Genomic DNA, 67092 nt, shown 5'->3' with positions numbered 1-67092 from the left:
TATGAAGCTATTGGGTCGTTTTTGAGTTTCAGTGGCATTTGGGCGTGGCATTTTCGAAAAAATGTACTTCATTTTCATACACAGTATCTATTTTTATTTAATGTATTTGGGTATATCTTCCCATTCTAAGTCAACCAATATTGTAGTTTAATGACTTTAAATCATTATTACCATTACGATAACATTGTGCCAACAGAAGGAGTAGTAACACCAATGGTTGTAACACCAATACATAAAAGATCAATTAGAATGGAAACCAGACATTTTCTAATCTAAGGTCATCAATCCTATAAAAATCATTTACAAAAAAAGTGATATGATTAACAATTTCCACAATGATATTTCCCTACATTTTCAATTTGCTAACACCAAGTAACTCTTTGGATTTAGACACACAAACATATCAATGGAACCCTGACATGTATGACATGCTAAAAGGGTGGGATTATCTAATCATTTTATTTAATATAGACCTCTCCCTGATAACAGTTTGCTACTGGAGAGAATGCTCAAGGTCCTTGTATATATTTGTAACCAGTGATTTTGAAGGCATTAAAAACCTGTTGCATCTAGACGTTCCGCTAGCGGAACGCCTCGCCAATATCCAATGGAAGAGCGTGGCGCGAAATACAAAAACCTAAAAAATACAATAATTTCAATTTTTCAAACATACGACTATTTTACACCATTTTAAAGATAAGACTCTCGTTAATCTAACCACATTGTCCGATTTCAAAAAGGCTTTACAGCGAAAGCAAAACATTAGATTATGTTAGGAGAGTACATAGCCACAAATAATCACACAGCCATTTTCCAAGCAAGCATATATGTCACAAAAACCCAAAACACAGCTAAATGAAGCACTAACCTTTGATGATCTTCATCAGATGACACTCCTAGGACATTATGTTATACAATACATGCATGTTTTGTTCAATCAAGTTCATATTTATATCAAAAAACAGCTTTTTACATTGGCGTGTGATGTTCAGAAAATGTATTCCCACCGAAAACTTCCGGTGAATTTACTAAATTACTCATCATAAATGTTGACAAAATACACAACAATTATTTTAAGAATTATAGATACAGAACTCCTTTATGCAATCGCTATGTCAGATTTTAAAATAGCTTTTCAGCGAAAGCACATTTTGCAATATTCTGAGTACATAGCTCAGCCATCACGGCTAGCTATTTTGACACCCGCCAAGTTCGGTGCACACTAAACTCAGAATTAGTATTAGAAATATTGTATTACCTTTGCTGATCTTCGTCAGAATGCACTCCCAGGACTGCTACTTCCACAAGAAATGTTGTTTTTGTTCCAAATAATCCATAGTTATGTCCAAATACCTCCGTTTTGTTCATGCGTTCAGGTCACTATCCAAAGGGTAACACGTGAGCGCATTTCGAGACAAAGAAAATAAAAATGTTCCATTACCATACTTAGAAGCATGTCAAACGCTGTTTAAAATCAATTTTTATGTTATTTTTCTCGTAAAATAGCGATAATATTCCAACAGGACAATAGTGTATTCATTCAAAGAGGAAAAGAAAAAACAGTGTGGTCGCGGGAACGCGCATATCCAATCTCTTTGTCACCAGGCAGACCACTGAGAAACTGAGCTACTATACTCTGCCCAGAGACAGGAGACGCCTCAATCCGCTTTCTGAAGGCTTTAGACAGCCAATGGAAGCCTTAGAAAGTGCAACGTAACCCCACAGATACTGTAGTTTCGATAGAGAATCAAAAGAAGAACTACAAATTCTCAGACAGTCCACTTCCTGCTTGGAATTTTCTCAGGTTTTTGCCTGCCATATGAGTTCTGTTATACTCACAGACACCATTCAAACAGTTTTAGAAACTTCAGAGTGTTTTCTATCCAAATTTACAAATAATATGCATATTCACGTTTCTGGGCAAGAGTAGTAACCAGTTTAAATCGGGTACGTTTTTTCATCCGGCCGTGAAAATACTGCCCCCTATCCCAAATAAGTTTGTAACACCAATGCATAAAACTGAGGGACACACATTATACTAGTAAAAGTATTTTAATAGCCTTCTTTGTTTTTATTGATGCATACAATATATTAAATACTTTTTTTCACTGTCTAGCATTTGAAATAATAGATATTTATTTCTAAATAACAAAAACATGTCACTAGAACTCTACACGCCAATATGCTTACCCTAAGCACTTTAAACAATGCATAAACATACAGTTTTGCAGTATGAAGGACTTGTCATTAATCAAAAGTTAAGTATCAACAAAAACATATATGATGTGTAACTATTTGTAATTTTAAAGTGTTTCAAATGCAAGGGACGCAAATGCCATCTCAATTCTCTTCAAATAATTATTTGATTTTCTACATGAAGAAGTAAACTCGAAGTTACCAAAGGCACTGACAAGTGATATAATAGTATCTGGGCATGATCTTTGGTCTTCGCCTGTCCCTGCCCCCATGTACCCTCACACCCCCATGTCCCCTCACACCCCCTTGTCTCTTGGAGTTAGCCTCAGAAACAGAGCAATCTCAGTTTTCTTTACCCCTTTGAAATTCATCAAGCGGAGAAACGAATAACAAGCACTTTTTCATGATCCTCTGAATCTAAGCTCGTTGATCCGGAGTCTGTGTCTTAATAATGTCTCGTTAAGGAATCAGTGAGTTAATATTGTCTGCTCAAATATGATCTGGAGGGTGAACAAAACCAATACATACTGCGACAGGCGTGGACACACAGACACCCACACACAAAAAACTAAAGGACGCACACACATTTATTTTTATCTAGGCCATCTTATTTAACTCTATCCAAGACAAACATTAAATTATGTTATCTATTTATCAATCAGATATTGGGCCTTGTGGTGAAAATACATCCACCAGAGACAATCCTACTATCTCTAGAACTGCAAAAACAGTTACAAATTGACATACAGCCCCCCCCTCTTCTTCTATCTCTCCCTCACTATCTCCCGTCATCTATGTTTCCGGGGGGAAAGCTTAGTGGTTAAACCAACAGGGCCTCCCATGAGTCTGAGGGACAAAGAGAGGTACAGAGGAACTTACCTCATTCTTCATGCCAAATACAGAAGCAGGATCTTAATTTGATCACGATTTTGTTGCTAAGAATTGTCCTGCACAGTAGGAAATGCAAACTTGTAGTGTATTCATCAACATAACTCAGACATCACAACTCACATACGGTATGATCCCGCGTACAGAATAGCTGACTCTGTTTCAGCCCATAACCAACCTACATGTATCTTTCTCTCCTTGTAAAATCCCTTGTTTTGAGCACTTTCATCTGAACAGTAATACTTCAGCAGACCCCCATCCATCCCAGCTCCACTCCAGCAGTGCTTTAATAGAGTGACGCTATCAATTTTCTCAATCCCCTCAGCTGATTCAAAACATTGTGCTACAATTCAGATGCTTTGATTCCTCCCCTCCAGGTAGTCTACCGCAGCAATGGTTGGATACAGCGATTTATCATCAACAAGTCAGCCAGCTATCCTGAAATAACCTCATATTTATGAATTTATGAAGAGATTGAAATGGTAACTGACTCAATACTCCCAACAACCCATATAACATTTTCCCATTTTTAACCGGAAAATGTAGGGATATATCTGTGTGTTTATCAATGTCAGCTGGCTAACTTTCAGAAGTGATGCTGCTACACCCCTCTAAAATGATGATAGCAATGTTTTTTCTTTAGAGCCACTTATGCTTTTTCTATTGAGTCACTGAAAATGGAGCAGTCTGAGCTACTGTTACTGTAATAATCACACTCGGTTTGGCATATGCAGTTTTGAGTGTAATATGTATAATAGGTGTTTCATGGCTCTTTGTGTCGTGTGGTTGAGCAGAGGGCCAGGCTTCGGCCTAGGGCAATAATTAGCCACACGAGCGGGTTGCTCTTCCTGCCACAGAGCCAGTGACGCACCCCAACCCCTCAGCACAGCGCTGACCCCACAGCCACCCCAGTTTGTTTACCCTAATACGATAAAACAGCTCCTGTCCTGGGTCAAAGGTTCAAAAGGATAGTAGAGAAAACGGAGAATGGAGGAGAGGGACTTGAGGGAGTAAAATAGCGATTTAGCCTGTTTTTGAGCAGGGCAGGGCACTAACTGAGACAGATGGTGTGAGGTTTTGGTCTGGAGGGACCCTCTAACTCCCCCTGATCCCACAGATACATGTCCTAATCCTGACTAACTCTGTTACAAGAAGCAGGCTTACACGGAAGGGGGCCCCTCCCTCACAGGATCTGTCTCCTTCACTCTATCTCACTTCCCATGCATGCAGTATAACCTGCCTTAACCCTATTCTTCTGCTTCTTTGAGACATGAAAATGACCGTTTATTATGTCTCTGTATATATATTTCTCAGTCCATCCCTCTCCTACTATATCCTGAGTCCACAGCAATATTGAAGACAACAGTGCACCGTAAAACAACGCACAGGAAACACAGGGGAATGTCAGGTACACAGTCAGATAATGTTCTACTACAAATCATGAATGTTTTACCCTATAGTTTTTGCAATTTGTTCTCCTCTTCTAGTTCTTTATTTTATGAATTATTCACTGATGCAACAGTTGTTTATAGTACATCTCCCTCCCTTCCCTGTGTGTCTGTGTCTAATCTCAGTATTATTGTAAAATAGATCTAATCCACCACTTCAACTGTTAAGCCCCACTGTATCTTTCCCATTTAAGTCTCCCTCCTTCACCTCCCCCCCATTTTTCTCACAGACAGTATTATGGGTAGATTCCAATTAGGATTAATTGATTTCACCCCGCTTCTTAGATGTGAGAGTTACCAATACTTTAAAAGGTTCCGCATAGTACTGGTACCATGACTGAGCTGTCTGGCATCAGTATGAACAGTATGTGTTGTTTGTCTGTCTGTGTGTTTACTTGTTTACTTCGTGAATGAGGTCTCATTGTGAGTGGGATTATCAGGCTAGTCAATGGATTAGAGAGCTGATTCTGCTTCTGTAACTGGCATCAGATTAACAGATACCCACGCTTTATTATATTAAAGCGTCTTTAATGTAGACGTAAGCTGTCAGCAGCCCCCCCTCCAACGACTATTGCTTCACCCCCCTACCTGAAGTGTCAATACTTCAGTCCAATATTAATCACGATCACGTTACATGTTTTAACATGTTTTTCTATTAGATGTGTAGGCTCCTAATTTCATTTCTCTTCATTCTAAAACTTCCCAACAATGAATTTCTAAATATCCGTACCTGGTCTATGGACCGTAGTGACATACTGTGTGTAGTCATCACAGATGAGCTACTGTATGCTGCAACTCACCTTTTCCAATTTTTTTGCCATGGCAACCACTCTTCATTTTAATTCGCATACTTGCAGATAACAGCAATTCCTGTACCACAAATGACCATTAGTTCCACCTGAATAGATGAATGACCCTAGCCGACCATCTCCTCCCTGGAGAATTATATGTGCTAGTTAGAGAATGGCTCTGGATAGCTTAATTAGTACAACATTTCACCACTATACAGAAGGCTACAGGGCTGGATCTGAACAGCCACACAAACATTGGCATTAAAAAGACTAATCTGAATAGACAAAAATACAGACACATAAAGAAAAGACGGGGAGACAGACAGACAGACAGACAGACAGACAGACAGACAGACAGACAGACAGACAGACAGACAGACAGACAGACAGACAGACAGACAGACAGACAGACAGACAGACAGACAGACAGACAGACAGACAGACAGACAGACAGACAGACAGACAGACAGACAGACACAGACAGACAGACAGACAGACAGACAGACAGACAGACAGACAGACAGACAGAAAGAAAGAAAGAAAGAAAGAAAGAAAGAAAGAAAGAAAGAAAGAAAGAAAGAAAGAAAGAAAGAAAGAAAGAAAGAAAGAAAGAGAGACAGCGAGTAGACAGATACAGAGACAGAGGTAAAGAGAGATAAGAAGGAAGAGAGGGATGAAGGGATTAAGGTGGTCGATACTAAGTGGCTCTATCAAACTGAGAGATGGCACTAAATCTGTTAATTCCCTTCCTCCTCTATCTTTCCTCCCTTCCCTTCATCGCTCCCTTCCATTACCCCTCCCTCGCTAGGTTTTGGGATTACACTGGGACATATTCATGCAACCCTGTAAAGCCTTTCAGAACTCAAAATACACTACATGACCAAAAGTATTCTCGTCGAACATCTCATTCCAAAATCATGGGCATTAATATGGAGTTGGTCCCCGCTTTGCTGCTATAACAGCCTCCACTCTTCTGGGAAAGGCTTTCCACTTGATGTTGGAACATTGCTGTGGGGACTTGCTTCCATTTAGCCACAAGAGCATTAGTGAGGTCGGGCACTGATGTTGGGCGATTAGGTCTGGCTCGCAGTCGGTGTTCCAATTCATCCCAAAGGTATTCGATGGGGTTGAGGTCAGGGCTCTGTGCAGGCCAGTCAAGTTCTTCCACACCGATCTCGACAAACTATTTCTATATGGACCTCACTCTGTGCACGGGGGAATTGTCATGCTGAAACAGGAAAGGTTCTTCCCCAAACTGTTGCCACAAAGTTGGAAGCACAAAATTGTCTAGAATGTCATTGTATGCTGTAGTGTTAAGATTTCCCTTTACTGGAACTAAAGGGGCCTAGCCCGAAGCATGAAAAACAGTCCCAGACCATTATTCCTCCTTTACGAAACTTTACAGTTGGCACTATGCAGCGTTCTCCTAGCCTGTTTAGGATAGGGGTCAGTATTTTCACGGCCGGATGAAAAAACGTACCCGATTTAAACTGGTTACTACTCTTGCTCAGAAGGTAGGATATGCATATTATTATTAGATTTGGATAGAAAATACTCTGAAGTTTCTAAAACTGTTTGAATGGTGTCTGTGAGTATAACAGAACTCATATGGCAGGCAAAAACCTGAGACAATTCCAAGCAGGAAGTGGATTGTCTGAGAATTGTAGTTCTTCTTTTGATTCTCTATCGAAACTACAGTATCTGTGGAGTTACGTTGCACTTTCTAAGGCTTCCATTGGCTCTCTAAAGCCTTCAGAAAATGGATTGAGCCGTCTCCTGTCTCTGGGCAGAGTATAGTAGCTCAGTTTCTCAGTGGTCTGCCTGGGGACAAAGAGATTGGATATGTGCGTTCCCGCAACCACACTGTTTTTTCTTTTCCTCCTTGAATGAATACACTATTGTCCGGTTGGAATATTATCGCTATTTTACGAGAAAAATACCATAAAAATGTATTTTAAACAGCGTTTGACATGCTTCTAAGTATGGTAATGGAACATTTTGACTTTTTTTTGTCTCGAAATGCGCTCGTGTGTTACCCTTTGGATAGTGACCTGAACGCACGAACAAAACGGAGGTATTTGGACATAACTATGGATTATTTGGAACAAAAACAACATTTCTTGTGGAAGTAGCAGTCCTGGGAGTACATTCTGACGAAGATCAGCAAAGGTAATACAATATTTCTAATACTAATTCTGAGTTTAGTTTGCTCCGAACTTGGCGGGTGTCAAAATAGCTAGCCGTGATGGCTGAGCTATGTACTCAGAATATTGAAAAATGTGCTTTCGCCGAAAAGCTATTTTAAAATCTGACATAGCGATTGCATAAAGGAGTTCTGTATGTATAATTCTTAAAATAATTGTTATGTATTTTGTCAACGTTTATGATGAGTAATTTAGTAAATTCACTGGAAGTTTTTGGTGGGAATACATGTTCTGAACATCACACGCCAATGTGAAAAGCTGTTTTTGGATATAAATATGAACCCTGATTGAACAAAACATACATGTATTGTTTAACATAATGTCATAGGAGTGTCATCTGATGAAGATCATCCAAGGTTTGTGATTCATTTAGCTGTGTTTTGGGTTTTTGTGACATATATGCTTGCTTGGAAAATGGCTGTGTGATTATTTGTGGCTATGTACTCTCCTAACGTAATCTAATGTTTTGCTTTCGCTGTAAAGCCTTTTTGAAATTGGACAATGTGGTTAGATTAACGAGAGTCTTATCTTTAAAATGGTGTAAAATAGTCGTATGTTTGAAAAATTGAAATGATTGCGATCTTGTGTGGCCTACCACTTCGCAGCTGAGTAGTTGTTGTGCCTAGAAGTTTCCATTTCACAATAACAGCACTTACAGTTGACCGGGGCAGCTCTAGCAGGGCAGAAATTTGACGGTGCCACATTGAAAGTCACTGAGCTCTTTAGTAAGGCCATTCTACTGCCAATGTTTGTCTATGGAGATTGCATTGCTGTGTGCTCGATTTTATACACCTGTCAGCAACGGGTGTGGCTGAAATAGCCTAATCCACTAATTTGAAAGGGTGTCCACATACTTTTGTATATATAGTGCATATAGTATAATACGCACTATATGGTCTTGTAATGCTAGGGACATAGATTCATTCTGTACAGCCATATTTCAATCACTTTATAATAACTTTAAGACATACACATAATAATGTACAACAAACTGAACACTCAGTTCTGAAAAACCGATTGAGAAAAAACAGAGAAAGTAATCCTAAATGCGTGGCACTACATTTGGGGCTGAATGGAATACTGTATATACACAGGGTGACAGGAACTCAATAGTAATTGCAGAGAATTGTGATAGCGGTATTTAAAGTGTGATAATAATTGTGATTACCGGTAGTCTTTTCAGCCGAGGGGGCGTCAGCTCTGTGTGGAGGGAATCAACACATGGGAGACCTGTCAGACTCTGACACAGCGGGGGCGAGGGTGGCACTCAGACACACACTATAGTGTCTACTGTAAAGTATTGACCACAACAGATCACACACATCAGTCCTTCGCTGCCATTTCTCTTTAAAGGTACAAAATGTAATTTACTATGAGCCAGGCAATGGTGCACCAGCGGGCATGAGGAGGTGACACATTTTTCCAATTTCAGGTGGAGTATCTAACAATTCCGCTCATAGTCATCTTGATTGCTTCAGCACTTTACTGGCAGTGTAAAGGGGCAGCGCAGTCAAAAAGTGTTTTTTCTATTTTTATTATTATTTCCACAATATGAGGTCAAAATAACACTATGAAATTGTGAACATTATGATAATGCCCTTTTAGTGGAATTTTAGCCTGTTCAGTTGGGATGGACTTTTTGGCCCACAGCATGACATCACAATCGGATGTAATTATTCTGACCAATAAGTAGTCGTCTTTTATTTGCATATGTATCCTCCTACTTTGAAGAGGTAAGAAGGGTAGGCTCTAGAGCAGGAGTGTCAAACATACAGGTCCAATCCGTCACATGGGTGGTTTGAGTAAAAAAATAAAAATAAAAGCATACACAATATATAGAAATATTAGTTGTGCAGTTTTGTCACAACACAATGCCACAGATGTCTCTAGTTTTGACAGAGCGTGCAATTGGCATGCTGATTGCAGGAATTTCCACCAGAGCTGTTGCCAAAATATTGAATGTACATTTTTCTACCATAAACCGCCTCCAATGTCGTTTTAGAGAATTTGGCAGAACGTCCAACCAGCCTCACAACAGCAAACCACGTGAAACCACGCCAGCCCAGGACCTCCACATCTGGCTTCTTCACCTGCGGGATCGTCTGAGACCAGCCACCAGGACAGCTGATGAAACGGTGGTTTTGCACAACCAAAGAATTTCTGCAAAACTGTCAGAAACCATCTCAGGGAAGCTCATCTGCGTGCTCGTCATCATTGACTTGACTGCAGTTGGGCGTCATTACCGACTCGATGGCCACTGGTACACTGGAGAAGTGTGCTCTTCATGGATGAATCCCGGTTTCAACTGTACCGGGCAGATCTCAGATAGCATGCATGTGTGGTGTCGTGTAGGCAAGCGGTTTTCTGATGTCAACGTGAACAAAGTGCCCCATGGTTGTGGTGTGGTTATGGTATGGGGAGGCATAAGCTATGGACAACGAACACAACTGCATTTTATCGATGGCAATTTGAATGCACAGAGATACCGTGATGAGATCCTGAGGTCCATTGTCGTGCCATTTATCCACTGCCATCACCTCATGTTTCAGCATGATAATATGGCGGCCCATGTCACAAGGATCTGTACACAATTCCTGGAAGCTGAACATGTCTCAGTTCTTCCATGGCCTGCATACTCACCAGACATGTCACCCATTGAGCATGTTTGGGATGCTCTGGATCAACGTGTATAACAGCGTGTTCCAGTTCCCACCAATATCCAGCAACCTTGCACAGGCCACAATCAACATTCCACAGGCCACAATCAACAGCCTGATCAACTCTATGCGAAGGAGATGTGTCACACTGCATGAGGAAAACGGTTGTCACACTAGATATTGACAGATTTTCTTATCCATGCCCTTCCTTTTTTTAAGGTATCTGTAAGGAGCAGGTGCATATCTTTATTCCCAGTCATCTGTACTTCAGTAAAATCTTTGAAATTGTTGCATGTACATTATTGTTTTGTGTATATAAAGTGTCAAGCCAACCAAATAAAGTTTCTTTAATTTTGAATAAAAAATGCTTTCAGGCTGAAATTGAGTTGCTTAACATTTTCACACCTATTGTATTTCCTATATTGTCCTTAAAACACCCCTAATTGTTTTTCCTATTCTCTTTTACTTTTACTATGTTTCATACAAACCTTCCGGAGAGGCCTGAACATTTCAGCTGTTATTTCCTAATAGTTTCCGATTGAAAATACAATCAACACAGGACATTTTAATCAGTAGGTTTTGCATGGGTGGAGTTGCATATAAGTTAATAGACCAGTTCCAAACATCTCTGCCAATAACAGCTAGTTTTCAGGTTAGGCTATATTTTCCTCCCATTATGCCCTTCTGCTCTGGTGGATTGATCCACACTGTGGTTAATACACCACTTTGGTTAATGCACCACCTTCCCCTCCCCACTCAGACCACTCCCAGACAGTCCTAGTGCCATTTTTTGCTTGAGAAATAGTTTTTTTCCCCCCCAAAAATGTTGTTTCTTTCTGACCACTTTCATGGGAAACTATTACAGTAAGGTACTTAATTGTTGGCCAGAAATTATTTGATATTCAAATACAGGATTTGAAAAACATTTTTATAAAACAAATTGGGGGGGAGGACACCCCCAAAAAATTGGTTCCCTCCGACTATTACAGCATCCTGACTCAACATGGTCAAGTTACTGTTGGTACACAACCTGTCCTGTTAACCTGCCTTATCCTGGCTGTATTTAGTGTTGAACTGGAAAAATGTTGGTATACGTTGTTACCCCAGTAATTTAATATTTCTGTGGGGTAAATGTAGCGTAATACAAAACATCCTTTCATATTGAGAGATGGTTGAACAGTAAGCCCAGACAGTCAAATTAAGACAACATATCCAAGAGAGGATATTAAAGAAAGTGTTTTTCTTTCTAATCCCGATGATTAACTGCGAAGTGCATGAAAGCCAATGATAAAAGAGATCAATATAAGATCCTGTGTCTTTTGTCTGTCGGGCCTCCTCCCACCCACTCCACCATCCACCCCATGAAGACAGTCCACAGGAGTGTGGAAATGCATTTCAAACAACTACAATCACACATAAATATCTACGGCTTATAACAGTTATCGACAAAATAATGCATTGAATCATCAGACACAGATTCAACAATATGAGAAGTTACAGGTGTAGGATCTTAATTTGACCACAGAAAAATAATCCTGCAGCAACAGCATTTGAATGTTTTAGTATCGGTGGTTAGGCTATTAGCTGGCCAAAAGTAGGCTACATGAAAAGTGCAAAACTGTTAATATCACCATTGATTAGTGTGGGTTTTAAGTATGAATTTATATAAATCACGAAGCTCATCTGCATTTCCTGCAGTGGAGGAAAATTCTCAGCAACAAGAGTGATCAATTTAGGATTCTACATCTGTAGGCACAGTGGTAGAAGCGTATTTTCAAGTTTTAATTACAGTTTGTAGAAGCAGCTTTTCATCACATTTCCATATGAATAGCTCATTAGTACTTAGCACACCAGCCAGCCAAAGCCCATATTTGACTCATTCCACCATCTTTGGAAATAGGGCCATGACATGGTTGCTAATGACAACCAGCAAGACTGCTTCTCAGCAGCTCACGTGTTTGGTATCTAGATTATGAGTCTTTCTGTTGCTGAGAGGTCCGCCTTTCATTTGCTGGGGTTGGTCGCCACCTGCTGTTAGGGATAATTACAGGAGGCCTAATGTAGCTGCCACCCTGCTGGTTAAAGTATTATAACCCAGAGTGGTAATTCTGTGGTTAAACAGCATAGTGAACGCAGTTTGGAAGGTAAAATCATTTACCTCCGTTTATTATCCTATTATGAACCAAACCATAAAAAGGATGACATTCTCAGTGTGTATTCCAGTACAGCATTTTTATTCATTCATAGGGTATACTATTCATTTTTCTATAAAATATATTACCTTTCAGTCCATGAAAGCAGAACTAGATATAAATATTTCATTTAATAATAAGCAACAACTCATTTTCAAGTTTCAACCATGGCAATCAACGTTCACAGCAGTCAAATTGCATTGCGGATTTAGAAATAACATTCTAATAGACACATTCCTTTCTTTAGTCGAGCTTAGCCACATAGCTTAGTTTACATAAACAATAATAATACAAAATAAAGTGTAACTCTCAATAATGATAATAAAAATGCTCCAATGTTTGGCCCCTTAGCATTATAGCATGACAGTGTTTTAGCAATTTTTTTAAGTGCAGACAACAATTCAGTAGATTTTCAAAAGTAGCAAACACCATTCGAATAGCTGCAAAACAGTTCAGCAGGTTTCCATTGAGATGACAGGAAAGCAGACAGTGAGGGCAAGGGACAGACAGAGACCGACTAGGAATAGCATGTGTGTGTTCCAATAATACAGCAGTAGGTAAGTTATGCTTAGTGATGTCCGTATCATTTTGCACTCGAAGACATTTATCTTCCCCTCCCCCTCTCTCTCTGTATTCGTGTGTCCCCTCTCTCTAGAGTCTCGTTTCTCCCTCGCATATTTCTCCTCTTCCACGTCGGACAAAATGCTGCCCAGTTGTCATGACAACCCTCTGGCTGGTTGGTCTGAAGCAGCTTAATTCCATGGACATTACAACAGCTCGCTGTTAACAGACGCTGAGTTGACGCTGTCTGGAAGAGCACAGAACGAGAGACATTCCTGATTACGGACTCATCTCATTAAAAGCAATTTGATCAGATAATTAACAACAGTGAAGTCATGTTTGAGTTCTATTCCGACCTAAGGGGTGATTGAAAACGTTGCTTTGTTTAGTCTGAGACACACACACACACACACACACACACACACACACACACACACACACACACACACACACACACACACACACACACACACACACACACACACACACACACACACACACACACACACACACACACACACACATTTGTCCCCAGATATTCATATTCTTGTGAAAGAGTTCTGGTCCCCACAATGATAGTAAAACCAAAAACACACAAATATAGCTTTATCCAAAGAAATATATGTTTTTATGCATTAAGTATGAGAGGAAACACATGCTCCCATTCTCACAGAGACAGAGGCAGAGAGAGAGAGAGAGAAAGAGAGAGACAGAGAGACCAGGATAGTCCAAGGATTTGTTTCTGTTCTGGAGTAGTCTAGGTTTTTTCACAGGAGGTTTGCGATTTGGGGGCTTCTCAAGATTATTAGGGCCATCCCTATCAGTGCCTGGGGTAAATGAACACAGGAAATATTAACACACACAAACACACACACATGGATCAATACAAGCATACTGACTAACTATTGGAAAGACAGACAGACAGACAGACAGACAGACAGACAGACAGACAGACAGACAGACAGACAGACAGACAGACAGACAGACAGACAGACAGACAGACAGACAGACAGACAGACAGACAGACAGACAGACAGACAGACAGACAGACAGACAGACAGACAGACAGACAGACAGACACATACAGGCTGACAGGTGTACCTGTGTCACAAGACATAGCCTTTCTGTTCCTCTGGGGTTTCACTGGGGCCTGAGGTCTCACTGCTTCCTCACCTGCACACCATATACCACCGTCAATCATACACTGTCATACTCTGTCATACACTGTAATGACAAAATTATATTGATTTAATTTGTTAATACCTTGACTGAAAGCCCTGTCAGCCAATCCCAGCACTGGCTTGTTGAATGCAGATGGTGCAAGATGTGGGATAGGCCTTTCATTGGCATACTCAATTGGAGAAGACACATAGGATGTCTTTGGCTGAAAATAAATGTGGCACAAAATCACAAAAATTATCAATTAATATCTAAACATAACCACACATACACTCAGTGGCCAGTTTATTAGGTACACCAATCTAGTCTCGGGTCAGACCCCCGTTGCCTCCAGAACAGCCTGAATTCTTTGGCGCATGGAAACGTTTCTCAATTGGTATCAAAGGACCTATCGTGTGCCAGGAAAACATTCCCCAAACCCTTACACCACCAGCACCAGCCTGTATCGTTGACACCAGACAGGATGGGGCCATGGACTCATGCTACTTACTCCAAAACCTGACATTTCCCTTAGCATGGCGCAATAGAAACCGGGATTTGATGGAGCAGTCAATGTTTTTCCATTCCTCAATTGTCCAGTGTTGGTGTCCGCGTGTCCCCTGGAGCCACTTCTTATTTTTAGCTGATAGGAGTGGAACACGGTGTGGTCGTCTGCTGCAACAGCCCATCCGTGACAAGGACCGGTGAGTTCTGCATTCCGAGATACCATTCTGCAAACCACTGTTGTACTGTGCCGTTATTTGCCTGTTAGCTTGCACGATTCTTGCCATTTTCCTTCGACCTCTCATCAACAAGCTGTTTTCGCCCATTGGACTGCCGCTGAGTGGATGTTTTTTGTTTGTCGCACCATTTTCAGTAAATCCCAAAACACTGTCGTGAGGCCGTACGTTTCTGAGATACTGGAACCGGCGCGCCTGGCACTGACAATCATACCACGCTCAAAGTCGCTTAGGTAACTTGTTTTGCCCATTCTAACGTTCAATCGAACAGTAACTGAATGCCTCGACGCCTGTCTGCCTACTTTATATAGCAAGCCACAGTCACGTGACTCACTGTCTGTAGGAGCAAACCATTTTCGTGAACTGGATGGTGTACCTAATAAACTCGCCGGTATACTATTATATTCACATAAATATGACAACCAGAAGTATATATAAAGACAGACAGACCTTTTCAGGAATGGGAGGTGGCTGTCCCTCTGCATCTCTGCCTCTATCTCTCTCTTTCCTTTCCATTCTTCCACCATTCCTATCTCCGTCTGCTTCCTCCTCTGCACCTGAAGATAAAGATGGAGTAACAATATCATTAAAACCGCAATATGTAACTTTTTGGACGACCCAACTAAATTCACATAGAAATGTGAGTTATAGATCTGTCATTTTCACTGAAAGCAAGTCTAAGAAGCGGTAGATTTGTTTTATGTGCATTATTTCTATGCTTCGCCTTCTTAAGTTGCATTTTTGCGTCTTTTACTTTCGGTTTTGTACACCAACTTCAAACAGCTGAAAATATATTTTATAGCGGTTTAGATGGTTCTCTACACTGAATCATCGTACCAAACCATACACTTTGCTTGTTTTGTCACATAAGCTGAAATTATGCGAACTATTCCAATTTTAGCAACCAGGAAATGGCGGAGCGATTTCTGCATATTGCACCTTTAAATCAACACAACAATGTGTAAGAGACAGGTGCAGTACCAGAGCTCTCCGGTAGATGTCTCTGTCTCAGTTTGGACTGGTTGGGTTTGCTGCTCTGGGGAGGAGGGTCTGGTTTAGATGCATTCATAGAAACCCGTCCAGGGGGAACCCCTCCTCCACCCCTCCACCCTTCCACCTGTCCTACAGCAGTGTCTGAGTGCAGATGTCTGTCCGTCTGTGTGTCAGAGTACTTCTGTCGGTCCACGGTTGCCTCCATGTTTTTCTGGGAGTCAGTCTCACTTTTAGGTGATGGAGTCCTGTCTGATGGGTAAGGGGGCAGAGGCCTCTGAGCTAGATGCTGTCCCTGGGCTTGTCTGTCAGACTGTCTCCCTGACTGTCTGCTCTCTATCCACTGTCTGTCTATCTGTATGTCTGTCGGTCGTCCCTCTGCCCATTTTCTGTCTGTCTGTTGTCTGCTCACCGTCCACTGTCTATCTCGATCAAACTGTCTGTCGATCTGTCTCTGTGTGTGTCTGTCAACTGTCCACTGTCTTTCCATGTGTCTATCTGCATGCCTGCTCTCTGTCCAATATCTGTCCATCTGTCTCTCTGCTGTTCTTCCCTCTGTCCATGTTTTGTCTGACAGTTTGTCCTCGGTCCAGTGCCGGTCAGAGTGTCTGTCAGCCGGTCTTATTAATGTCCTCTCTCTGTCTGTGTGAAGCCCCTCTGTCCACTGTCTGTCCACCTGTCTGTCCTCTGACCAATGTCTGTCAGTATCTGCAGGTTGCTCGTGCGCTGTCTCTAGCTTTGATGGCTGTAAATAACACAGAGGAAAAGATGAGAAGAGATATTATAACCATGAACTCATCAACCAGTATGAATGTTTTCTACCACAAGTGATACAGCATAGACTGTACCTGGCTGGGTGAGTAGAAGGGGTGTCTGCTGCCCGGCATGCCAGGCTGTGGTGGTATGCTCTGCACTGGCTGCAGGCTCAGGCCTACTGGCTCCTCCCCCCTCTGGTCCTCCACCTTCCCATCAGCCCCCTCACCAGGAGAGCAGGCCCTGGCAGCAGAACGAGGGGGCTGCAGCAGCGTGTAGACATTCTCAGTGGCTGTCCTGAGAGAGAGAAGAGCAAAGAGGACAGTCAGAGAAACAATGAGAGTCAACCAAGAATTTGCTCAGTGGCCCCTGGATTTTATTTGATTTGGTGTAGATAACAATTGGGGCCTGTTTAGGCTTTCTAACCTAGCAGGATAAGCTATAATAATGTTTTAATATTGGGATAGAATATATTACCCTTGCATAATTCTTTACATCTTTATTCATTAGACTACATCATCATTGCCATCATTCTGTTGCATCTCATAATCTGAGTGGGAGAAGGGCAACAGCTGTCATCTACATTTGTTTTATACACACTGGTGACATCTACATCTGTTTTACACACACTGGTGACATCTACATCTGTTTTACACACACTGGTGACGTCTACATCTGTTTTACACACACTGGTGACGTCTACATCTGTTTTACACACACTGGTGACATCTACATCTGTTTTACACACACTGGTGACATCTACATCTGTTTTACACACACTGGTGTCATCTACATCTGTTTACACACACTGGTGTCATCTACATCTGTTTTACACACACTGGTGACATCTACATCTGTTTTACACACACTGGTGTCATCTACATCTGTTTTACACATACTGGTGACATCTACATCTGTTTTATACACACTGGTGTCATCTACATCTGTTTTACACACACTGGTGACATCTACATCTGTTTTACACACACTAGTGACATCTACATCTGTTTTACACACACTGGTGTCATCTACATCTGTTTACACACACTGGTGACATCTACATCTGTTTACACACACTGGTGTCATCTACATCTGTTTTACACACACTGGTGACATCTACATCTGTTTTACACACACTGGTGTCATCTACATCTGTTTTACACACACTGGTGTCATCTACATCTGTTTACACCCACTGGTGTCATCTACATCTGTTTTACACACACTGGTGTCATCTACACCTGTTTACACACACTGGTGACATCTACAGTGCCTTGCGAAAGTATTCGGCCCCCTTGAACTTTTCGACCTTTTGCCACATTTCAGGCTTCAAACATAAAGATATAAAACTGTAATTTTTTTGTGAAGAATCAACAACAAGTGGGACACAATTATGAAGTGGAACGAAATTTATTGGATATTTCAAACTTTTTTAACAAAAAACGGAAAAATTGGCCGTGCAAAATTATTCAGCCCCTTTACTTTCAGTGCAGCAAACTCTCTCCAGAAGTTCAGTGAGGATCTCTGAATGATCCAATGTTGACCTAAATGACTAATGATGATAAATAGAATCCACCTGTGTGTAATCAAGTCTCTGTATAAATGCACCTGCTCTGTGATAGTCTCAGAGGTCCGTTTAAAGCGCAGAGAGCATCATGTAGAACAAGGAACACACCAGGCAGGTCCGAGATACTGTTGTGGAGAAGTTTAAAGCCGGATTTGGATACAAAAAGATTTCCCAAGCTTTAAACATCCCAAGGAGCACTGTGCAAGCGATAATATTGAAATGGAAGGAGTATCAGACCACTGCAAATCTACGAAGACCCGGCCGTCCCTCTAAACTTTCAGCTCATACAAGGAGAAGACTGATCAGAGATGCAGCCAAGAGGCCCATGATCACTCTGGATGAACTGCAGAGATCTACAGCTGAGGTGGGAGACTCTGTCCATAGGACAACAATCAGTCGTATACTGCACAAATCTGGCCTTTATGGAAGAGTGGCAAGAAGAAAGCCATTTCTTAAAGATATCCATAAAAAGTGTCGTTTAAAGTTTGCCACTAGCCACCTGGGAGACACACCAAACATGTGGAAGAAGGTGCTCTGGTCAGATGAAACCAAAATCAAACTTTTTGGCAACAATGCAAAACGTTATGTTTGGCGTAAAAGCAACACAGCTCATCACCCTGAACACACCATCCCCACTGTCAAACATGGTGGTGGCAGCATCATGGTTTGGGCCTGCTTTTCTTCAGCAGGGGCAGGGAAGATGGTTAAAATTGATGGGAAGATGGATGGAGCCAAATACAGGACCATTCTGGAAGAAAACCTGATGGAGTCTGCAAAAGACCTGAGACTGGGACGGAGATTTGTCTTCCAACAAGACAATGATCCAAAACATAAAGCAAAATCTACAATGGAATGGTTCACAAATAAACATATCCAGGTGTTAGAATGGCCAAGTCAAAGTCCAGACCTGAATCCAATCGAGAATCTGTGGAAAGAACTGAAAACTGCTGTTCACAAACGGTCTCCATCCAACCTCACTGAGCTCGAGCTGTTTTGCAAGGAGGAATGGGCAAAAATTTCAGTCTCTCGATGTGCAAAACTGATAGAGACATACCCCAAGCGACTTACAGCTGTAATCGCAGCAAAAGGTGGCGCTACAAAGTATTAACTTAAGGGGGCTGAATAATTTTGCACGCCCAATTTTTCATTTTTTTATTTGTTAAAAAAGTTTGAAATATCCAATAAATTTCGTTCCACTTCATGATTGTGTCCCACTTGTTGTTGATTCTTCACAAAAAATTACAGTTTTATATCTTTATGTTTGAAGCCTGAAATGTGGCAAAAGGTCGAAAAGTTCAAGGGGGCCGAATACTTTCGCAAGGCACTGTACATCTGTTTTACACACACTGGTGTCATCTACACCTGTTTACACATACTGGTGACATCTACATCTGTTTACACACACTGGTGACATCTACATCGGTTTACACACACTGGTGTCATTTACATCTGTTTACACACACTGGTGTCATCTACATCGGTTTACACACACTGGTGTCATTTACATCTGTTTACACACACTTGTGACATCTACATCTGTTTTACACACACTGGTGTCATCTACATTTGTTTACACACACTGGTGACATCTACATCTGTTTTACACACACTGGTGTCATCTACATCTGTTTTACACACACTGGTGACATCTACATCTGTTTTACACACACTGGTGTCATCTACATCTGTTTTACAAAACACTGGTGTCATTTGCATCTGTTTTACACACACTGGTGTCATTTGCATCTGTTTACACACACTGGTGACATCTACATCGGTTTTACACTGGTGACATCTACATCTGTTTTACACACACTGGTGTCATCTACATCTGTTTTACACACACTGGTGTCATCTACATCTTTTTACACACACTGGTGTCATTTACATCTGTTTACACACACTTGTGACATCTACATCTGTTTTACACACACTGGTGTCATCTACATCTGTTTACACACACTGGTGACATCTACATCTGTTTTACACACACTGGTGTCATCTACATCTGTTTTACACACACTGGTGACATCTACATCTGTTTTACACACACTGGTGTCATTTACATCTGTTTACACACACTGGTGACATCTACATCTGTTTTACACTGGTGACATCTACATCTGTTTTACACACATTGGTGACATCTACATCTGTTTTACACACACTGCTGTCATCTACATCTGTTTTACACACACTGGTGACATCTACATCTGTTTTACACACACTGGTGACATCTACATCTGCAGTGCTCTCTGGCAGCATGACCATTCCTCATATCAATACAGCACTGCTTCCCAGCACTGCTTAATAGTACACATGGTACACAGAGCATGCACTTAATGCTCATCATACTAACAAAGGGACAGAGAGAGGATGAAAGGTAGAGGGAGAAAGAGAGAGTGAATGAGAGTGATACAAAATCTTAAAGAGGTAAGGGGTAAACGTGTTATAAAGTGAAAGTGAAGATCATGCGACACTGATATAAATCATGCTGTGTAGATTGCACGGCTTTATATATATCATACTACCTGGGTGTGTGTGTGTGATACTGAGGATTCACAAACCCTGTGGGTGCCGTGGCAACAGTGTGACACTCCTCCCCACACCCATCTCCGCCAGACTCTGGCCCCTGATTGGAGAGCGTTGAGTTGCGGTTCCTACGGAAACCAAAGATGGCCAGCATATTGCGTCTTTTCTTTCGCCTGAGAGAGTGGGCTTTATGGAGAGAGGACAACTGACTGACATAGGGAAAAAGAGATGGAAAGGGTAGAGAGAGATGAGGGGAACAAAACAGGAAGAAGATAAAGGGTGAAGACAAAAGGCAGATATAAAGAGAGACAAACTGACCATAGCTATACAGTAAAAATATGTGCAAAACATTAGGAACACCTTCATAATAGTGAGTTGCAGCTCCCACCGCTCAAAAGAAGAGCCTCAATTCATTGGGGCATGGACTTGAAAGCGTTCCACGGGGTTCTGGCCCATGTTGACTCCAATGCTTCCCACAGTTGTATCAAGTCGGCTAGATGTCCTTTGGGTGGTGGACCATTCTTGATACACATGGGAAACGAGTGTGAAAAACCCAGCAGCATTGCAGTTCTTGACACACTCAAACCAATGTGCCTGGCACCTACTACCATACGCTGTTCAAAGGCACTTTTATTTATTTTAATTTTAAATTTAACCTTTATTTAACTAGGCAAGTCAGTTAAGAACAAATTCTTATTTACAATGACGGCCTACCAAAAGGCAAAAGGCCTCCTGTTGGGACGGGGCCTGGGATTAAAAATATCAATGTTTTTATAAAAACATAGAACAAAACAGAGCAAAATAGAAATTGGCCTATAACAGTTAAGATCAGCTTGATCTCCCCCTTTAAATAAAGGACGCAACGTGGCTTCCTTCAAAGCAATAGGAACCTCCCCAGAGAGGAGAGACAAGTTAAAAAGGTCAGATAGGCTTGGCGATGATAGGGGCAGCAGCCTTAAAGAAGAAAGGATCTAAATCATCTGACCCAGATGTTTTTTGGGGGTCAAGTTTAAGGAGCTCCTTTAGCACCTCGGACTCAGTGACCGCCTGCAGGGAGAAACTTTGTAGCGGGGCAGGGGGAAAAGAGGGAGGAGCATCGGGACTGGTTGCATTAGAAGTCGTGGGAGATGAGGAAATGTTGGACGGGCAAGGAGGCATGGCTGAGTCAAATAGGAATCCTGACTTAATGAAGTGGTGATTTAAAGAGCTCAGACGTGCTCCTTGTCAGTAACAACCACATCATCAACATTAAGGGACATGGACAGCTATGAGGAGGAGGATTAATTCTCCAGGTCTTGAACCGTTTTCAAGAACTTCTTGGGGTTAGACCCACAGAGAGATAACTGCTCCTTAAAGTAATTAACTTTGGCCTTCCGGATAGCCTGAGTGCACTTATTTCTCATTTGCCTGAACGAGAGCCAGTCAGCCTGAATATGCGCGTGTCTTTCGCAAATGGAATTCTTGAGGTGGAGTAACTCTGCCAGATCACGGTCGAACCAGGGACTGAACTTGTTTTAATTTCTCATTTTCTTTATGGGGGCGTGTTTGTTAACAATACCACTGAAAATATTTAAAAAAGAATGTCCAAGCATCTTCGACAGAGGGGATCAAGCTGATTCTATACCAATTTACAGAGGCCAGGTGATGAAGGAAGGCTTGCTCATTAACGTTTTTTAGCAAGCGTCTATGAAAAATCAGGACAGGCCGTTTCACTGAGCAGCCATTACGAACGCAGGCTGTAAAACAGTGATCACTAAGGTCATTACAGAAAACACCAGACTGATACCTATCGGGATTATTTGTGAGGATAACATCAAGGAGAGTAGCCTTTTCTGTTTTTTTTGGAGTCATACCTTGTGGGATTGGTAATAATCTGAGAAAGATTTAGGGAGTCCCATTGCTTTAGGACCTGGTCAGGTGGTTTAAGCATGTCCCAGTTTAGGTCACGTAGCAGGACAAATTCAGACTTAGTGTATGGGGCCAGGAGAGGGCTAAGGTCATTTAGGGTACAGGCCGGTGCTGATCATGAACGATAACACCCAGCAACAGACAACAAAAAGCTATTTGAAAGTGTAATGCTTGAAACAGCAAATCAAATTGTTTGGGGACAGACTTGGTGGAGACAACTGAGGACTGAAGGTGATCCTTGGTAAAGATTGCCATTCCACAGCCTTTGGAAGATCTGTCTTGCCGAAAAAGGTTGTAACCAGAAAGGTTAACATCAGTGTTTAAAACACTCTTTCTTAACCACGTCTCAGTAATAACCAACACATCTGGATTGGAGCTGTGAACACACACTTTCAACTGATCCATTTTAGGTAATACGCTTCTAGTTCAGAAAACCCAGGCTTTTACGAGAGCAGAAATCAGTGAAGCAGATATCAGAGCACAAGTCAGAATTGGGGCTAGCAACAGTAGATGAGCCAGGGTGTACATGCACATTTCCAGAATCAGGGCACGGCACTTCAATATTTTGTATTACCCATTCACCCTCTGAATGGCACACATACACAATCCATGTCTCAAATGTCTCAAGGCTTCAAAATCCTTCTTTAACCTGTCTTCTCCCCTTCATCTACACTGATTGAAGTGGATTTAACAAGTAACATCAATAAGGGATCATAGCTTTCATCTGGATTCACATGGTCAGTCTGTCATGGAAAGAGCAGGTGTTCCTAATGTTTTGTACACTCAGTATATGTCTATATCATAAGCCTGTTCAGTTTGTCCCTAGTCAGCAACTGTACTTTCACTTATTCACCCTGTCATCAGTCCCTATATGTTTCTCTGGGCAGCTACCTCACTGAAACACTTCCTGGCAGTGAGAGACGTTGCAAGGATACAATTCATGGCACACAACGCTTTATCCAGAGTACATTAATTTAGAAATATGCTTAACAGTAAATGTAATAATACTAAAAGCATCTACTTAACCAGATGATCTGCTGTGTGGATGTACTTTAGCATGGACCAGCATTACTCTGCCGGCATGTGACAAGAGGAGAGGGTACTCTCTAAAGCTATTACTAAAGGCAAAGCTCACCTAAAATCCTTATCCTGAAAGTAGTCTACGGACTAATGGAAAGTAGGCCTATGCTAAATGATTTGAGTTGTAGTTACTTTGGAGGTGATTCATGCAATTTAGATCATGCTTATAGTGTGCCATTCACCCCTATTTGTTTTTGAGAGAGAGAGAGAGAGAGAGAGAGAGCGAGAGAGCGAGAGAGAGAGAGAGAGAGAGAGAGAGAGAGATCTACCTATCAGGGAGAACTCTCTTGGAGTAGAAATCTGGGAGTCCATCATCAAGAGGAGTGACAGCTCCGTTTTCTGTGCAATGCTGGTGACGGGGAGAGAGATATTTCAGAATTACGATACTATTCTTAAACATCCATTTATATTCCAGAAATAAAGACTGATTTCCCACACTGTTTGTAAGAGCTTATTGGAGGGGCTTACAATTTATTTTTTAATGTTCTGTTTGTAATAATACAAATGGTTTATACTAGCTTCAGAGAGATGACTTAACCCAATTGGAGTAATTCACTTAGTATAGATTACCCTGGACCCAATCCAATTCATTCTGAAAAATAGAGCAGCACGCTGCCACTGCCGGGAGGCCCTAACATTTGGGAATATGCGGTGGGAATTATGCATGAACCATAAATTAAGTCAAAGTTGTATTATCATTACTTTAATCACATGAATAATGGTTCTTTTGGAATAGAAAATGTGCTTGGGCAAGCATGCAAAATGTATAAATAATGGCAATACTAAATGCTTGTTAAATAAACCAGATGTATCAATATTAACATCAGGTCTATTTAACAAGCAATTAATATACCCATTAGTTATACATTTTGCTTGTATCATAAGGGAATATTGTCTTTGTAGTGGTCATTAGCAATGCAAATAACATCTGTATTCTGTCTTATTAATATGCAAGTATCTCGATGTAACTCCATGAGTTTTTAAAGTTCACTTATATTAACTATGTGTTGCCATATCAGTATCTCCTTAAATGTATAATTTATTAGCTAATATATCTACGTCCTTATGCTTCTGCACTCAGATGAGAAATCTACTACAGCAGGGGCCTCTCGGTGTATACAATATTCATAAGTGAATATATAAGTGAATATAGAGCCTGTATTTCCATATTCATAGTTCAGTATCACACAGTCAGCAGTTCAGTAGTATACAGTACCATTCAAAAGTTTGGGGTCACTTAGAAATGTCCTTGTTTTTTAAAGAAAAGCACATTTGTTGTCCATTAAAATAACATCAAATTGATCAGAAATACAGTGTAGACATTGTTAAGGCTGTAAATGACTATTGTAGCTGGAAACGGCAGATTTTTTACGGAATATCTACATAGGCGCACAGAGGCCCATTATCAACAACCATCACTCCTGTGTTCTAATGGCACAGTGTGTTAGCTAATCCAAATTTATCATTTTAAAAGTCTAATTGATCATTAGAAAACCCTTTTGCAATTATGTTCGCACAGCTGAAAACTGTTGTGCTAATTAAAGATTGGCCTTCTTTAGAATTAAAAACTGGCCTTCTTTAGACTACTTGAGTGTCTGGAGCATCAGCATTTGTGGGTTCGATTACAGGCTCAAAATGGCCAGAAACAAAGACCTTTCTTCTGAAACTCGTCAGTCTATTCTTGCTCTGAGAAATGAAGGCTATTCCATGTGAGAAATTACCAAGAAACTGAAGATCTCATACAACGCTGTATACTACTCCCTTCACAGAACAGCGCAAACTGGCACTATCCAGAATAGAAAGAGGAGTGGGAGGCCCCGGTGCACAACTGAGAAAAAGGTACATTAGAGTGTCTAGTTTGAGAAACAGACACCTCACAAATCCTCAACTGGCAGCTTCATTAAATAGTACCCGCAAAACACCAGTCTCAACATCAACAGCGTAGAAAAAGAAAAAGACATATCTCAGAAAAAGCCATATCTCAGACTGGCCAATAAAAAGAGAAGCTTAAGATGGGAAAAAGAACACAGACACTGGACAGAGGAACTCTGCCTAGAAGACCAGCATCCCGGACACTCTAATGTACTTGTCCTCTTGCTCAGTTGTGCAGTTGAGTATCTGGGGCATCAGCATTTGTACGAGATCTTCAGTTTCTTGGCAATTTCTCACATGGAACAGCCTTCATTTCTCAGAACAAGAGTAGACTGATGAGTTTCAGAAGAAAGTGTAACGGTTGTCTTCATAAATGGACCAAGGCGCAGCAGGTATGTGAATACTCATGGTTATTTATTACCAAAAAAGAGTAAAGCATCCACTTGAAAAAACAATGAAGGTGACAACAGTAACAGTTTTACAGGCTATAAACGCAGTGTAAAAACAACCACCCACAAACCCCAGTGACAAACAACTCCTACATATATGACTCCCAATCAGGAACAACGATCCCCAGCTGTTCCTGATCAGGAGTCACAAGACACACAGAACAATCAAACACACACACACGAGACTGCCACGTCCTGACCCCCTAACTACTACAACAGCTCCATCTGCTGGTCAGGACGTGACAGTACCCCCCCCTCAAGGTGCAGACCCCGGAATGCACCTAACCACAAAAAAAAAAACATCCCCAACAAAACCCATAAACACTAACCCTAAACAATAATGGAGGGAAGGGAGGGTGGCTGCCGTCACCGACGGCACTGTGCTACACCCTCCCTCCCCAACCCACCTATCCTGGAGGTGGCTCAGGTGCAGGCCGTGGACCTCGCTCCACCTTTGGCGTCGCCCACTTTGATGGCGCCGATAGCTGCGCCGGGCAGACGGACCACTCGGGCTGGACCGGGGGACAGGAGGGCCCCTCTGGCTGGACCGGAGGGCAGGAGGGCCACTCTGGCTGGACCGGAGGGCAGGAGGGCCACTCTGGCTGGACCGGAGGGCAGGAGGGCCACTCTGGCTGGACCGGAGGGCAGGAGGGCCACTCTGGCTGGACCGGAGGGCAGGAGGGCCACTTTGGCTGGACCGGAGGGCAGGAGGGCCACTCTGGCTGGACCGGAGGGCAGGAGGGCCACTCTGGCTGGACCGGAGGGCAGGAGGGCCACTTTGGCTGGACCGGAGGGCCACTCTGGCTGGACCGGAGGGCAGGAGGGCCACTCCGGCAGTTCAGGGCAGTCTGGCCACTCCGGCAGTTCAGGGCAGTCTGGCCACTCCGGCAGTTCAGGGCAGTCTGGCCACTCCGGCAGTTCAGGGCAGTCTGGCCACTCCGGCAGTTCAGGGCAGTCTGGCCACTCCGGCAGTTCAGGGCAGTCTGGCCACTCTGGCGACTGTTGACAGGCGGGCCGCTCTGGCGACTGTTGACTGGCGGGCAGCTCTGGCGACTGTTGACTGGCGGGCAGCTCTGGCGACTGTTGACTGGCGGGCAGCTCTGGCGACTGTTGACTGGCGGGCAGCTCTGGCGACTGTTGACTGGCGGGCAGCTCTGGTGACTGTTGACTGGCGGGCAGCTCTGGTGACTGGCGAGGCTGGGTTTACGCACTTGCAGCCTGGTGCGTGGTGCTGGTACTGGGTGTACCAGATTGGGAACACGCACCTCCAGGCTAGTGCGGGGAGCTGGCCTGGGGCTCCATTCTTGCCCCGCAAAACTGCCCTTGTGCCCACCCCCAAAAAAATTCTTGGGGCTGCCTCTCGAATTTCCTAAAGTCTTCCATCGCCCTGGAAACGCTCCTCCTTAACTCGGCCCATGTCCATCCTTCCTCCTCGTTCCTCTGCTGCTTGGTCCTTTGGTGGGTGGTTCTGTAACGGTTGTCTTCATAAATGGACCAAGGCGCAGCAGGTTTGTGAATACTCATGGTTATTTATTACCAAAAAAGAGTAAAGCATCCACTTGAAAAAACAATGAAGGTGACAACAGTAACAGTTTTACAGGCTATAAACGCAGTGTAAAAACAACCACCCACAAACCCCAGTGACAAACAACTCCTACATATATGACTCCCAATCAGGAACAACGATCCCCAGCTGTTCCTGATCAGGAGTCACAAGACACACAGAACAATCAAACACACACACACGAGACTGCCACGTCCTGACCCCCAAACTACTACAACAGCTCCATCTGCTGGTCAGGACGTGACAGAAAGTTATTTGTTTCTGGACATTTTGAGCTACTAGCTTTGTACGAGATCTTCAGTTTCTTGGCAATTTCTCACATGGAATAGCCTTCATTTCTCAGAACAAGAATAGACTGACGAGTTTCAGAAGAAAGTTATTTGGTTCTGTACATTTTGAGCCTGTAATCGAACCCACAAATGCTGATGCTCCAGATACTCAACTAGTCTAAAGAAGGCCAGTTTTATTGCTTCTTTAATTAGGACAACAGTTTTCAGCTGTGCTAACATAATTGCAAAAGGGTTCAATTTGCCTTTTAAAATGATAAACTTGGATTAGCTAACACAACGTGCCATTGGACCACAGGAGTGATGGTTGCTGATAATTGGCGTCTGTACGCTTATGTAGATATTCCATAAAAAATCTGCCGTTTCCAGCTACAATAGTCATTTTCAACATTAACAATGTCTACACTGTATTTCTGATCAATTTCATGTTATTTTAATGGACAAAAAAATGTGCTTTTCTTTCAAAACCAAGGACATTTATAAGTGACCCCAAACTTTTGAACAGTAGTGTATATTCCATACGGGGTGAGATCCTGATGTCAGCTTCCTCTTACTGTGTCAGAGGGGGCGTGTCCTGCTCGGTGCCTCCGTGGGGGCCTTGGCCTAACCCGCGTCACATGATGTAGAGGTGCACCCTGGGTAGGGAGTTCAGACAGCCCCTCACAGGATGCGGAGCGAGAGAGGGCTGAGAAAGAAGAGGACGTAGAGGGGGGCGGGGAGGAGCTGGAGTCATCACACAGGCCTGAAATAGAAAGCGAAAAAAAGATGGAAAGATGACGAGATGAGAGCGAAACAGATGCATAAAAGGGAGAGAAATGGAGAAGGAAGCGGCGATGGGGTAGAAGTTCCCTTAGCAGTCGTGTGGTGCTGTCATCTGTGCTTGAAATAAATACTGTTTAAAAACTACAACAATTGGCAACTGCACTCAAATATGTTGAGGCAGTAATGGGTTCAGGTTGGCATGCACACAAGCCATTAATGGCTCACTCAGAGAGAGAGAGGAAGGAGAATGAGGGAGAGGGAAAGAGGGAGAGAAAAACAGACACAGCAGGACACAGTCACTAATGGACCTATAAAAGAGAGAGAGATGGGAGGAAGAGAGCGATAGAGGGATATAGAGATAGTGGGACGGAGACATACTCACTCAGTCTGGTTGAAACGGGTCGTATTCGTCTAGTTCTAGAGCTGTGCTTTTTAATGGCAATTGTGTCCTAGAGAGGGAAGAGAAAGATGTCAAAACACCAACACACATCCTAAACAGACGATGTCAACACACAATGCTTACTATGCTGGTGCCCAGCTCCTCGTCTGTGATGTCCAGAGAGTCTCTGTGTCTGTGTGACCTCCGGCCTGTCCCTCCATCACATGTCCCCTCCCAACGCTTCACCTGGGACACCTGACGCGTCTGGGACAGGGAGCAGACACTACACATGAATAAATGTATTATGAAGGTTGTTATGAATGATACTGCAACGCTCATAAAGGTGTTATGACTGGTTTCACAAAGGTGTTATAAAGGTTGCTATGAATGATACTGCAAAAGTGTATACTGGTGTTATGAATGCCTTATGTGTGCCCCTTCAAGTAAAGTGTTACTGGTTATGGTAGGCAAAAGGTGACAGAATCAATATCCGGCCTACAGACAGACAGACACACAGACAGACGACAGCATGTCTATACCAGGGTCTTTTGAGTGGCGTAGAGCTCCTGCAAGATCTGATCCACAATGGAGTTGGTGAGATAGGAAACCACTGAGAGCTTCACCTCTCTGGGAGAGGGGGAGAGAGACAAAGAGAGGGAGAGGGAGCAGGAGAGGGAGGCAGGGCGGAGAGGAGGGGGAAGACAGTATGATGGAATGAGTTCACAGATACCCACACTGATTAAATTGAACAAATAAGACTGCATCACTAATCTTCATCCTTCAGCTCCCCCTCTTCCTTCCTTCCTTCCTTCCTTCCTTCCTTCCTTCCTTCCTTCCTTCCTTCCTTCCTTCCTTCCTTCCTTCCTTCCTTCCTTCCTTCCTTCCTTCCTTCCTTCCTTCCTTCCTTCCTTCCCTCCCTCCCTCCCTCCCTTTCTTACTCCAGCGCGCGGTGGATGTCCTGAGCTGCTCGCTCCATCAGGGCCGTACGGATGGCTGAGCGAGGGATGGACACACGCTCAGAGACGGACGAGAGCGGAGGACTCAATCTCTCTGCTGCAGAGGAGGACAGCGGGCACAGCTCACGACAGAGAGACACCATGGAGTCAACTATCACCTGTCAATCAACAAGCCAAATAAACAATCAATAAACCAATCAAATATTCAACCAATCCCTGTGTTGCTTAATTTACATTTTTTTTAATGAAGAAGTAAATCAAAAGTTTATATAAATATGTGATGTATTGAGGATTGCACCTGTAGTTCCTTGTCGGCTGCCTTGGCCAGTTCTCCTGCCAGTGAGTCCAGTCTCTGTCTGACTGGCCCATCTACTGACAGCACATGAGCTAGCTCACAGAGGGAGGGGTACAGCTGAAAATGAGAGAAAGAAAAAAGAGAGAGAGAAAGAGTGAGTGTGTGTGTGAGAGAGAGAGAGAGAGAGAGAGAGTCATATTAATACACAAATAATGGGGCCGATGTGTGACATTGGGATCAAAATGTCAAAATGATTTCAATGCAGTTCCACATGTATAAAAGTTAATATATGCAAATGTACCCATTAACTCAACCAATACAACAACATAGACAAAAGACTACATCTTTTAAGCAGGGTTCATACAGACATTGGCAAGTCAAATTCAATGTTATACAATTGTATAATTTTAATAATTATACATATAAGGCTTAATATATATCCCTAACCCCTCCCCCCAAAAAGCATGCAAAAAGTGTCAAAAAAGTAGGCCATTAACACTTTAACAATAATGCATTTTTTAGGCCTTGCCAATGCATTGATATTCAAATTATTATTACAGTACATTCTAAAATATGTGAGAATAATGTGGACATTGCCTGACTAAATCGATTAGATGCATGCATGGTGATTTTTCTGTAACCGACGCGGGCACACATAACAAAGCTATGAATAGCGGTAGCATTAATCTCACCATTTGAATCTCACCATCGCTGTTTTTCTAATGCGAATTTGACCAAATACCAGGTTCTTTTTTTAATCGAAGGATTTGTATGGAAAGCCAAGTTGAAGGCAACATTAGATCTTGTCGTCCTCAAAATAACCACACATAGTTTTACTCAACAGAGTAGCGCAACACCCTTCAATTGAAGCAGCGGGAAACAAACGAAAGTGGTCATCTCTCACAGAAATTTATAAAAAATGAAATCACGGATAATTATAAGGGAGCAGGAGAACTTATAAATTGGCTACAATAATTACAATGACTTTTCAAGCAGCAAAATTTAGAAAATGTCTGATTTTCAAGGGAATTTTCCGGTAATTGAAGTACAAGTTCAAGTAGGCTACTTCAAGCCTCTTGAATTTTTTGGACATTCCTCATGAACACCTTTTTTTCCAGCCCTTGGGCTGTTGTTGCATTGCATGTGCTATCACAACAGCTGTTCATCACTTGACTGTCATTCAGAAAATTCCTTCCTGGATCAGATGAGGATGTGTGAAAATATCATGGCATAACTAATCAGCTGGACACCAAATGCACATCCAACAAAACTAAACTATTATGCATAATTATTGAAGAACCATTTTAATGACACTATCGATTTAGGTTTTAAGTATCAAGGTAAGGTGACTGTCGGTTACAAGTATTTGATTTTGCAATCGCATTTATTATTTTCGATTTGTGTGCCCATGAAAACTGTTCTCAACCCGTAACATAAGACGACGCGAAATGTTACGTAGTTACAGTGCATTTCTGAGATCTCTATACAAGAAAAAGCTAGATCCAGTATTCTTAGAGTTCAATTTCTAATTGAACTGATTAATGCTTAATATATATAACGACAACTTACACTGCCATAAATGCAAGGACAGAAAAGTAATGTTTCATGTCACACGATTGAGGACAAATCCGTCAAGACACTAAACATGATAAACGGATAAACAAAGGTTTTAAATCAACTTGTGAATTTTATTGAATATAGCTATGATCCCACCTTATATCTTAATGTAATGACATGGGAAAATTGTGCCAGATTATTATCAATGGCCTATCAACAGCTGTAACAAGTTGTCCAGTGTGTGAAATCCTCACAGGTACCCTAGTTTAAAGGAAGACCACATACACTTGAACACTCAACTACAATCGAGAGATTAGAGAAATGATTCAGGTATGCACACACACTCACCGCGCGAGAGTTCCTGGCCTCCTTCAGCACTTGTTTAGCAGCTTGAATCTCCTCCATCTCCCCAACTCCACGCAGCACACACACCTGCTGCTGCACACGCACACACAGACGCTCCATCACCTGGGAAACAGAGAACAGAGAAGCAGGAAGAGTGTCAGCAAAGACATACAATGCATACGTACTGTGTGTGATTGAGAGACAATGAGTTGAGACATCATCAGAGCAATATTATTGAGAGACAATGAGTTGAGCCCTCGTTAGAGCAAAAAGCCATCATTAGAGCAGTATTATTGAGAGACAATGAGTTGAGCCCTCGTTAGAGCAAAAAGCCATCATTAGAGCAGTATTATTGAGAGACAATGAGTTGAGCCCTCGTTAGAGCAAAAAGCCATCATTAGAGCAGTATTATTGAGAGACAATGAGTTGAGCCCTCGTTAGAGCAATAAGCCATCATTAGAGCAGTATTATTGAGAGACAATGAGTTGAGCCCTCGTTAGAGCAAAAAACCATCATTAGAGCAGTATTATTGAGAGACAATGAGTTGAGCCCTCGTTAGAGCAATAAGCCATCATTAGAGCAGTATTATTGCTCTAACGATGGCTCAACTCATTGTCTCTCAATTACACACATAAAACTAACACACATATCCAGTGCATTCGGAAAGTATTCAGACCCCTTGACTTTTTCCACATTTTGCTACGTTACAGCCTTACTCTAAAATTGATTAAATAGTTTTTTTCCCTCATCAATCTACACACAATATCCCATAATGACAAAGTAAAAACAGGTGTTTTAGAAATGTTTGCAAATGTATTAAAAAGAAAAAACTGAAATATCACATTTACATAAGTATTCAGACCCTCAGTACTTTGTTGAAGCACCCTTGGTAGCGATTATTACCTCAAGTCTTCTTGGGTGTGACACTACAAGCTTGGCACACCTGTATTTGGGGAGTTTCTCCCACTCTTCTCTGCAGCTCCTCTCAAGCTCTGTCAGGTTGGATGGGGAGCGTTGCTGCACAGCTATTTTCATGTCTCTCCAGAGATATTAGATCGGGTTCAAGTCCAGGCTCTGGCTAGGCCACTCAAGGACATTCAGAGACTTGTCCCGAAGCCACTCCTGGAGTTGTCTTGGCTGTGTGCTTAGGGTCGTTGTCCTGTTGGAAGGTGAACCTTCGCCCCAGTCTGAGATCCTGAGCACTCTGGAGCAGGTTTTTATCAAGGATCTCTCTGTACTTTGCTCGGTTCATCTTTCACTCAATCCTGACTAGTCTCCCAGTCCCTGCCGCTGAAAAACATCCCCACAGCATGATGCTACCACCACCATGCTTCAACGTACGGATGGTGCCATGTTTCCTCCAAACGCTTGGCATTCAGGCCAAAGAGTTCAATCTTGGTTTCATCAGACTGGAGAATCTTGTTTGTCATGGTCTGAGTCATTCTGGGGCCTTTTGGCAAACTCCAAGTGGGCTGTCATGTGCCTTTTACTGAGGAGTGGCTTCCGACTGGCCACTCTACCATAAAGGCCTGATTGGTAGAGTGCTGCAGAGATGGTTGTCCTTCTGGAAGGTACTCCCATCTCCACAGAGGAACTCTGAAACTCTGTCAGACTGACCATTGGGTTCTTGGTCCCCTCCCTGACAAAGCCCCTTTTCCCCCGATTGCTCAGTTTGGCCGGGCAGACAGCTCTAAGAAGACTCTTGGTGGTTCCAGACTTCTTCCATTTAAGAACGATGGAGGCCACTATGTTCTTAGGGACCTTCAATGTTGAAGTACTTGGAATTTTGGATTGGTCTCATGTACTAAACTGTGATGATGTTGATCAAGCTTGGTATCTTTTTAAAGATCTGTTTCTGTCTGCACTAGACTCTCTGGCTCCGATGAAACAAATTTGAATCAAACAGCGGTCAGAGAAATAGATCACTTCCGAGATCTTAGACCTCATAAGGAAAAGGGATCGCTACCTGGCCAGATTCAGAAGGACAAATCTACAACAAGATTATGACGGTTATATTAACTGTAGAAACCAGGCAAGATTCAAATTGGATAAGGCCAAATTCCAACATTATATAGATGCCGTTAACGACAACTTACATCGGCCTCATAAACTGTGGAAAATGTTAAATGACATTGGCTCCAAAACTCCCCCATAAGGTAAAATCCTGTAGTATTGGCCTGAATATTGATGATGTTTTATGTTATGACCAGGCAAAGGTTGGAAATTATTTCACCACATTTTTTACCACTATAGCCTCATCTCTGGTTAAGAAGTTACCCACCTGCTCTGGACACTATGGCCAGTCTTTCATTAACAACTTTTACCGTAGCAAAGGTATCACTAATTATTTGTTTGAGCTGTGCATGGTAACAAAGGACAAAGTTTCCTATCTACTATGCTTAATGAGCACAAACAAAGCAACTGGGCTGGATAACCTTCCTGCAAGATTCATAAAGGATAGTGCTTGTGTCACTGCTAAAACGCATATTGTAAACCTTTCTATTAGTAGTGGTACATTTCCCAAGGATCTCAAAACAGGTCGGGTGGTTCCACTCCACAAGAAGAGCAGTAAAACAAATGTAGGTAACTACAGGCCTGTGTCAATCCTCAGCACCTTTTCCAAAGTTGTTGAGAGATTTGTTTTTAATCAACTTAAGGGATACCTTAATTGAGCACAAACTTCTTTATGAACTCCAATATGGCTTTAGAACAGCTCATTCCACTGATACTTGCCTTATCCACCTTTTTGACCACATTAAGCAGGAAAGTGAGAAGGGGAACTATACAGGTATGGTCATGTTAGACTTGCAGAAAGCTTTTGACACTGTGGACCATGATATTCTCCTGATGAAACTGAAATGCATGGGTCTAAATGATGTAGCAGTGAATTGGTTTAGGTCTCATCTGACCAACAGAACACAAGTATGCAATGTTGGTGATGCTGTCAGAGGCCAAAGAAATATCAGGTGGAGTTTTAGGGCCTCTCTTATTTCTTATATACGTTAATGATATGCCAGATACAGTAAAGTGTGTCCTCCTCCCAGAGTGCTAAGAACCTTGGCGTGATCCTGGACAACACCCTGTCGTTCTCCACTAACATCAAGGCGGTGACCCGATCCTGTAGGTTCATGCTCTACAACATTCGCAGAGTATGACCCTGCCTCACACAGGAAGCGGCGCAGGTCCTAATCCAGGCACTTGTCCTCTCCCGTCTAGATTACTGCAACTCGCTGTTGGCTGGGCTCCCTGCCTGTGCCATTAAACCCCTACAACTCATCCAGAACGCCGCAGCCCGTCTGGTGTTCAACCTTCCCAAGTTCTCTCACGTCACCCCACTCCTCCGCTCTCTCCACTGGCTTCCAGTTGAAGCTCGCATCCGCTACAAGACCATGGTGATTGCCTACGGAGCTGTGAAGGGAACGGCACCTCCATACCTTCAGGCTCTGATCAGGCCCTACACCCAAACAAGGGCACTGCGTTCATCCACCTCTGGCCTGCTGACCCCCCTACCTCTGAGGAAGCACAGTTCCCGCTCAGCCCAGTCAAAACTGTTCGCTGCTCTGGCACCCCAATGGTGGAACAAGCTCCCTCACGACGCCAGGACAGCGGAGTCAATCACCACCTTCCGGAGAAACCTGAAACCCCACCTCTTTAAGGAATACCTAGGATAGGATAAAGTAATCCTTCTAACCCCCCCCCCCTTAAAAGATTTAGATGCACTATTGTAAAGTGGTTGTTCCACTGAATATCATAAGGTGAATGCACCAATTTGTAAGTCGCTCTGGATAAGAGCGTCTGCTAAATGACTTAAATGTAATGTAAATGTAAAGTGCAAACTCCTGATTTATGCTGATGATTCAGCCATACTGGTTTCAGGGAAGGATACAGCTTACATAGAGGAGACCCTGAGTAAGGATTTGCATTTTGTTAGAGGTTGGTTGTCTGACAACAAATTGTCACTACATTTGGGAAAAACTTATTCGATTTTGTTTGGAACAAAACGTAGATTGCTGACAAGATAACGGTAAACTGTGCAGGCAAGGAAATTGAATCTAAAACAAGTGTATCTTATCTTGGTGTGTCCCTAGATCAATCCCTTTCTGAAGACCTGATTGCTGCCAAAATTCTTTCTAAGATGGCGAAAAAAATGGAAATTTTTATATCGTAACACTAGATATTTTAACATTAAAGTTAAGAAACTGCTTGTCTCAACCTTGATTCAGTGTCATTATGCCTGCTCTGCTTGGTATAGTGGGCTATCAAAAAATCTGAAATAGAGAATGCAGGTCATGCAAAATAATGTTATCAGGTACTGTATATGCTGAATGTCCCCCCTAAGACCCACATAGGGGTACAGGACTTCCGGGAGGTGGGCTTGTTGCCTTTGGAGTCAAGAGTGGACCAATTTATTTGAAGGATCGGTATGATGTGCAATTAATAGATTGTTTTAATGTGAAATGAATATGGGTGATTTTTAAGGTTAGGGAGAAGTGCAGAGAATAGTGCCACTTTTTAGGATGTCAATATAAATGAATGTATTTAAGGTTGTTTGTAATTTTGTCTTGCCTTTTAATCATTATATGTGTTATTGTTTTTACCATCGAGGACCACTTTGGAAACAAGTGTTTTAATTAATACTTTCAAGTGATATCCTCTGGATCCACATTGTACATTTTGTTGTATTTGTCTGTTAACCAAAATAAATTCAATTCAATGGTGCAGAATGTTTTTGGTACCCTTCCCCAGATCTGTGCCTCGACACATTCCTGCCTCATGAGCTCTACGGACAATTCCTTCAACCTCATGGCTTGGTTTTTGCTCTGACATGCACTGTCAATTGTGGGACCTTATATAGACAAGCGTGTGCCTTTCCAAATCATGTCCAATCAATTCAATTTACCACAGGTGGACTCCAATCACGTTATAGAAACACCTTAAGGGTGATCAATGGAAACAGAATGGACCTGAGCTCAATTTCGAGCCTCATAGCAAAGGGTCTGAATACTTATGTAAATAAGGTATTTCTGTTTTTTTAGAAATGTATAGAAATCTGTTTTTGCTTTGTCATTATGGGGTATTGTGTGTAGATTGATTAGGACATTTTTATATTTGATCCATTTTAGAATAAGACTGTAATGTAACAAAATGTGGAAAAAGTCAAGGAGTCTGAATACTTTCAGAATACACTGTACATTAGCTACCTGTTCAGCAGTGCTGGTGACCAGGCCCTGGTGCAGCCGTAGAGCCTGTCTCTGAGAGAAGCGCTGAGTCTGGTTGTTCCTCAGCAGAGCACGCTGGATCTGATGGCCACAGATAAAAACCCTTCACTCACACAGGCAATACTACTGTGTGAAAATGTCAATGAAGCAGAGTCAATTGAAATGGAAAGGGCAGGGAGAGAGAGAGAATGATGGTGCCAGTAGAGAAAGGAAGCAGTGGAGGAAAGGAGAGGAAATGGAGACGCAGAAGAATTTGTAAGTCGCTCTGGATAAGAGCGTCTGCTAAATGACTTAAATGTAAATGTAAATGTAAAGGAGAGGATGGTTAACAGAGGGTTGGAGGGAGGATTTAGATGGGAGCATAAGGAGCCCACCTTGGTCAGTGCCTGCTCTGTCCTCTCAGGGGCGCTACGGTACGCCTGGCTGATGTCACTGAGTGGGAGGGGCATGTACTGCAATGTGAAGTTACTGGGAGAGAACACATCGGAGGTGAGAGAAAGACAAGGGGTTTGAGTTAGGAAGGAGACAGAGAAAGGAAGAAGACAAAGAAAGGAAGGGGATAGAGAGGAAGGAGACAGCAAAATAAAGGAGATAGAGAAAGATAGCTCTAGAAAATTGCATTACAGACCCAAGGGTAAGGGTTAATATTCCCAGTGGATGGAATTCCTTCCAAAATACCCCTTAATCACAAGAATCCATCCCAAAATATCCTGCTAGACTGTGATAGGATGAGTAATGCTTTGATTATTGCACCCAATGTGATCTATAGCCTAAACACAACCCTAGGCCATTTGAGATAGCAAGTTTCAATGTGTACAGTAAGCTAGGTTTGGTTCACATGTATCTGAGTTGATATATTAGCCAGCTAATTCTGAAAATTCTCTCTGAACAACAGGACATCTAAATTAGACATAGCTTCAGGCATCCCCATGTCTCTTGGAAGCTATTTATATCAACTCTCTTGCTTCCTGTATTTTGAGCGTACAAATTCATCAAAGGGGTCTGTAAAATAAGTTATAGTGAGCTATAACGGATTTAGAAGACTGAGTGTGTGTATGTGTGCGAGCGTGCATGTGTGTGTTTAGTCTCACTGTTCAAGGGCTCGAGCCACATCCAGGAATCCTGTAGCTGAGGTGTTGTTACGATCCCACGTCACACTCCTGTCAGGACAGGGGAGAGGAAGTGTTAAAAACAACCATCACCATACCTGACAATACCCTCTATCTCTCTCCTTCCCGCTCTCTGTCTCTTGCCTGAGTGTGGTGTTGATCTGTAGGGCTTTGCTCAGCATCTTGGCTCCAATGTCCTCCAGGCTGTTCCCACTCAGGTCCACCTTACGCAGGCAGGTGTTACTACCCAGAGCATTTACTAGCACTGTACCGCGAGAACGCAGCCGCGAGTCAGCCAGGGAGAGGGACTGGAGGGCCTGAGGAGGGAAAGGAAAGAGGGAGAGAGAAAGGGTGTGGAGTGAGGGAGACGGGAGAGGGCAAGGCAGTGGGGGTGAGATGGTTGGGTGAGAGGTAAGGGTGGAGACCAGATGAAAGGTAAGGCAGAAGAAGAGGGCCGGACAGGACAGAGGACAGAGAAGGAGATGACAGTGGAGAGAGATGGTAAAATGCTGCTGGGAACAGTTGGGAGCAGTGCTAAGGAGAAACGTAGGAACTTAGCATTTGTAATAAACAGAGCGATGTGTCATAGCTTTGTACACAAAGTGAATCATTCAGAAGGCACAATATGTTACATGCCACAGTAACAGGGCCATGGAGTGATATACATTAAGGAAAACACAATTTTGTAGAAGATAAAGAGTTTGAGAGAGTACCATGTCAAATACAGTATGTGTGTGTGGTGAATGTCAGTATTTGACCATGGGTTTTCACTGAGTAAATGAATGTCTATAGTGTTTGTGCGTTTGTGTATATACTCTGCAGTACAATCAGTGAATATAAAATGGAATATTATATTGTGCAATGTGTGAATGTTGTGTGAATTGTGACGCATTCTCACTCACACATTCCTCCTCCTGTATGAGTTGGACCAGCTTCTGTAGGATTTCCTCCAGCACCCTGTAGATAGAGCCATGGGGAGAGAGGCAGTTCAGACTACACTCAGCAGGAGCTTTGGCACTAGTCATTTCCTGCCGCTATCGTAATCATCCCAGTCTGCCTGAGGAAAATCAAGCTGTGAAGCAAACTGACACACGCACACACATGCACACACACGCACCCACAAAGAGACACCCATACACAACCACACACACGCACTGTGCCTTTTTAGTACTTTACCTGCTGCTCTTGATGTTGAAGTTCTTGCCCAGATACAGGTGCTTTAGGGAGGTGTGTCTGGAGAGAGCTGGTAGGACTGCGAGAAGGTCTGCATCCAGCCCTGTAAACACAAACCACAAACCATACTACATCAAATATACACTTTCTCTTCACAATTGGCTACCTGATTATTGCAGCTCAACGGGTGTAACTTTTGTTGACAATCTCGAAACCTTTTGGAAACAAAACCTATTTTATAAGGAGGATGGGAGCCACCCAAATAATTTGAGTTCCTGGATCCTTTCACAGCATTATAAAGCTGCGTTGAGACAAGGACGTATCAATGACCCAAGCCCAACTCGGTTAATACCTACCATTGTGTCGCTAAGTTGTCACAATGCTTCAGCAAATGTACATTATCCCAGGGGAGTTGGTAGACACAATGTAAGTAACCTAATTTATGTCCCTCTAACTGCCCTGCTGATCCTACAGCTATTGTATGCAGCAATCATGTGCCTATGAACCAGAGATATACTGTTAGCACTCAGGCGGTGTGCCCAAGTAGGAAAGGTCCACTGTGTGCAGCTCACCCTGCACTAACATACATAACATGCGCATGAGAGGATCTGCAGAGAAGAATGGGAGAAACTCAACATATAAAGGTGTGACAAACTAGTACCAAACTCATGTAAATGTAATATTTACATTTTTAAATTGTAATAAATTAGCAGAAATGTCAACAAATTCAATGTTTGCTTTGTCATTATGGGTATTGTGTGTAGATTGATGAGAAGAAAAAAAAAGAATTTCGTGAATTTTAGAATAAGGCTGTAAAGTCAAGGGTTCTGAATACTTTCTGAAGGCACTGTATGTAGCTTAAGAAACAAGGTTCGTGAAATCAATAACTTGCTAGTAACAGATGACATTCATATTCGGACTATCTCTAAAACTCACTCAGATAATACCTTTGATGATACAGTGGTAGCAATACATGGTTATAACATCTACAGAAAAGACAGAAATGCTAATGGTGGAGGTGCTGCTGTTTATATTCAGAACCACATTCACGTAAAGCTTAGAGAGGAACTCATGTTAAATACTGTTGAAATAATATGGCTACAGGTTCATCTGCCTCACCTAAACCCCATTCTGGTGGGAAGCTGCTATAGACCACCAAGTGCTAAAAGTCAGTATCTGGATAACATGAGTGAAATGATTGATAATGTATGTGATATCAACAGAGAGGTATATTTTCTCTGTGATTTAAATATTGACTGGCTTTCATCAAGCTGCCCACTCAAGAAAAAGCTTCAAACTGTAACCAGTGCCTGCAACCTGGTTCAGGTTATCAGTCAACCTACCAGGGTAGTTACAAACAGCACAGGAATTAAATCATCAACATGTATTGATCACATCTTTACTAATGTTGTAGAAATTTGCTTTAAAGCAGTATCTAAATCCATCAGATGTAGTGATCACAATATAGTAGCCATATCTAGGAAAACCAAAGATCCAAAGGCTGGGCCTAATATAGTGTATAAGAGGTCATACAAGACATTTTGTAGTGATTCCAATGTTGTTCGTATGTTGTAAAGAATACTTGTTGGTCTGTGGTGTGTAATGAGGTGCAATCAGACGCTGCACTTGACACATTTATGAAATTGCTTTACTAATAAGCTTGCAACGATTAAGAAAATTACTGTAAAAACTGTTAAATCCCCATGGATTGATGAGGAATTGTAAAATTGTACGGTTGAGAGGGACGAGGCAAAAGGAATGGCAAATAAGTCTGGCTGCGAAATCTATTGAGAAATCATGTGACTAAACTAAATAAAAAGAAGAAGAAACTATACAATGAAACACAGATAAATGACAGAAAGGATGGAAAAAACCTTTGGAGCACCTTAAATGAAATTAAGGGCAAAAAGGCAAACTCAGCTCCATCATTCATTGAATCAGATGGCTCATTCATCACAAAACCCACTGATATTGCCAATTGCTTGAAGGATTTTTTCAGTTGCAAGATTAGCAAACTTAGGCATGACATGCCAGCAACAAACACTGACACTGCACATCCAAGTATAACTGATCATATTAGGAAAGACAAGCATTGTAATTTTGAATTCTGTAAAGTCAGTATGGAAGAGGTGAAAAAATATTGTTGTCTATCAACATTGACATGCCACGATATTGCGGACGATATTTCCACTCCTATTTGCCGTATCTTCAATTTAAGCTAACTAGAAAGTGTGCGCCCTCAGGAGGGAAGCAAAAGTCATTCCGCTACCCATGAATAGTAAAGCCCTCTTTACTGGCTCAAATAGCCGACCAATCAGCCTGTTACCCACCCTTAGTAAACTTTGGGAAAAATGGTGTTTGACCAGATACATTGCTATTTTACTGTAAACAAATTGACAACAGACTTTCAGCATGCTTATAGGGAAGGACATTCAACAAGCACAGCACTTACACAAATGACTGATGACTGGCTGAGAGAAATTGATGATAAAAAGCAGTTTTGTTAGATTTCAGTGCAGCTTATGACATTATCGATCATAGTCTGCTACTGGAAAAACATATATATATATATATATATATATATATATATTGTGGCTTTACACCCCCAGCTATATTGTGGATAAAGAGTTACCTGTCTAACAGAACACAGAGGGTGTTCTTTAATGGAAGCCTCTCCAACATAATCTAGGTGTGCCAGTGTGTCTATGTACACTACCGGTCGTCAAAAGTTTTAGAACACCTACTCATTCAAGGGTTTTTCTTAATTTTTACTATTTTCTACATTATAGCTTAATAGTGAAGACATCACAATTATGAAATAACACATATGGAATCATGTAGTAACCAAAAAAGTGTTAAACAAATAGCCACCCTTTGCATTGATGACAGCTTTGCACACTTTTGTCATTCTCTCAACCAGCTTCACCTGGAATGCTTTTCCAACAGTCTTGAAGGAGTTCCCACATATGCTGAGCACTTTTTGGCTGCTTTTCCTTCACTATGCGGTCCGACTCATCCCAAACCATCTCAATTTTGTTGAGGTCTGGGGAGTGTTAAGGCCAGGTCATCTGATGCAGCACTCCATCACTCTCCTTCTTGGTCAAATAGCCCTTACACAGCCTGGAGGTGTGTTGGGTCATTGTCCTGTTGAAAAACAAATGATAGTCCCACTAAGCCCAAACGAGATGGGATGGCGTATCACTGCAGAATGCTGTGGAAGCCATGCTGGTTAAGTGTGCCTTGAATTCGAAATAAATCACAGACAGTGTCACCAGCAAAGCACCGTCACACCATAACACCTCATCCTCCATGCTTTACGGTGGGAAACACACATGCGGAGATCATCCGTTCACCCAATCCGCATCTCACAAAGACACAGCGGTTGGAACCAAAAATCTCAAATTTGGACTCCAGACCAAATGACAGATTTCCACCGGTCTAATGTCCATTGCTCGTGTTCCTTGGGCCAAGCAAGTCTCTTCTTCTTATTGGTGTCCTAGTAGTGGTTTCTTTGCTGCAATTCAATCATGAAGGCCTGATTCACGCAGTCTCCTCTGAACAGTTGATGTGGAGATATGTCTGTTGCTTGAACTCTGTAAAGCATTTATTTGGACTGCAATTTCTGAGGCTGGTAACTCTAATGAACTTATCCTCTGCAGCAGAGGTAACTCTGGGTCTTCCATTCCTTTGGCAGTCCTCATGAGAGCCAGTTTCATTATAGCGCTTGATGGTTTTTGCGACTGCACTTGAAGAAACTTTCAAAGTTCTTGAAATGTTCCATATTGACTGACCTTCATGTCTTAAAGTAATGATGGACTGTCATTTTACTTTGCTTATTTGAGCTGTTCTTGCCATAATATGGACTTGGTATTTTACCAAATAGGGCTATCTTCTGTATACCCCCCCACTACCTTGTCACAACACAACTGATTGGCTCAAACGCACTAAGGAGGAAAGAAATTCCACAAATTAACTTTTAACCTCTCTGGGCTAGGCGGGACGAATTCATCCCACCTACGCAACAGCCAGTGTAATCCAGTGGTTTTCAAATACCTTAGAAATGCTATTACTTCAATTTCTCAAACATATGACTATTTTACAGCATTTTAAAGACAAGACTCTCGTTAATCTAACCACAAGGCTTTACAACGAAAGCAAAACATTAGATTATGTCAGCAGAGTACCCAGCCAGAAATAATCAGATAGATGTAAGAGGTTAAAAGATTTAGATGCACTATTGTAAAGTGGTTGTTCCACTGGATATTATAAGGTGAATGCACCAATTTGTAAGTCGCTCTGGATAAGAGCGTCTGCTAAATGACTTAAATGTAAATGTAAATCAGACACCCATTTTTCAAGCTAGCATATAATGTCACATAAACCCAAACCACAGCTAAATGCAGCACTAACCTTTGATGATCTTCATCAGATGACACTCCTAGGACATTATGTTATACAATACATGCATGTTTTGTTCAATCAAGTTCATATTTATATCAAAAACCAGCTTTTTACATTAGCATGTGACGTTCAGAACTAGCATACCCCCCGCAAACCTCCGGTGAATTTACTAAATTACTCACGATAAACGTTCACAAAAAACATAACAATTATTTTAAGAATTATAGATACAGCACTCCTTTGTGCAATCGAGGTGTCCGATTTTAAAATTGCTTTTCGGTGAAAGCACATTTTGCAATATTCTCAGTAGCTAGCCCAGCCATCACGGCTGGCCATTTAGACACCGACCAAGTTTAGCCCTGACCAAACTCCGATTTACTATTACAAAAGTTTGATTACCTTTGTTGTCTTCGTCAGAATGCAGTTCCCAGGACTGCTACTTCAATAACAAATGTTGGTTTGGTCCAAAATAATCCATCGTTATATCCAAATAGCGGCGTTTTGTTCGTGCGTTCCAAGACACTATCCGAAGTGTAAATAAGGGTCACGAGCATGGCGCAATTCGTGATAAAAAAATTCTAAATATTCCATTACCGTACTTCGAAGCATGTCAACCGCTGTTTAAAATCCATTTTTATGCCATTTTTCTTGTAAAGCGATAATATTCCGACCGGGAATCTGCGTTTAGGTAAACAGAGGAAAGAAAACAAAGCATTCGGTCGACGCGGGCACGCGCCTGAGTCTCACAGTACTGTAACCAGCCACTACCCAAACGCGCTACTTTTTTTCAGCCAGAGCCTGCAAAGCCACGATTCAGCTTTTTGCCGCCTTCTGAGAGCCCATTGGAGCCGTAGGAAGTGTCACGTAACAGCAGAGATCCTTTGTTTTGGATAGAGATGACAAAGAAGGCCAAGAAATGGTCAGACAGGGTACTTCCTGTACAGAATCTTCTCAGGTTTTGACCTGCCATTTGAGTTCTGTTATAGTCACAGACACCATTCAAACAGTTTTAGAAACTTTGGAGTGTTTTCTATCCAAAGCCAATAATTATATGCATATTCTAGTTACTGGGCAGGAGTAGTAACCAGATTAAATCGGGGACGTTTTTTATCCAGCCGTGTCGATACTGCCCCCTAGCCCTAACAGGTTAACAAGGCACACCTGTTAAGTGAAATGCATTCCAGGTGACTACCTCATGAAGCTGGCTGAGAGAATGCCAAGAGTGTGCAAAGCTGTCATCAAGGCAAAGGGTGGAAATTTGAATAATCTCAAATCTCAAATATATTTTGATTTGTTTAACACTTTTTTGGTTACTACATGGTTCCATATGTGTTATTTCATAGTTTTGATGTCTTCACTATTATTTACAATTAAATAGTAAAAATAAAGAAAAACCTTTGAATGAGTAGGTCTTCTAAAACTTTTGACCGGTAGTGTATGCGGATAACTCAATGCTATACACGTCAGCCACTACAGCGAGTGAAATCACTGCAACACTTAACAAAGAGCTGCAGTTAGTTTCAGAATGGGTGGTAAGGAATAAGTTAGTCCTAAATAAAAAAATAAAAGCATTGTATTTGGGACAGATCATTCACTAAACCCTAAAACTCAACTAAATCTTGTAATTTAGCAAGTTTAGGTGACTAAACTACTTGGAGTAATCCTGGATTGTAAACTGTCATGATCAAAACATGTTGATACAACAGTAGCTAAAATGGGGAGAAGTCTGTCCATAATAAAGCACTGCTCTGCCGCTATCAACCAGGCTGGTCATACAGGCTCTAGTTTTGTCGCACCTGGACTACTGTTCAGTCGTGTGGTCAGGTGCCACAAAGAGAGATCTCAGAAAATTACAATTGGCTCAGAACAGGGCAGCACGGCTGGCCCATAAATGTACACAGAGAGCTAACATTAATAATATGCATGCAAATCTCTCATGTCTCATGGCTCAAAGTGGAGGAGATATTGATTTCATCACTACTTGTTTTTTGTAAGAAGTGTTGACATGCTGAATGTACCGAGGTGTCTGTTTAAACTACTAGCACACAGCTCGGACACTCATGCATACACCAAAAGACATGCCACCAGAGTTCTCTTCACAATCCCCATGTCAAGAACAGACTATGGGAGGCGCACAGTACTATGTAGAGCCATGGCTAAATGGAACTCTATTCCACATCAGGTAACTAATGCAAGCAGTAATGTCAGATAAATTTTAAAAAAAAGATAAAAATACAACTTATGGAACAGCGGGGACTGTGAAGAGACACACACAGGCATAGACAGACGCTTACACATACACATGATAAGACACGCACTCTACCCACACGTACAAATTGATTTTGTATTGTAGATAGTTGGTAGTAGAGTAGTGGCCTGAGGGATCACACTTAATGTGCTGTGAAAAGTGTTATTGTCACGTCCTGGCCAGTATAAGGGTTAATTGTTATTGTAGTTTGGTCAGGACGTGGCAGAGGGTATTTGGTTTATGTGGTTCGGGGTGGTGGTTTTTCTAAAAAGGGCATTTGATTTATGTATTCCGGGGTTTTTGGGCACTGTTCCTTGTTTATGTATTTCTATGTTGATCTAGTTGGTTGTATGTCTATGTTTGGTTAATTGGGGTGGACTTCCAATTGAAGGCAGCTGTGTGGTGTTGCCTTTGATTGGAAGTCCTATATTAGTTGGGTGTGTTTGTCTGTGTATTTGTGGGAGATTGTTTCTTGTTTAGCGTGAGTGAGCCTAACAGGACTGTCTAGAAATCGTGAGTTTGTTTTTGTTATTTTGTATGTTCCTTTTTGAGTTCATTAAATGTTCGAAATGAACTATCTCAACTCTGCTGCATTTTGGTCCTCATTTTCCGACGATGATTTCGCCATATCGTCTGACAACGAAGAAATCCCTGACAGTTATGACATTTAATGTCATGTCATATTTAAACTGTATATAACTGCCTTAATGTTGCTGGACCCCAGTAAGAGTAGCTGCTGCCTTGGAAGCAGCTAATGAGAATCATTAATAAATACAAATACACAGCCCCCACAAATACAAAACTATCTCAAAAGTGGCAAGCCCACAGCCCACTCATACAAAATGTGCTCAAACACAAACAACCACCTCACACAAAATAAGCTGACTGAGTGGTGCAGATTGCCAGTGTGTGCCACAGTGGTGTAGAGCAGTGGTTCTCAACTGGTTTTACCTTGGGACCCAAATTGAACCAGGTTGTCTCAGTCACGACCCAATATTCGCATCGCGAAAAATAATGGCCAAAATTCAATCAGGAAAACTATTTTTAACGCTATATTGATAGTAAATGTAGCAATTATATGACAAGGTAATAATATTCCCAATTTCATTGTCAATAATTACATTTTGCCCATATTCTTGATGAAAAATGTTAACTGGCTTGAGGCCACAAAATCAACCAAAATAGTGCTGCTAATAGCTTTATATTGAAAATACTGTGATTGAAGAAAAAATCTTCAGAGATTACATTATTTAAAAATGTAAGTTCATTATCATTTCTACACACTTTCTACTTGGTTTAAGTTGTTTAAGTTCAGAAAGGAGTATTTTTTTACTCAGACCTCTTTGGGTCGTGACTGGTGTAGAGTGCAGTGTACCACACTGTGCCATAGTGGTGCAGTCTGTCATTGTGCTCACCGTTGTCAGAGATGTCCAGGGTGGCGATGGAGGAGACTCTGGGGAACAGCTCCTGGATCACAGCAGCTCCTGCAGATTTCAGCTGGAACAGAGAGAGAAAGAGACAACATGTGTGGAAGGAGGAGGACTTTTAAAGCATAATAAGACGAGACATTGAGAAAAGATCGTTTCTGTGCCTCGACACAATCCTGTCTCGGAGCTCTACGGACAATTCCTTCGACCTCATTGCTTGGTTTTTGCTCTGACATGCACTGTCAACTGTGGAACATTACGGTGCATTTGGAAAGTATTCAGACCCCTTGACTTTTTCCACATTTTGTTACATTACAGCCTTATTCTAAAATGGATTAAATAGTACTTGGAAATGTATTGCAAATTAAAAACTGAAATATTACATTTACCACAGGTGGACTCGAATCAAGTTGTAGAAACATCTCAAATATGATCAATGGAAACAAGATGCACCTGAGCTCAATTTCGAGTCTCATAGCAAAGGGTCTGAATACTTATGTAAATAAGGTATTTCTGTTTTTTAGAAATTTCTAAAAACCTGTTCATGCTTTGTCATTATGGGGAATTGTGTTTAGATAAATAGCTGTGCAGCAACACTCCTCATCCAACCTGACAAAGCTTGAGAGGATCTGCTGAGAAGCATGGAAGAAACTCCCCAAATACAGGTGTGCCAAGCTTGTTGCATCATACCCAAGACTCAATGCTGTAATAATAGCTGCCAAAGGTGCTTCAACAAAGTACTGAGGAAAGGGTCTGAATACTTATGTAAATGTGATATTTCATTTTATTTTTTATAAATTAGCAAAAATGTATTAAAACCTGTTTTTGCTTTGTCATTATGGGGAATTGTGTGTAGAAAAAAAAAGGGAAGGGGTCTGAATACTTTCCGAATGCACTGTATATAGACAGGCGTGTGCCTTTCCAAATCATTTCCAATCAATTGAATTGAACACAGGTGGACTCCAAACAAGTTGTAGAAACATCTCAAGGATGAGCAATGGAAACAGGATGCACCTGAGCTCAATTTCGAGTCTCATAGCAAAGGGTCTGAATACTTATGTAAATAAGGTATTTCTGTTTTTTATTTTTTATAAACATGCCCCAAAAAAATAAACCTGTTTTTGCTCTGTCATTATGGGGTATTGTGTGTAGATTGCTGAGGAAAAAATGTTTACTTAATCAACTTCAGAATAAGGCTGTAACGTAACAAAATGGGGAAAAAGTCAAGGGGTCTGAATAGTTTCCACAGGCACTATTTATCTACTGTACACCAAGTCCTTACTTGAAACATAAGAAAAGAACGCCAGAGAGATAGAGATGGGAAATTAAAAAGGCCAGCAGGAATTGAATGTTCTGTGTGCAGAGTGACAGACAAACAGACAGAAAGACAGACTTGTACCTCACAGCCACTGATGTCCAGGTGAAGGTCATTAATGTGAGGGTTTGTGGTCAATCCTATGAAAAGAGACCTAAAGAAAGACAGAATGGGAAGAAAATACAAACAATATGTGATAGGTGGAAAGGGTATTGACTTGTTTTACTACAACAAAGGCCGTTTTGCTTCCTTCTCTGTCTGGAAGTTCACACCCTTTAACTCGGTCTCAAGTGCCATAGAGACCAGTGTGTGTTGTGCAGCTAAACTTTCCCCTGTCATTCTAGTGAGCTGTAGGTGTGTGAGAGAGAGCAGGGGAGAATAGGAGAATAGGGGAACTGACCTCAGGGCATCAGGGGGTAGCTTCATAGAGGCCAGGCTGACATGGGTGAGACTGAAGGCCGAGCTGAAGAACTGACGGAACAACGGCAGGGTCTCCTTCCCTTTCCTGGGAGAAGAGAGAGGTCAGAGGGAGATGAATGAGAGAGGAGAGCAAAAAGAGGTATACATGAGTGGTATAAAGTGGCGAGAGGATTGAGATTAAATGAGAAAGAGAGAGAAAATGAAGCTGGCCAAAGAGGAGGGAGCAAGTTGGGTCAGATGATGAATAGCTCTGCTTAAATATTCATGAGTCTTATCTATGCAGACAGCTCTGCAAGTTCTCATTTAAATCGACAGACACACCCACAGAGAGGAAACACAATGTTCCAGTGATTCCCACAAAGCTCATTTCTGATTTCTCATTTGAGGGAGCAGCAGAGATAAAGACAGATAGAGAGAGTGAAAAGAAAAAGAGAGAGCAAAAGATGAAGCCTGAGGATTTTTGAAGAAAAAAAGATTTCTGGCTAAAATTTGTGTTCTATCTTCACTCAGAGCCTCAAAGCGTTTTTCTGCCACATCACACCAAATAAATAGGTAATCTCAAATATGTGACTAACCTGTGTGAGAAGGAATTTTTGGAGAGATTCAAGTAGGAGAGATCAGCACAACACCCCCTCAGCAGAGCCCCAAATAGCTACGCGAGAGAGGAGAGAGTTGTGTTGTGCAATTTTAGTGGGAAAGAGAAAAAGAAAGGGGTTGAGGATTATAGAGGATGAAAAACAGAAACAGAGGTTGCAAAGGGTGTAGAGAAACTCATTAAATCCTACATTACATAAGTGTGCAAATGAAAATCTAACTCGCAGAGCCATTAGATACTCACAGAGTCAACAGCACAGTCAGTGTCAGACAGGTCCAAATGGACCAGACAATTAGGCTGGGAAAGGAAAAGGTACAGATTCTGTAGAAAGAGAGAGAAAAGACAATAATGTTTAACTGTGAAACTCACGCATAAGGCATAATCAGTGCATTTATTTTATCTTTGGTTTGTATACAAAGTCAGAGTATGTACACTGAGTTTACGAAACATTAGGAACACCTTCCTAATATTGAGTTGCACCCCCTTTTGCCGTCAGAACAGCCTCAATTCATCGGGGCATGGACTACAAGGTGTCAAAAGTGTTCCAGAGGGACGCTGGCCCATATTGACACCAATACTTCCCACAGTTGTGTCAAGTTGGCTAGATGGGGCCTCCCGAGTGGCGCAGTGGTCTAAGGCACTGCATCGCAGTGCTAGCTGTGCCACTAGAGATCCAGTAACTACCAATTGGATACCACAAAATTGGGGAGAAAAAGGGGTAAAAAAAAAAGTTTTATAAATAACAAAAGAATTTACATTTAAAAAAAGACAAATAACAATAATAAAAAGTTGGCTACATGTCCATTCTTGATACACACAGGAAACTGTTGAGTGTGGAAAACACAGCAGCGCTGCAGTTCTTGACACAATCAATCTGTTGCGCCTGGCACCTACTACCATACCCCGTTCAAAGGCACTTAAATATTTAGTCCAGCCCATTCACCCTCTCTGAATGGCACACATACACAATCCATGGATCAATTGTCTCAAGAATTAAAAATCCTTCTTTAACCTGTCTTCTCCCCTTCATCTACACTGATTAACGTGGATTTAACAGGTGACATCAATAAGGGACCATAGCTTTCACCTGGATTCACCTGGTCAGCCTATGATAAGAGCAGGTGTTCCTAATGGTTTGTACACTCAGTGTATGCGTTTATGTGTGTGTGTTTTCTGACCGAAGCGTCCTCCCCAGACAGGACCCCAGGGTTCTTGCTCAGGTCCAGGTGCAGTAGAGAGTTGGAATACTCATCACTGGAGCACAGAGCCTGAGACAGAGACACCACACCTGAGACACACAGAGAGAGTGAGGGGGAAGCCATGAGAGATGCATTCAGCTAGCTAATGCAAATTTACCAAAGAGAGGGAAAAAAACCACTTCAGAACATTTTGAATTATGTGATTCTCACCTGCATCTGTCAGCAGAATCAGTCTGTGTGAACGTGTGCAGTATCATTCTTAATTCAATATTCAGTATTCAAACTCTCAATAAGTGTGGGAAGTAATAGAGAGCAGGTCGCCTGAAAGATGGTTACCATGGGGACACATCATAAATCTTGAAGCTGTTGTATAGTAGACACAAAACATGACAACACACTGAGCTGTTCAGGGGGGACTTACAGGGGGGACTTACAGGGGGTACAGAGGTTTACATCACCTCAGCTATAAATATAGCACGCATATGAAGCTGTTGCAGCTTCATAAAACCCAAATGTAGTCAAAGGTGTTCATTAACTGATTCTCCAGCTGACTGTCCCAGTCTGCTGAGTTACTGCCCTGTATTAATATCAGGGGACGCTGAGGGGATGAGTATGCTTCTGTAACATGGAGGGGGACAGGGAGATGGGGCCTTTCGCTCCGGGTGGGGCTGGTAGAGAGATTGAGAGATGGAAGGATGGAGAGATGAAGCAGTCCAAACCTTTGGAGTTAAGGGAGGTCTTGGAGAGGTTGAGGAGACGCAGTCCTTTGCTGAGACGACACACCTGCTGGATGAGGTTAGACACACCTACACCAAAAGAGAGAGACAGAGTGAGGAGAGATGTCACTAAAACAGAAATAGGCAAATATGTGAGTCTAACAGGAAATAAGGCATCTGCTTGGTACCTTGGTTGTCCAATGTGTTGTGTGCCAAGTTCAGAGAGTGGATGACAGAAGCAGGGTTCTCTGAGAGTGCAATTGACAGCTTCTGCGCAAAGTCACTGAAACATACACAATATACAATACACACATTTGGACGTAGACACAATGACACAAACAAACACTCTTTCTCTCGTTCTAATACTCTTCTTATTCATAAAGAAAGTGTAAGAGAGTTTTGTGAAGAAAGGAAAACTCACGATTTGAGACCAGCATTCTCCAGAGTGAGCTCTTCCAGACTGGAGGACTTACTGAGTGTATGCAAAACCTGCTCACTGACCTCTGACCCCTGAAATGAAAATGACCTTGTGTCATTACATGCTTATAACTTCTTTCAATTACCACTGAAACACAAGGAGAGACAGACAGAACAATACTTACTATGCGTAGGTCCTTACAGTATAGTTTGGTGAACCAGGTGTTGTATGCCATTGAGGCCACAATCACTGCCAAGTCCCTGTCACAAACACACAACAATAACTGTATCGAAACGGGTACATTTTATAATACTCTCGATATCAATTTAGCAACTGGATTTGTATAGGCTGCAGCAGCATTCATTTGATAGCGTCTGCTCTCTTTCTTTCTCTCCCTCTCCCATTCCCTCACCTGCTCTCCAGGTGGCTGAAGTCCACTAGGTTAAACTCCCTGTTGTCTTGAGAGTGATATATAGTGTCCACATCCTAGGAGCAAGATTACCCATGAGTCCACATGCTATAGAATATTACCCCCTCATTTGAAAAAGCAGTTTTCTTCTTCTTTTCGGCCTTCAACATTTTGTTGTTTCAACATTTTGTTGTGTTAGAGCCTGAATTAAAATTGGGATTAAATTGGGATGTTGTGTCACTGGCCTACACAAAATACCCCATAATGTCAAAGTGGAATAATGTTTTTATACATTTTTTTCTCATTAATCAAAAATGAAAAGCTGAAATGTCTTGAGTCAATAAGTAGGTAGCCTATTGGTAGCCTAGTGTTTAGAGCGTTGGGCCAGTAACCGAAAGGTTACTGGATCTAATCCCTGAGCTGACAAGGTAAAAATCAGTTGTTCTGCCCCTGAGCAAGGCAGGTAACCCACTGTTTAGAGGCGAAAGAAACGCACACCTATTTAGGCGAGGTGCTGGCTAGCGGAGTGGAACACTTCAAAAAATAAAGGAGAGCCGCACACTCTAGGAGCTCAGATGCAAAAATGTAATGTCCAACGTTTCGACAGACAACATGTCTTCATCAGGGTATAATGACAAACACTGTGGGGTGACTCGTTTATATAGTGTCAAAAGACACACACAGATGTCTGTAATCATGGCCAGGTGTGGCCTGATATCATTGGTTAATTCTCATATATTAAAATAGCATACAAAAAATATAAATGGATAGCGTACAATCATAGATACAATTTGGCTACATAAGCCTACAAACATTTACAACAGCAAAATCACAAAAATCACAAGAATGGCTTCAGATCAAAGTCTACGTTGAGACCGAAGGGAGCAAGAGTCTTTAAATTAAACATCCAGGCAGCCTCTCGTTTTAACAATAAATTGCCGAGGTCACCCCCTCTCCTAGGGAGGGTGACATGTTCGATGCCAATATAACGCAGAGACGCAATCGAGTGGTTTTCTTCCAAAAAGTGGGCTGCAACTGGGTAAGTCAAGTTTTTGTACCTAATGGTACGTACTTTTAAATCGCGCTTTGTTTCACCCACATCATTTTTACCACAAGGATATATAAGATAAATAACTGCCTTTGTGGAGCACATGATAACACCTTTGATTGGGATCTGTTTCCCTGTTTGGGGGGGTTTGAAGGATCTACATTTATAAGTGCCATTGCATTGAGCACAGCCATTACACTTGTTGTTTCCATCCAGTAGGGGTGCAAATACACGTTGTGCAGGGATATCTTGGGGTGGTAAATCAGAGTTTACCAATTGATCTCTGAGTTTTCTGCCCCGCGAGAATACGACCAAGGGAAGGTCCAAAAACACATTACCGATACTATCATCAGATCTCATAATGTGCCCCAAAAAATATTTATTTTTTTGCATCTGAGCTCCTAGAGTGTGCGGCTCTCCTTTATTTTTTTAAGTTAACCCACTGTTCCCTGGGCACCGAAGACGTGGATGTTGATTATGGCAGCCCCCCCGCACCTCTATGATTCAGAGGGGTTGGGTTAAATGTGGAAGACACATTTCAGTTGAATGCATTCAGTTGTACAACTGACTAGGTATCCCCTATTCAATCCCTTTGTTATGGAAAGCCTAAATAAGTTCACGAGTAAGAATGTGCTTAAGAAATCACATAATAGTTTGCATGGACTCACTCTCTCACTCTGTATGCAATAATAGTGTTTAACATGACTACCTCATCTCTGTACCCCAAACATACAATTATTTGTAAGGTACCTCAATCTAGCAGTGAATTTTAAACACAGATTCAATCACAAAGATCAGCAAGGTTTTCCAATGCCTCACAAAGAAGGGCACCTATTTGGAGATGGATAAAAAAAAGCAGACATTGAATATCCATTTGAGCATGGTGAAGTTATTAATTACACGTTGGATGGTGTATCAATACACCAAGTCACTATAAAGACACAGGCATCCTTCCTAACTCAGGATTCAACCATGAAGCAAGTGGTGACTTTAAAACAGTTACAGAGTTTAATGGCTGTGATAGGAGAAAACTGAAAACATGCATCCTGTTTGCAATAAGGCAGTAAAGTAAAACTGCAATTAATTGGCAAAAAAATTCACTTTATGTCCTAAATAAAAAGAGCTATGTTTGGGGCAAATCCATCACAACCATCTCTGAGTTGCACTTTTTCAAGCATGGTGGTGGCTGCAAATGTTATGGTTATGCTTGTCATCGGAAATGACTAGATAGTTTTTAAGATAAATAGAAATGGAATAGAGCTAAGCACAGGCAAAATCCTAGAGGACAACCTGGTTCAGTCTGCTTTCACTGGGAGACAAATTTACCTTTCAGCAGGACAATAACCTACAACACAAGGTCAAATATACACTGGAGTAGCTTACCAAGATGACATTGAATGTGCCTTAGTGGCCGAGTTACAGTTTTGACTTAAATCAGCTTGAAAATCTAAGGCAAGACTTGAAAATGGTTATCTAGCAATGATCAACTACCAACTTGACAGAGCTTGAATAATTTTTTTAAGAATAATCCAGGTGTGCAAAGCTGTGAGAGACTTACCCAGAAAGACTCACAGTTGTAATCGCTTCCAAAGGTGATTCTAACATGCATTGACTCAGAAGTGTGAATACTTACGTAAATTACATATTTATGCATTTCATTTTCAATATTTTTCAAACATTTCTTTTCTCACTTTGTCATTATAGGGTATTGTGTGTAGATGGGTTACAAAATATTTAATCAATTTTGAATTCAGGCTGTAACACAACGAAATGTGGAATAAGTCAAGTGGTATGAATACTTTGTGAAAGCACTATAACAGTCCAGTGCACTAACACACAACAGGCCTACTCTCATAGCTCTTACCCACTGCACTTCCTCCTTGCAGCTGATTCCATTGTAGTCACACAGGGCAGCGTAGGTCTCGGAAAACCCTCCTGAGACGGACAGAGAGAAAGAAAAATAGATGATGGTGAGAGAGGAGGGTTTTAACCTTTTACTGCATTGGGCTAAATAGGGGTCACACAGAGTGTTTCTTGGTAGTCTTAAACAAATCTACTCTGAAAGAAAAGTATACACCTCACACACATTGTTATTGGCTTAACAAAAGAAGACACCTGTACCATGTCAGATATAGAGTTGAAATGCATTCCATTTTGAGTTTGCATCCCACTATTACACTTTATATACTGTACATCAAAGAAACTGACTTGAAATATAACAAAACCAGTACCAATTTTCTACATTGTAGAATAATAGTGAAGACATCAAAACTATGAAATAACACATATGGAATCATGTAGTAACCAAAAAAAGTGTTAAACAAATCAAAATATATTTGAGATTTGAGATTCTTCAAAGTAGTCACCCTTTGCTTTGATGACAGCTTTACCAGCTTCATGGGGTAGGCACCTGAAATGCATTTCAATTAGGTGTGCGTTTGAGCCAATCAGTTGTGTTTTGACAAGGTAGGGGTGGTATACAGAAGATAGCCCTATTTGGTAAGAGACCAAGTCCATATTATGGCAAGAACAGCTCAAATAAGCAAAGAGAAACAACAGTCCATCATTCATTTAAGACATGAAGGTCAGTCAATACGGAACATTTCAAGTTTCTTCAAGTGCAGTCGCAAAAACCACCAAGCGCTGTGATGAAACTGGCTCTCATGAGGACCCCCACCAGAAAGGTAGACCCAGAGTTACCTCTGCCGCAGACGATAAGTTCATTAGAGTTACCAGCCTCAGAAATTGCAGCCCAAATAAATGCTTCACAGAATTCAAGTAACAGACACATCTTAACATTAACTGTTCAGAGGAGACTGTGTGAATCAGGCCTTCATGGTCGAATTCCTGCAAAGAAACTACTACTTAAGGACACCAATAAGAAGAAGAGACTTGCTTGGGCCAAGAAACACGAGCAATGGACATTAGACTGGTGGAAGTCTGTCCTTTGGTCTGATGAGTCCAAATTGGAGATTTTTGGTTCCAACCGCCATGCATTTGTGAGATGCAGAGTAGGTGAACGGATGATCTCCGCATGTGTGGTTCCCACCGTGAAGCATGGAGGAGGAGGTGTGATTGTGTGGGGCTTCTTTGCTGGTGACACTGTCTGTGATTTATTTAGAATTCAAGGCACACTTACAGTGGTTCCTCAATTAAAAGTTTTGAGATTATGCCACGAGATTTAGAGGTAATTTGTGGTATAGTACGTTACCCTGCATCAGTGCTTCATTGCTCCAAACCACCGCAAGGGGGAGTTAGAGCACTGATTATGCTTTTGGGTCCCAAGGCCTAATGTGTCTCTACCTGACAATGAATGGGCGATTTAAACCAAATAGAAACTGATAATTGTGCACGACTTCAAATTTGAATTTCAATTAACTGAATGATGAGGATGAAGGTATACTGCAGTATGACGCAACTTTTACAGGAAGAACCACTGTCACCAGCATGGCTACCACAGCATTCTGCAGCGATACGCCATCCCATCTGGTTTGCGCTTAGTGGGACTATCATTTGTTTTTCAACAGGACAATGACCCAACACACCTCCAGGCTATGTAAGGTCCAAGATTAGAGTGATGGTGTCAGGCCCTGACCTGAGAGAGACGGTTTATTTCTCTATTTTGTTAGGTCAGGGTGTGGGGTGGGCATTCTATGTTTTGTATTTCTTTGTTTTGGGCCGAGTATGGTTCCTAATCAGAGGCAGCTGTCTATCGTTGTCTCTGATTAGGAATCATACTTAGGCAGCCTTTTCCCACCTGTGTTTGTGGGTAGTTGTTTTCTGTTTAGTTTTCTGTACCTGACAGAACTGTTGGCTTGTTTTCGTTTTGTTATTTTGTTCAAGTGTTTCATAGTGGAATAAAATCATGAGCACTCAACACGCTGCACCTTGGTCCCCTCATTACGACAGCCGTTACAGATGGAGTGCTGCATCAGATCACCTGGTCTCCACAATCACCTGACCTCAACCCAATTGAGATGGTTTGGGATGAGTTGGACCGCAGAGTGAAGGAAAAGCAGCCAACAAGTGCTCAGCATATATGGGAACTCCTTCAAGACTGTTGGAAAAGCATTCCAGGTGAAGCTGGTTGAGGGAATGCCAAAAGTGTGCAAAGCTGTCATCAAGGCAAAGGTTGACTACTTTGAAAAATCTAAAATCTAAAATATATTTTGATTTGTTTAAAAGTTTTTTGGTTACTATATGATTCCATATATGTTATTTCATAGTTTTGATGTCTTCACTATTATTCTACAATGTAGAAAATAGCAAAAATAAAGAAAAACCCTTGAATGAGTAGGTGTGTCCAAACTTTTGACTGGTACTGTAGAAACACTGGATATTCAGCGTTTAAAAAAAACAATATGTTTATTAATTATGAAATGATTCAAAATATTAACAACATTCCACCCATGAGGCCACTAGGAAGCGATTTGGTTATTTGACTGCTGGACAGGGGTACAGAGCAGGTGTTTATTTCACTGAGAGAGAGAAAATAGAGATGACAAGCAGTGCAATTACCCTACGTTTACAATGTCTGTGTAAAAAGCTAAGAATTAACTTGAAAATATGTACGGAATATGTACGGCATGCAGTGCAGTGGGGTTCTTTATCCATTTGTCACTTAATAAGGACCTGCTTTCAGCCTCTCGTTTCAATCTACTCAACAATTTCCTGTCTGTCAATCATCAACTAGAATCGGTCTCTTATGCAGTCTGTATATGTGTGTCCGTCTGTCTTCCTGCCTGTCTGTGCGTTTCTTACCACAGGCCCTCTGGGTTTCCACAGATGTCTCTGAGCTGGGGGAGTACTTCCTGCTTCCCTCAGAAAGGTCACTGTCTGAATGACAGATGGAGGGACTGAGAGAGAGATGGGACAAGTTTCAGAAGGGACATAATAGCTAACATTATTTATAATTTGTCTGGGTTTCAAAGCTGTCAGGTACAGGAGTCTATGCTGCCTGAAAATGGACACTTACGAGAAAACAGAGTTGTTGAATATTCTGGACAGGGCAAAGTTAACGTGGCTGACCACATGACTGAGGTGGTCACGTGACTGAAGCCTCAGGGAATAAGTGGACTTGTCCAAGTCTATGACGACCTGCATAGGAAAACAACAACAACATCGTTTCAATGAACAGAGTGATAGACTTGTGATTTTCGGCATGATGCCCGATAACTAACAGTTAATTGCAGTAAATATCCAAGCAGAGACCCAATTGCTGTAGCTCTACTTACATGAATTAAGATCCTCATACAGTATCTCCATATTGTAGATTAGATTAACTGATTTGATTGATTGCTCAGATGTTGAGATGATGTTGCTAATAGGCCTACTCCATTATAAATCTGTTCAAACAACTAATCCGTTCAGATAAAAGAGGCCACATGGACGATGCACCAACATGGCCATTCAAAACCTCAGTTAATCTGGCATATGTTACTCGCCTGAAACTCTGGGTGACTGTTCATGGCTCGGATCTCCAAGAAGTTAAATGTCACCTCAATCTGTAATAAAATGCACATCTGTTAACATAATGCTGAGAGTTTGGTGTATGGTAAACAGTACCTAATGACATAGTGGTCATGATGGCTACCTTTGTCGGAACCTTGGCTGTCAGGAAATAGAGTCTCCATGTTGTGAGGACCTGAGTCAGACGGAGAAACATTAACAAATTACATCCATACTGAGCAAAAGTTCACTGCACATCCAATGCTCTCATGGGTTGCCATGGTAACGAAGAGGGTGAAATGAGGAGTACTCTCTGTATTCACCTATCGATCTGGGCAGGAATCTTTTCTGCCACAGCGTTATGCTTTGATGGGCTATGCTGTATACCGGGGATGATTGCCTTCTCAGGATGTGTATTAAGATGGTTTATAGAAATGGACACAACAATAATAGTTCCGTAGGGAAGTGATTTAAAAGCACCCACATTCACCCGCCTGCCCGCATACACACACACACCCACGTGTACTGTACACGTACTCACACACATACAATCACCTTCGGCTACAAACACAATCTCTATATACCCTGTTCTCATGCGCCTGTCTCCATCTTTTAGAGGAGAGCGAAGAACATTTTGTAAATATTGCTACAGCACAGTTTATACTTTGTTTTGAAACCGGATAGACAAACAGCAAATATGTTTCAGTTGCTCTCTCCCTCCCTCTCTCTGACTCGTCCTCTGCTCTTTTTTTTCTGCTCCTTCGCTCCTGATCATTTGCTCCATCATCTCTGATGCCCCCTTTAAACATCTCCCCGAGGAGGGATGGAGGAACATTTTTCTCTTCTGCCTTTCTCTCTCCAGCTATCTTTCTCCGCCTCTCTCTCTCACTCTCTCTCATTCAATCTCTCTCTAGAAACACTAACTAGTACAGTATGCCTTCTTAATAAAATGCAGCAATTTAATTGTGGCTATCCCTCTCTTTTGCATTTCGGGGAGAGAGGTGCTTGGTTCTACTCATCAGAGCCAAACACTTGCCGGCAGCCACAACACCCACACGCAACAACAGCAAACCACAACGATAGTATCTGAAGTTACAGAGAGAGAGAGACTCCTGCATTCCACCACTTCAAAGACACTGTCTGAAGGAGTTAATTACAACATGGGGATTGTATCACATTAACGTGATGAGTTAGGGGGGGGGGGGGGGGGGGGGTATACTGGGTAGGAGGTGGCAGTGGATACAGTGTGTTAGTACTGTACCATATGAGTATATAGAAGTAAATCATGCTGATGGTGCGCAGGAGAGAAGGGGAGACAGTTCCCCCCCCCGGGAGAGAAGTCATTATCAAAGTCTTCCTGATCAAAGAGACACGCTGCACACATCATATCATTATGTGTCTGTTTCTGGAGAAGAGATGATGCCTGTCTTTTCTTATTGGCTTGATAAAGGGGGTAAGGCAACTGTTAGACATGAATAAGGTACTTCCAGTACCTGGTTAAATAATTCACAAGCAAGGAAACCAAAGCCTCATTTAAAGTACATGACATGGCCTCAAGCAAACCTGATGGGAGAGGAAGACAAACAATGAAAGAAGAACCTACCAGCCTGAACTTGAACCTACCTTAAAACATTAACCCTCGCTCAGGCTTCATCAGCAAGCCCTACTCTTAACCCAAACCCTTCCCCAAGCTTTACCTTGAACGCTTAAATCCTACTAACCCTCTCCTCAGCCTTAATCTACGCACCACAGAGACCAGAATTCCAGACAGATACCCTACTCTAGTTCAGAGTAAAAAAGGAACCATTTAGCAGAGAGAGATTGGACAGCGAGGATTTAATGGATAACATTGTCCTGGCAGAGAGACATAGTCCCTGAATATCAATGGGTGCACATTGCAAAACTCTTCCAACTCGCCCTATAATGAATCATTAAGCAGTCATCGAGGGAACGACTCCCTGCCAAGGCCTAGTCTGCCCAGCTGGGGGTGTGAGCCCATTACCTCATCAGCTGGTAGTTTTCAGGAGCACAAAAACATGAAAACATTTCAATGCAGTTTTATGTGGAATTGTTAGTACAGTCTCAGTTATTTGGTTGTTCTATTTCTTATACTTTTGCCTGTTTTCTGTACTTACATAGGTTGGGATCTATACACTTAAGAGCTCACTTGCCCAGATTTAGTCCTATAAGCTGGCAGGGCTGCAGCTCCTCTATTGAAGATGAAATCTTCAATAGAGGAGCTGCAGCCCCATAAGTTGCCCCATATTCTCTGATGAAAGCACCCCAGTATCAAAGGCAGAGGTCCGCCCGCGCCTGGCACTGCCTCCACCACCAGGGTCTCACAGAGACAGAGCCTCAAACAGGTCCCTCCCCAAGCTGATGCTCTTACAGACCTCTGTGTCCTACATTGTCCCACCACAATGCACAGACAGGCACAGCCGGTGTGGGGAAGCAGCAGCATATCAACTCAATATATTCATGGCATGTGGCCAGTCTGGCCATAGCTTGTGTTCAGTCTGTAACTGACCATAGTGACTAATTGCACTTCAATACTGCCTATGTTGCATCATGTCTCTCCTAAACCAAGCATCAGGTTTCCATCCGATGTCTTGTGGAGGAATCCTCCACTGCATCAGACTTGTATTGACGTAGTGAGGGACGGAGTAGTACTGTGTGTGGACGGCCTAGAGAACTCCTCTATATCAATAGATCAACAACGATCTATGGGAATACCACCCACCCCGCAGCCAGCGCATCAATATAGCAAATGTTGTTTTCACCAGACGAAGTTCTTCAGATAAAACAGTACTCACCAGTATCCGGTCCTCTGACTTGCCATTTTTGGTGTCAAGCTTAATGCCGCGTATAAACTTGATGGATGACTTGTCAACAATCTTCCTGATACTCTCTGTAAATAGAAAACCCTCCCCCATGGTCAGATACACACTAATACACGCAACACACGAAGCAAACATTTCACACACACAAATGACACACATCAGCCAAGTATACAGTACATCAGAACTGTGAAAGAGATAAGCTTGACATTTGCGTGTACAGCCGTTTGGCCATACAACTGAAGACAGACCAACCGTGTCATTAAAAACTTACATCTGGCATTTCATAAACAGAGGGAGATTATCAGAGGATAAAACCATTGAGTCTCCAAAACCGTTGGATCTTACACTAAAAAGTAAATAACAGTACTGTTTTCCATGGCAGGCGCACAGAAATTGCCCAATAAAACAAGGATATGTGAGCGAGGACAGAATGAAGCCATAAAATAGAGAGCATTTTTTTTTATATATGGAAGCCAGAGCTGGAATACAGTACTTGAGGCTGGTGAGACTGGATCGAGACAAAAAACTGCCTGTTTTTTTTCTTCTCCTGTTTGTTGTTGTATTTGTTCCATTACTATCTCTTCATTGTCTTGTATAATGCATACTACAAGCACTTTTGGCTTTTCATTATTGCTCATCTAATAATCCAAATAAACCATCAAACATCTTTTTATTATTAATTGTGTGTTTCATAGGCGAAAACCTGCAATCGCATTCACTCTGTTATTGATGATTCAGAATACATTGCCAATTTTTTCTTCCCACACAAGCTACCTTATGTGCACAACATGACTACTACCAGCAACCACATGGATCCTCTCTGCTCAAGTGAGTCTCAGTCACCGAGGCATTGATGTCACATAGAATCCCAGTCAGAGGTGTGACCCCCCCCCCCCCCCCCCCCACCTGCCAGACACCTGCAGATAACCTGGCTTGGCCTGAGGACATCCCCTCACAGACAGACAGGCACACTGACATAGAGAGTCACCATCAGAGAGACAGGGGCGAGGCTAAAGAGGAGGACACGAGGAGAAGGTGAGATGGTGAGATGGTGAAAGGTATTAGATTATGGATAACCAACCATCCAAAGCCCTGAATGTGCTGTACTTCACTTGTGACTAATGCATGGTCAAATAAGAGAATGCTGCTGAGTCTGATTGTTCTGACAGGATCGTTAGAGTAATGTTCTGATGATGATGATGAAGAAGATGATGATCTGAACACCATGATGACTGTTTAAACATAGATGGTGTTTTTGCTCTGGCCACCTGGAGCCTGCTGCTATATAACTGTCTATCTGAGGCAGAGTGAAGTGGCTGGCAGGTAGGTGAGTGGATTGAAAGGCAGGGATTCCACTGAATTAATTATCACAGTGTGGTTAATAGAGCCATTAGGAATAATTATCGCAGCAGAGACTCCCTGCAAACGCGAGCATGTGTGTGTGGTGTTGGTTAGAGGGTGAGAGAATATGTGTGTGTAGCTAGGTAGGCCAAAGCGTGTGTGTGATGTAGGTGTGAGCGTGCGTGAGCGTGTGTGTGTGGCCTGATGGTGTGAGTTTTTGAGACGTAAGCTTGTGTCAACTCAATGGCAGCCTCATCATCTGAGAATTCTACTAATGAGAAGTGTAGCATACAGTGTCCATGTCTGGCTTGTCAATAAAGGAAAGTGAAGAATACATGCAAATTGTTGGCAAGAAAATGCATACTGCTCCCCCTCGTTATCTTTCACAATCACTCACTCACACACTCTATCTCTCGCTCTCTCTCTGTCACTCACTCACACACACACACACACAGCAGACAAAGAAAGACCATGCTCACTGCCAACACGCTGAGAGGGTAACAATTCCTATTCTTACAACCTGGCATGAATTTCTGAATGCAGATCACACCATAAGCGACTAAACCCACGCGTGATGCACACGATGATTTTCACAACGCCCCTTTTCCTATGGCCCAGGCCTGGGGATTTTACATGATCTGCCTGCTGTGCTTTTATCCTAAATCCCGTGCAAGCAGGATGTCTTTGCTTTACATAATTGTCGAACTTTAAATGCTCAAATAATGCAAAGCACGTTTAGCCTAGATGATGACATATAAAGAATGACACACAAAGCTTGGTGGCACTAGCATATATGAAAGAGGTGTTGCTTATAAACCCCCCAATGCGCCTGTTCAGTCGCAGACTGGGAAAAGCCAGAATCCGTACACGTTACAGATGATGATGATCGAGATAATGGGAATAGGAATAATGTTGAAATGTTTCCCTACCTGTAATATCCCTGCTCACGCTGACGAAACAAGAGGCTGTTATGTCTTTAGATGCCATGTCTCTTCTTCCTCTATCGCCGCCCCTTTTCCTTTCGCAATAATGGACCGAACGGATTGCTTCTCTCGGAAGCATACCACCATCTGACTGCTGCTAAACCCGCTCTCAGAGAATAGTTTAATGTGCCAACGTGAGAGAGCGCGCAGCGGTGGAAGGGAGGAGGAGAGTTGGAAAGAGACAATTGAAAGAATAGGACATACAGTGGGCTATAAGATTTGGTGGTATCAGAAATGATTGGAACTGTGAAACTAACACTGATCAATAGATGATGAGGAGGATAGTGATGCTACTGATAGAAAAAGCGGTGACACGTTTCAACACAATTATGCTACGGATGGAACACTGTAGTGGTTATAGATGGCTTCCAAATCAGAGGTTGCTGTATGTTATGGGGACGCTATTTTCAAGCCACTTAGATACAAGTGGATTTTCGTAGCAGGTTAGGAGAACATTTTTGCTAACCCTAACGCTTTCCTAACCTTGACCTCAGTCTCCTAACCTGCTACATGAATTAAACTAACCTGCTAGAAAAAGTCATTTCGGGATCGAAGAGGGGTGAAAAGAGTGCTTCCCGTATGTTATTCCAACACCTCCGGGACGGCGGGACCATACCATAGCATAGATATTAAGGGACCACACACACACCACACACACCAAAATGGTGGACGCGGCATAGGGTCAGCCGCAGTGGAGCGCCCCTGGAACAGTTTAGGGGTTAAGTGTCTTGCACAACGGTAGTGGATGTTACTAATAATCTTTAGCTATTTTAGTCCTGGCCCCAGAACATGGATTAAACGTCCCCCAAAATCTATCTGACATGACCCATTGTCACTTTTAAAGACACACTTTGACATCTAATATTAAACTCAACCTAACTAAATCTAATAGTTTGTGTGTTTGTATCTTTGTATGCTTGTATGACACACTTTGACATCTAAGATTTTAAACACCTGCCAACAAAATGTAATATATTTAGAATTTATATTTGTATGTTTGTTTATCTCCTGATCTTGACAAAACAACTTTTGTTATGTAATAATCATGAGAAAATTGTCTTTTGATCTCAACAAAACAACTCAAAACAACTTGTGATCATAAAGTGGGAATAATTGTTTTAGTCATATGTCCTCTGGACTTCCTTAGTGGAAGCTCCAGTGCATCTATAATTTTCTCCTGATTATTACATAACAAAAGTTGTTTTGTCAAGATCAGGAGATAAACAAACATACACATATAAATTCAAAATATATGACATTTTGTTAGCAGGTGTTTAATCTTAGATGTCAAAGTGTGTCATACAAGCATCTCAGTACTTTTCTGTTTTCAGCCTTACTCAGTGAGTCAATTGGACTGTAGGAGTCTGTATACAGGGCAGCCACTCCGGATAGATATAATTCATTTCCTCTCCTTCACTGTCATTCTGGGTGAGCTCCTCAACATTTTCATTCCCTCATTGAATGATTATAATTATGATTAGTTCATATAAATCTCAATGATCAAATATAGTAATATAATGTGCATGATGCTATAACCCTGTCTTAATTTGAAATGAGGACCTAATTGCAGTAACTCATCATTTTGTTTTAGACTTTGTAATCATTTTGAAAGATTTTTATTGTCATTTTGTTTGATAATTGTTTGAATATGTTTATTGTAGCCTATTTGGTTGACACTGGGGCTCTCACATTGTATCTTTATGTAATGTGAGGAGAACGGGGTAAGATGCTGCTCTAGAGAGTAATATAGTAATATAGTAATATATTGGTGTATTTGAGTGCAGTGTTTTATCTAGACTATCTGCCCACTAAAGCCCCAGTGCATCTATATACACTATCTACTCCTGTATTATTCATGCCCTAAGCTCCATGACCATGACTGGTGGTTGAGTGGAGTTGCTGTGAAGGGAAGGATCAGAAATGGCTGGAGCGCGTCTCTCTCCAGTGCCGCAACCCCATGGCTCTTCAGAGGGTGGTGCAGTCAGCCCAACGCATCACCGGGGTCACACTGCCAGCCCTCCAGGACATCTACAGCACCCGGTGTCACAGTAAGGCCAAGAAGATCATCAAGGACCTCAGCCACCCGAGCCACGCCCTGTTCACCCTGCTACCATCTAGCAGACGGAGACAGTACAGGTGTATCAAAGCCGGGACAGAGAGACTGAAAAACAGCTTCTATCTCCAGGCCATCAGACTGTTGAACAAACATCACTAGCCGGCCACTGTCCGGTAGCCTGCCCTGAACTTGAATCACTGTTACTAGCCGGCTACCACCCGGTACTCCACCCTGTACCTTAGGTTCTGCTGCCCCATGTACAGTATAGAGACATTGTACACTGGTCACTTTAACAGTGTTTGCATACTGTTTAACCCACTTTATACACTACCGTTCAAGAGTTTGGGGTCACTTAGAAATGTCCTTGTTTTTGAAAGAAAAGCACATTTTTTGTCCATTAAAATAACATCAAATTGATCCGAAAACAATGTAGACATTGTTAATTTTGTAAATGACTATTGTAGCTGGAAATGGCAGATTTTTTTATGGAATATCAACATAAGCGTACAGAGGCCCATTATCTGCAACCTTCACTCCTGTGTTCCAATGCCATGTTGTGTCAGCTAATACAAGAAGGCCAGCATCACGGAGTCGCC

At 42.0% G+C, this 67092-nt stretch overlaps 1 protein-coding gene across 1 annotated transcript; it reads right to left on the bottom strand.

The window, feature by feature from the left end:
* Positions 1-12401: 12401 nt before the first annotated feature.
* LOC106584134 (capping protein, Arp2/3 and myosin-I linker protein 3) lies at positions 12402-64542 on the bottom strand. Its single transcript, XM_082967950.1, has 39 exons — positions 64387-64542; positions 62090-62184; positions 59422-59472; positions 59273-59332; positions 58804-58925; positions 58590-58684; positions 55693-55763; positions 52784-52857; positions 52556-52631; positions 52375-52463; positions 52142-52236; positions 51957-52043; positions 51217-51326; positions 50282-50359; positions 50019-50095; positions 49424-49528; positions 49108-49177; positions 47697-47778; positions 39636-39735; positions 39362-39416; positions 38604-38776; positions 38442-38510; positions 37725-37818; positions 37333-37431; positions 32135-32254; positions 30233-30346; positions 29917-30092; positions 29518-29605; positions 29123-29242; positions 28982-29048; positions 28392-28579; positions 23935-24014; positions 20713-20886; positions 16674-16875; positions 15817-16570; positions 15286-15392; positions 14201-14321; positions 14039-14110; positions 12402-13184 (listed from the first exon to the last, which is right to left on the bottom strand). Exons 1-39 carry the CDS (start codon positions 64517-64519, stop codon positions 13144-13146), a joined length of 4584 nt encoding a protein of 1527 aa, XP_082824076.1. The 5' UTR covers positions 64520-64542; the 3' UTR covers positions 12402-13143.
* Positions 64543-67092: the final 2550 nt, after the last annotated feature.

This window comes from Salmo salar, chromosome 23 (assembly GCF_965601325.2).
Source record: "Salmo salar chromosome 23, fSalSal1, whole genome shotgun sequence".
In the NCBI taxonomy this organism is placed as follows: domain Eukaryota; kingdom Metazoa; phylum Chordata; class Actinopteri; order Salmoniformes; family Salmonidae; genus Salmo; species Salmo salar.
The sequence above is the reverse complement of the archived record's forward strand: the minus strand, read 5'-3'. Positions and strand labels throughout refer to the sequence as shown.

Excerpts from the sequence above, each read along its gene's own strand:
- LOC106584134 (XM_082967950.1), bottom strand. The coding sequence starts at position 64,519 with ATGCTTCCGAGAGAAGCAATCCGTTCGGTCCATTATTGCGAAAGGAAA. Across the intron at positions 37,819-38,441 it reads GTGGCTCGAGCCCTTGAACA|TAACTTCACATTGCAGTACA; the intron begins GTGAGACTAAAC and ends GTTCTCTCCCAG. Across the intron at positions 14,111-14,200 it reads TGACAGGGCTTTCAGTCAAG|GTGAGGAAGCAGTGAGACCT; the intron begins GTATTAACAAAT and ends TATGGTGTGCAG.